The 72,089-nt window shown below is 49.5% G+C and overlaps 1 long non-coding RNA gene across 1 annotated transcript; it reads right to left on the reverse strand.

Moving 5' to 3' along the window:
- Positions 1 to 1,239: 1,239 nt before the first annotated feature.
- Positions 1,240 to 44,876, reverse strand: LOC131276318 (uncharacterized). Its single transcript, XR_009183813.1, has 3 exons — positions 44,741 to 44,876; positions 26,042 to 26,098; positions 1,240 to 1,702 (listed from the first exon to the last, which is right to left on the reverse strand). It is a non-coding gene; the product is annotated as an uncharacterized lncRNA (long non-coding RNA).
- Between the last annotated feature and the right edge of the window lie 27,213 nt (positions 44,877 to 72,089).

The following is a 72,089-nucleotide window of genomic DNA, read 5'->3' on the forward strand; positions in this document are numbered from 1 at the left end:
TGGAACACGGGGCATTTTAGGGCACTGGAATTGTCCTGCAAGATATTGCAATGATGGCTACAGGCCGTTATACATTTTGTCAAAAACCTATAAAATGTACAGGGCAAAGTGTAAACATAGTGTAAGTCATAGATAATGGTTAGTAGTAATACTTCGATATGTGTTCATTAATTGTAACAAATGTACCACACTAATGAAAGATGTTAATAGGGGAAAATGGGAGGGGAGGGAGTAGGGTATATGGAATCCCCTGTATTTTCCATATAACTATAGTAATCTAAAGCTTTAAAAATAAATAAATGCAGGGAGCCCACGGAACCAATATTTCTCTCTGATGGCTGCTGGGTGACAGGCCTCAGCTCAGAGGTGAGCAGTGTTTTAGACCCCCAGCAGGTGAGGCTGAGCTACAGCCTGGTTGCCCAGCGGTGGGGTCCACTGTCACTGTTTGCACATTGGGCAGTGTCCCTAAGCTTTCCCAGACCAGCAAGCACAGGGGCGAAAACAGAACCAGTGTCTGCATCTGTTAGCATCAGGTAAACCTCTTTCTGGGCACCGGTGTGCCCGTGTCGCTCTGGTGCCCCAGAGCTGCCAGCCCTAGCACGTGCTGGGAGGGGCTGCAGGCAGCAGGGGTCCTTCCTCCCCACAGCTGCTTGTCTTCTGACTGCCCCTGCAGGAGGCCCCAGACCCCCAGAACGGCCTGTGCCACTGTGAACGAGTCGTGTAGCCAGATTAGAAGGATGCTTTGTCTGCACAAGTCACTCAGTGCTCAGCAGCAACAGGCAGACACGCGCAAACAGTAAAGAATCTTACCTCACAAAGGGGAGAAACAGTAAGAGCCACCAGAGGCCAGGGGCTGCTCCATTAGGAGCCCTCCAGGGCAGCCCATGTGCCTCTAAACCTCAGCTGGACCCTTCCAGCCAAGGGCCCTGCAAGGGCTGCCACCGCCAGGACCACTGCGGCTGTTTGCAGATGCAGCCTTTAAGTAGGAGTAACTGATGCAAAAAGCACTCGTGTTTTTATTTCAATTGGAACTCTTATTTCACTAAAACAAACCATTTCTGCTCCTCTCCAGAGTCTCTCAATCTTGAAGTGATCCAGACAAAAAGCACAGTTTTACTGGACGTGATTAACATCACAGCATGGAGTACAGGAGGAAGCGGAGGTCTCCAGGGAGACGTGAGGTGGGGCCACCCCGGGAGAAAGGGGGGGCCACTGGGGCAAAACAAGCGCTGTCCAGTGTAAGGCTACGATCTCCTTTATTCCAAAAATAAATACTTCACTTTCCAGCCGACATATCTCAAATCACATCAAGCACAGACAAGACACAGCGCCCCTGGGAACCGCGGACGTGTTAGTCTGGGATGCGCGCGCCCCCCGCGGGCTGAGTCTGAAGGCACAAGAGGACCGTCCCGGGCGCAGCGCGCCCACCCCACTCGGGAGGCAGAGCCGCTCCAGCCGAGGCGGCAGGGGCCGGGCCTGCGCTCACTCGGCCGGGGGGCGCGTGGCCACGTACACGATCAGCACGATGAGCAGCACGAGCGCGGCCAGCGTGGGCAGCACCACCGTGGCCACCTGCCGCCGCGCCTCCTGCATGGCCTGCTTGCGCTCCTTCTTGTCCCGGGACGTCTCCTTCCTGGGCTTGCCCTTGAGCTGCCGCATCCTTCCGCCGGGAGCCGGCGAGCGCCTGGAGGCTCAGGGACCCCTGCGGGGAGAACAGATGGCGGAGGATGAAGGGTGGGCAGAGGAGGCGCTGCGGGGCGGGGACGCACCCGCCCTGGCTGGCGGGCTCGGGAGCTGCCCCGGTGCTCCGCAGGCCCCGCAGGAGCTCCCGCCGGTGCCACCCGCTCACCTAAGCGGCCCCTCTCGAGGGCGCGGCCTCCCTCCGGCCGCTCCCTGGCGCCTCCCGGTCCCCCAGCCGGCAGGGCCCTCCCCGCATCCTCCGGCCTCCGCGGGCCCCACGCACCGCGCGGGCCCCTGCGCTGCGCCAGGCGCTGGGGAGGCACACGGCGCGCTCTGCCCTCAGCTCGAAGCCAAGGGCCCTGCGGCAGTGACGACGGGGCTGGCCATGCCTGCTGGGGCCAGTGTCCCGCCAGCCAGGGCTGTGCCCCCGGGCACCCGGCCTTCCCGGGGCAAGAGCGGCTCGGGGGCCGCTGGGGCGCAGGACGCGGCCCCCAGCCAGGAAAGCCTCGTGTCCTGACGCACGCACCCAGATTCCGACCCCGACGGCCAGAGCCTCTCGGGGTCACTCGGGTGGGTTCATGGCTGTGGACACCGCAGGCCGGGGACCTGGGGACAGTCAGGGGCCAGGCCCGCTTAGACGTGCCCACAATGCGCCTTCAGGCCGACGGCCTCGGGCCCCCTCCCGCCCCGCTCTCCTTTTCCAGTCTCCCAAGTGCTCCTAAGGTTGCCTCGCTGGTGGGGGCTCCCCGGCCTCAACGCCACCCCTGGACCCCGAGAGCGAGCTCTGCCGGATTCCAGAAGGAAGCCCCAGGCCTGCATGGCCAGCCCTGCCTGTGGAGGAGCGCCCCCGCCCGCCAGCTGCGCTGCGCAGACCGGCCTCATGAGCCGCGTCAGAGCCGGGGAAGCCCAGGGGCAGCAGGACCTGCCGGTCACCAGCCCGCGCCCAGGCTGCGAACCACAGAGCGTCCCCGGCGGGCGTCGCCGAGGTTCAGAGACCGGGAGGGCGGCCCCGGCTGGGCCTGCCCTGCTCCGGCTGCCCCCGCCGCCTCCCCCACGCGCAGGTGCCACCCCCCAAAGCTCCAGGCTCCTTGAGGACCCGTCCGTGGCATCTGGGGTCAGCGGAGCTTCCTGGAGAAAAGCCCAGGGGGCCAGGGAGGGTCTGCCGTCAGGATTCGAGGGACGGTGTGAGCTCCTGGCCCTTCCTGCCCCACCCCCCGGGGGTGGGCTAGAGCACCGCCCCCTGCGCCCCCAGGGCCAGAGCTCCAGGGAGGGCCCGAGGAGAGCACGATGAGAGCACGATGACAGTGGAGGAACCGGCCTGGAGGGGCAGGGCCAGGGGGTGAGCGGGCAGCAGAGGCCTTGTCTTAAGATGCTCCGGGCCCAGGAGTTCAACTCGGGAGGAGCAGATCCTGGGGTCCTACATGAGCAGGGAGGGAGGCGGGCACGGGGGACAGAGAGGACTCCGGGTAAAAACCGATGGGACTATCGAAGCATGAGACATGAAGAGAGAGCAAGGGCCGTGGGCGCTGTCTTCAGAAGAGGACCTCGGCCCAGGCGGGCGAGAACACAAGGCCAGGTGGACGGAGAAGGGCGGTCAGCAAAGCAGGAGGGGGAGGGTGGAGAGCAGACCAGCCGATCGAGCCGCGCCTCCAAGGGGAGCAGTTCTGCTGGACACCCCTGGACAGACGCCGTCTGCTGCGGGAAGGCCAGCTCTGCGCACAGCCAGCTGTGGGGAGACCAGCGGGAGAAGAGGGGGGCCCTGGCACATGAAAATGGAGGGACCTTCCGCAGGGACAAAACGAGACCCAAATGGACGGGTTCAAGGCCTGGGGAGGCAGGAGGGCAGGCACAGAAGAGGGGCCGCCTCGGGAGGGCAGGAGACGGCCTGGCTCGGGCAGAAGCGCTGGGCAGGGGAGTGGGCTCCCGGGCTCGGCGCCCGCCCCCACACACCACACCCCAAGGCTGCACCTGCCCAGGGGAGGCGGCAGCGAGGTGCCTCAGCCTCCCGTCAAGGCAGGGCTGAGAAACACCAGCGCACCTGTGGGCGGGGGCCACGGAGCAGGGGAGCATGGAGGAAGCTGGGAGACGAGAGGTGTGCCCTGGGTGGGCTTGAGCTGCTCTTGCATCTGTGCCACTGCAGCCACCTGAACCTGAGCTGGACCTTACTCCAGGGCCACAGCATCGGGGAGGGCCGAGCCAAGGCCAAGCCCACCCCTGCCCGCAGTCCACGCGCCCCCCAGGCCCGGTCCTGTGTTCGCACCGGCCCCTCCGAGAGATGTCGGAGGTCACGCATATGCTCAGCCGGCTCCTTCCCAGCAAGCAGGTGGCAGCAGGTCCCACGGGATAGGGGGCCTGCCTCGAGCCCCCACCAAGGCAACAGAAGACGTCACAAACGTCAGGTTCCAGTTCTAAGGAAGCCCCGTTGTGCCCCACCCCACCAACTGGCCATGGCAACTGGTCAGTGCTGGAACAGTCCAGCTGGCCCCAGCATGTGAGGAGCGGGAAGCGAGGGCCTGGGTGCCAGCTGCTCCTGACAGTGGCAGGTGCTTAAATGTATTTATACTTATCCACATATATGTACTTTTTCCAATTTGGAGAGCATGATGTACAGTGTTTAGGGAAGCGCCATGGGCAGTGAAAACAACAGGTTGGCACGTCCGCCCCATCGGCCCGGCTGTGCAGGCTCGGGCGAGAACTTCACCACTCATTCCTTCCTCTACAAAGGGACACCAGCACCGGCTTTACAGAGACACTGGAGAAGTAGAGACGTGTGGTCTAGAGTGCCTGGTACCTACAGGCCCGAGCTCGGTGAACCAGGGTCACGCGCCATCCAGGGACACTAGGGAATCCACTCGTTCCTCGGCACCGTGGAACCCGTGGTCAGTGGACTCACGGGGCTCCCCTTCTCTGCCCTCTGCGGACAGCTCACTACCGAGGAGGACCGGTATGAAGCTGGGCCCGAGGACAAGCATCAGACCTTGAGAATAACTCCTGAGCCACAGCGGGGTGCGCTGATGGTAAGCCTGCTACCCTTACATTAATAAATGCTCGTTTCATTCTCACCAGGTCCTGCGTATTGCCCCATTTTACATTAAGAAGCAGACTGAGCAAAGTATGGCGACGGCCACGATCAGGCTTGCTGGGGGCTGGCCCAGCTCGAAGCCGCGTAAGCTCCATGAGCGAAAACAGCCGCCGGAGACATGAACTTAGCCTACTCCAAGGCGGGTCCCCTCCCCTGCAGGACCCCACAGTGCCCCCCACACAGGACCAGCAGGAGCCGACAGCCTTGTCCTGGCTCAAAGGTGTGCTCCTTCCAGGTGCTCGCTGCAAGGCACGTGGGTCAGCGGTCCCCCGGTCCCACCCACTGAGCTGAGGGCTCAGGGAGCGTGAGGGGGCAGGGGCGCTTGAGCTCATTTAGAGACGACCACCAAGGGCCAGGCTGCCCGAAGGCCCGAGCAGAAACGCCACTCAGCCCTCCACCCCTGCCCTGGCCAGGGCAGCAGCAGTGCGGGAGCCAGGGATGCCAGACACTGGAACGGTGCCCGACAACAGCCTGGCTGCAGAGGCTGCCACAGGTGCTGGAGCTGTGTGTGACGATGACCTGACGGGGAGCCACTACAGAGAGTGCCACAGGCGCCGGAGCTGTGTGGGACAACGACCTGACGGGGAGACACTGCAAAGGGAGCCACAGGTGCTGGAGCTGTGCCCGACAACGACCAGATGGGGAGATGCTGCAGAGGATCCCACAGGCGCCAGAGCTGTGCCCACGACACTGGACGGGGAGTGACTGCAGAGGGAGCCACAGGTGCCGGAGCTGTGCCCGACAACGACCTGACGGGGAGACGCTGCAGAGGGTGCCACTCATACCCACTGCACAGAGGAAACTAAGCCCAAAGGGAGTAGACAGAAGGAAATAACAAGGATCAGAGCAGAGATTAAAAAAAAAAAAAAAAAAAAAAAAAAAATCAACAAAACCAAGAGTTGGTTCTTTAAAAAGAGCAACAAAATCAGCAAACCTTTAGCCCACAGCCAACGTCCTACTTGATGGTGAAAAGACTGAAAGCTTTCCCTTTAAGATCAGGAACAAGACAAGGATGCCCAGTGTTATCAGTTATTCAGTGTTGTCCTGGAAATGCTCACCGGAGCAATTAGGCAAGAGAAAGAAATAAAAGGCATCCAAATTGGAAAGGAAGAAGGAAAACTTTCCCTGTTTGCAGATGACATGATCCTATATGTAGAAAATCCTGAAAAATCTACAACATAGTTGCCACAGCTAATACCTGAACTCAGCAAAGTGGCAGGTACAAGACCAATACCCCAAAATCAGTAGTGTTTCTATACACAAGCAATGAATAATCCAAAGAAGAAAAAATGCGTTCACAATAGCAGCTAAAAGAATCAAATATCTAGGAATAAATCTAACCAAGGATGTAAGGGACTTATACAAAACACTGTGACAGACATCAAAGAAGACCTAAATAAATGGAAGGATTCCGTGCACATGGATCGGAAGACTGAATATTGTAAAGAAGTCAGTACTAGCTATATTAGGGTGCTCTAGGGAACAGAATCCACAGGAGAGATCTGTCAGTGGTATGAGATTTTATGAGAGTCTCTCACGTGACCGTGGGGACGCACAAGTTCAGGTTCACAGGCAGGCTGCAACCAGGGGCTCTGGGCAACGTCCAGTGAAGATCCTTGATTAATTTCCAGGAGATGCTGGCTATCATAAGACAAGCTGGAAATTCTCTCTGCAAGCTGAAATCGCTTTCCCTTTTAGGGCATTCAACTGATTGGAAAAAACATCAGCCATTGCTGATGGCAATCTCCCTGATTGATGGAGATGTAATCAGTCATCCGTGCAGTAAACTCACTGATGACTAAAGCCCACAAATGCCCTTGTATTAGAGTTAGCCCAGGGCTTGCCTGACCAAACTACTAGGCACAATTACCTGGCCGAGGTGACACATTAGCCTAACCATCACAGTCCAACCCTTGTCAGCTCAGCCACCATACACATTACCTTATTAAACCATACTTAGTCTCCAAGTAAAAACCATAAAAGACACATACACACATTTCCACCTAAAAAGTTGAACTCTCCTGCATACAACTGGAAACGCATTAATTCCCTACAGTTAGGGTACAAGTTCTTGGGTAATATTTACTCTTAAACTTGACATTCTCAAATATTATGACACGAAACTGATATAACTTGTCATATGATAAGGAAAAACACTGGGGAAGAAAACAAAAATTTGTTTTGTTTACATATACAATCATACTCATAACGAAACAGGGAAGAAAGACTCATGACTATTACAATCCTCGTTTCTGTAACTGGTCACGTGGTGGAAATTCATATCTATCACTACCTTCTTCCACTACCCATTCCATGTTTCCATTACCTGCAGCAAGCACTTCAGCGGGCCATGGTTCTCTACCGGGTGGGGTGACCCAAACTTTCATTCCTGAAGATTCTGGGCCATTGTTGGTCCTGCTTGGATTGGGTTGTTGTAATTTTCCATTGACTTTAATTATAAGGCATGCCCTAGAGGATCTCCTGTGTTCCAGGCAAACTCTTCTTTCCCCCATTATGAAGATGCAGTCCTATTTCCCCTTGATAGGATCAATCACCCCAGCCAGCACAGTAATTCCCTTCTTTGCCTATTGATTCAGAGGTAAGAGGAGCCCAAAGTGGCCAGGTAGAAGTTTTAACATCCAGTTCAGTGGAATCGCTGTTGTGTTCCCTGGTGATAGCACTCCTCCTCTTGGGACTAAAACCTACAGACCAGCAGAGTTTGAGGCTGTAGGGACAGGAAACAAAAATTTTCCTAGTGGGTCACTAGTAGTAATAGTGAGTGGTACCACTCCCATTTCCATCCCTTGGTTCCTGGACCCATGGATCCTGGTTATGGGAGAAACAGCACCATAGAGTGGACGCTGATTTAGAGCATACACAGTCTCCTGGAGAACACTGCCCCAGCCTGAAAGGCATTGCCCCCTAGTTGATGCCGTAATTGAGTCTTCAAAAGGCCATTCCATTGTTCTGTCAATCCAGCTGCTTCAGGGTGATAGGGAACATGGTAAGACCAGTGAATTCCATGGGCATGAGCCCATTCCTGCACATCATTTGCTGTGAAATGGGTTCCTTGATTAGAAGCAATGCTGTGTGGAACACCACGGTGGTAGATAAGACATTCGGTAAGTCCACGGATGGTAGTTTTGGAAGAATCATTGTGTCTAGGAAATGCAAACACATATCCGGAGGATGTATCTATTCCGTTAAAACAAATCATTGCCCCTTTCATGATGGTCCAATGTAGTCAACCTGCCACCAGGTAGCAGGCTGATCACCTTGGGGAATGGCACCATATCAGGGGCTAAGTGTAGGTCTCTGCTGCTGGCAGACTGGACACACAGCAGTAGCTACAGCCAAGTCAGCCTTGCTGAGGGGAAATCCATGTTGCTGAGCCCATGAATAACCTCCATCCCTACCTCCATGGCCACTTTGTTTATAAGCCCATTGGGCAATGACAGGAGTGGCTGGGGAAAGAAGGCTGAGCATTAGCCACAGAGAGGGTCATGTTATCCACTTGATTTTTAGATTCTTCCTCTGAAGTCACCCTCTGGTGAGCATTCATGTGGGACGCAAATATTTTCATGGTTTTTGCCCACTCAGAAAGATCCATCCACATACCTCTTCCCCAAACGTCTTTGTCATCAATTTTCCAATCATGTTCCTTACAAGTCCCTGACCATCCAGCCAAACCACTGGCAACAGCCCACGAATCAGTGTACAAACACACCTCTGGCCATTTCTTCTTCCAAGCAAAATAACAACCAGCACTGCTCAAAGTTCTGCCCACTGGGAGGATTTGCCCTCACCCCTGTCCTTCAGGGATGTCCCAAAAAGGGGCTGCAGGGCTACAGCTATCCACTTTCGGGTGGTACCTGCATATCGTGCAAAACCATCTGTAAACCAGGCCCGAGTTTTCTCTCTTCAGTCAACTGGTTCTAAACCAGATGGCCTAGAGGCCAAAGCTGTGGGCTGGGAAAAAAAGGTATAACAACATGGCAGGGGTGGTAATCATAGGCATTTGGCCACATCCTCATGTAACTTGCTCATGCCTTCAGGACCTGCTCGAGCCCTATCTCGTATACACCACTTCCACCTTATTATGGAGTGCTGCTATGCCTGCCCAACTTTATGGTTTGATGGGTTAGACAATATGCAGCTCATGGTAGGCAACTCAGGACTCATGGTAACTTGGTAGCCCATGGTTAAGCATTCAGTCTCCACTAAGACCTAGTAGCAGGCCAAAAGCTGTTTCTCAAAAGGGGAGTAGTTATCTACAGAGGATAGCAGGGCTTTGCTCCAAAATCTTAAGGGTCTGCATTGTGATTGTCCTACAGGGGCCTGCCAAAGGCTCCAGGCAGCATCTCTGTCATGGAAACTTCCAGCACCATTGGATCTGCTGGATCATACGGCCCAAGTGGTAGTGCAGCTTGCACAGCAGCCTGGACCCGATGCAGAGCCTCTTCTTGTTCCAGTCCCCGATCAAAACCAGCAGCTTTTCTGATCACCCAGTAAATGGGCCAGAGTAGCACACCTAAATGTGTTGTCTCCAAAATCCAAAAAGACCAACTAAGCATTGTGCCTCTTTTTTGGTCGTAGGAGGGCCAGATCCAACAGCTTCTCCTTCACCTTAGAAGGGATATCTCGACATGCCCCACACCACTGGACATCTAGAAATTTCACCATGGTAGAAGGCCCCTGTATTTTGTTGGATTTATCTCCCATCCTCTCTCATGCAAATACCTTACCAATAAGTCTAGAGTCTTTGCTACTTCTTGATCACCTAGGTCCTACCAACATGATATCAATATAATGGACCAGTGTGATGTCTTGTGGAAGGGAGAGGCAATCAAGATCCCTGGGGAGCCAAGAGTGCCTACAACTGCAAACAGGAGAACTGCATCCATCATCCAAGTGGAATCTAAGCACCCTCTTGATGGAGGAATAGAGTATGGATTAGAGTGGACTTACTGATATTCTATTCTGGAACTATTGTGATTAGCAATGGACATAAATGTAGCATTGAGATGGAGAAAGTAGCCATGGTAGCTGTTGAGGGTAGGGAGTGGGAAGAAGAGATGTGATGTGGGAGCACTTTCAGGACTTGGAGTTGACCTGGGTGGTACTGCAGGGACAGTTACTGGACATTGTATGTCCTCCCATGGCCCACTGGGTGGACTGGGGGAGAGTGTAAACTATAATGTGAACCATTGACCATGTGATGCAGCAGTGCTCAGAGATGCATTCACCAAGTGCAAGGAATGGCCCATGATGATGGAGGAGGTTGTTGTTATGGGAGGAGAGGGGTGAGGGGGGTGGGGGGGTATATGGGGACCTCACATTTTTTTAATGTAACATTAAAAAAAATAAAGACAAAGAAATTTTAAATATATATATTATCACACACAAAAAAATGATCCCTGTAGACAATATTATGACATAAGACCAGAAATTTGAATGGGGATGTGGTGGGAATCACCACCCCCGCATCCTTCAAATCCTTGATGGTGGCACTAATTTCTGCACTCCCTCCAGGAATCTGGTATTGCTTTTAATTTACTATTTTGCTAGGTAGGGGCCGTTCTAGTGGCTTCCACTTGGCCTTTCCAACCATAATAGCCCTCACTGCACAAGTGAGGGATCCAATGTGGGTATTCTGCCAGTTACTGAGTATGTGTATTCCAATTATGCATTCTGGAACTGAGGAAATAACCACAGACTGGGTCCAGGGACCCACTAGTCCAACTGTGACGGACCTGAGCTAAAACTCCATCAATCACCTGACCTCCATAAGTCCCTACTCTGCCTGGTGGACCACAGTCAGACCACTTCTGAGCCAGTGACATTAATTCCAGAAGAAATTAATCTCCAGAAGAAATTTAGTAGACTGCCCAACTATTTCATTTCTAGGTACCCCATGATATATTAGCCAATACCATAACTCTATGTGACTATTTTGAGTGCTGCTTTGAATGTGCCTTTCATTGCGGTAGCCACGCCCACTTAGACTTTGGTGATTAACTGCTGATACATGACTTTTAATGGACCAAGATCCTATCATCCCCATAAGGTTTAAGGATTCTGATTCCATCACAGCCCTCCCTACAGTAATATCTGGACTACAGAGAAGAGCAATCACAGAGCACTTCAGGGATGATGGAATTAGTCTTACAAATTTATTCCTCACAGTCCAGGTTAAAGGTGTTTCCTCTGGACATTCCTGGGGTGAGTGGGCAGCTCTCAAATGGTAAATCCATTCTAGCATTCCAATCTCCCCAAGCCTTTGAATTCCCTCTTCTACTGTGTACCAGGGCAAATCGGGCATCTCAGCCTCAGACATGCTGGGCCATCTTTTGGCCCAGGTTTCAATCAGCCATCCAAACTCTTAGAGCCCTTTCTAACCCCTCAAGCTACAGCGCTGAATCCAGAATTTCTGCTTAGTGGGCCCATATCAATAAATTCTGCCCGATCCACCTTTATATTCCTTCCACATTATCCCATGCCCTTAGTATCCATTCCCACACATATTCCCCTTATTTCTGTCTAAACAAGTTGGAAAGCTCAAGCAGTTTGGAGGCCTGTTGTTTTTAGTCTAGTAATAGGTCTGGAAGAGAAGAGGGGTGGTGGGGGTGAGTAAGGAGAAGGATCAGAAATGTCATGCGAGCTACTGACCTCAGGCATTCTTTGCATTTTCTTCGGGTGAGATGGGATTAATCTCTTCAGGCAGGTTTAAGATTCCTCAGGGCAGCCTGGAGGCTCCGCAGTGCATGCTGGAGTTTGGCTGGTCCATGCCTCAGGGCTGGGAGGAGGTCCAGACTCCCTGGGGCAGGCAGGAGGCTGGGCAGGGCAGGCTTCATTTTGGCTGGTACCCATCTCAGGGCTGGAAATTGTTTCAGACTCCCTGGGGCAGGCTGGAGGCTGGATGATACACGGCTGACAAGGTGTGGCCTGGACAGGGCAGGCCACGACAGGCTTATCTGGTAAAGTCTCAGCAGAATTCAGGGTTCCAGTGTCTCCACCAATATCATCATCATCCCATACGTCTCCATCCCAAGTCTCTATATTCTACTCTTTTCCAATCAATGCCTTCACTTTAACTACAGAAACCCTGCAGAGCTGAGACTTTAATTTCCTCTGTAACTCCGCTACTCGTACAATGAGGGTCTGAGTTTGGTTCTCCAGTATCTCAAGCCTGTGGCTGCAGGAGACAAGATTTTCTTTCAGAGAACACATAGAAACTTTTACATCATTCATGTGGTGTTTAAGTTGCAAATCTGAAGTGTTTAGCGCATCTCTTTCCTAACAGTATTCAGAGTATCTAGGAGGAGACAGCCAACATCATACCATTTGACTCCACAAAACTCTGTTAAAGTGTTGAAAACACTCTCACCCAGATCCTTGCTTCTTATAAGCATGGAAGTAGGGGAATCCAGTGATGCTATTTTGCATATCTCAATTGCCAATTTGCACCAAGGACTGTTAGCGGCCTCTTCGTCATTGGAAAGGGAAGCATTAGTACTCTTGACTCCAATTAGAGTAGAGAGTCAATTGCAAAACTCCCAGAACCACCTCAGACATCCCATGTTTAAGATTCTGTTCTTCAAGAACCACTCCTGGTACCAAGCTGTATTAGTCAGGGTTCTCTAGGAAAACAGAATCAACAGGAGGTATCTGTCAATAATATGAGATTTATAAGAGTCTCTCATGGGACCACGGGGATGCACAAGTCCAGGATCCACAGGCAGTCTGAAAACCAGGGGCTCCAGTGAAAGTCCAATGAAGGTTCTTGGTGAGTTTCTTGGAGACGTTCACTGTCCAAAGACAGCTGGGAAATTCTCTCTGAATGCTGAAATCACTTCCCCTTTTAGGCACTCAACTGACTGGATAAAAGAAACGTCACTCACTGCTGACAGCAATCTCCCTGGTTGATGTAGATGTAATCAGCCATCTCTGCAGTAAACTCAATGATGACTAAAGCCCATAAATGTCCTTGTGTTACAATTAGCCCAGTGCTTGTTTGACCAAACAACCGGGCACAATTACCTGGCCTAGTTGACCTATTAGCCTAACCATCACACCACCCAAAGCAATTCATAGCTTCAATGCAATCCCAACCAAAATTCCAACAACCTTCTTTGCAGAAACGGAAAAGCCAATTATCAAGTTTTTATGGAAGGGTAAGGGCACCCCAAATAGCTAAAGCTAACTTGAAAAAGAAGAATGAAGTTGGGAGAACTCACATTTTCCAATCTTAAAATTTATTACAAAGTAGTCAAAACAGCATGGTACTGACACAAGAGCACACATATAGACCGATGGAACAGAACTGAGAACTCAGAAATCAATCCTCACATATATATAGCCAACTGATTTTTGACAAGGGTGGCAAAGATCACTCAATTTACAAAGAATAGTCTCTTCAAGAAATGGTCCTGGGAAAACTGAATATCCATTTGCAAAATAAAAAGAGCACCCCTACCTCATACCATATACAAAAACTCAAAATGGATCAAAGACTTAAATAAAAGAACCAGGACTATAAACCTCCTATGAGAAAACATATGGAAGCCTCTTCAGGACCTTGTGTTAGGCAATGGCTTCTTAGACTTTACACCTAACGCACAAGCAACAACAAAAAAACATAAATGCACCTCATAAAAATTAAAAACTTTGGTCCTCAAAAGACTTTATCATGAAAATTAAAGGACAGGGAAGCAGCTGTGGTTCAATCAGTTGGGCTCCCATCTACCATATGGGAGGCCCTGGGTTTATGTTGGGTTTATGTCCCAGGGCCTCCTTGTGAAGGCGGCTCGCCCACACACTGCGGAGAGTCACCAGCCCACAAACAAGCAAGCGGGGGGGGGGGGGGGGGGGGGGGCGGAGTAGTTAAAAAAAATTAAAGGACAACCTACACAATGGGGGAAAATATTAGGAAACCATATATCTAATAAATGGTTGATATCCAGTATATATAAAGAAATCCTTCAATTTAAAAAGAGAACCCAATTTAAAAATGGGTGAAAGACTTGAACAGACAACTCTTCAAGGAATATACACAAATGGCCAGGATACACAAAAAAAGATGCTCAACATCATTAGCCATCAGCAAAATGCAATCAAACCCACCATGAGATGACATTTCATATCCACTAGAATAGCTGCTATTTATAAAACAGAAAATAACTAGTATTTGGAAAGGATGCAGAAAAATAGGAACACTCATTCACTGCTGATGGGAATGTAAAATGATGCAGTCGCAGTGGAAGACAGTTTATAGTTCCTAAGAAAACTAGGTAGAGAATTGCCATATGACGCAGCATCCTATTTGTAGATATATCCAAATGAATTGAAAGCAGGGACTCAAACAGACATTTGCACACCCATGTTCATAGCAGCATTAGTCACAACTGCCAAAAGATGGAAGCAACCCAAGTGCCCACCAACTGATGAATGGATAAATAAAATGTGGTATCTACACACAATGGAATAAAATCCCAATACATGTGACAACATGCAAGAAACTTGTAGACATCCTATTGAGTAAAATAAGCCAGACACAAATAGGAAAATATTGTATGATCTCACTGATTTGAAACAATTAGAATAAGCAAACTCACAGAATCTAGAATACACGTTACCAGGGGATGGAGTAGGGATAGGGAATGAGAAGTTAAGGCTTAAAATGCGCAGAGTTTGTATCTGGAAAGATATAAACATTTTGGTAATGTTGGTGGTAATGGTAGCACAACATTATGAACATAATTAACAGCACTGAAATATACATGTGAATATGATCAAAAGAGGAAATGTTAGATTGCATACATGGTAACAGAATAAAAATATTTTTAAAATCCATGGGATTACACTACACAAACAGCAAACCCAAAGTTAAACCTAGCCCAATTCCAACAAATGTTCCCCATCAATGCCAGGTGATAGTGGGAATTCTGTACTTCATGCACGATTGTTTTATAAACCCACAACATCTCTAATAAAGGGAGAAAAGCCAGAGAACCTGGGATGATGTGGGAGGAAAGTGCCTGGAGTCCGAGCAGCCCCCAGCCCTCATGCTGGCTCAAGATGGGTGCAAACCCCAAGGCGCGGGTGAGGACATGGCGGCCGCAGAGGGACGCAGGGAGCCACAGCCTTAGCCGAAAAAGGGCACCTGCATCGCGCCACACTTGGAAGCCACGTTTGCAGCCCGATGTTTTCAATTACAAGCATTTTATTAAGTTCCCTGCTTTCCTGACACTGATATTTTCAAAGATTCCCAGTAAAAGGGTCTTGTGCCCCGACACTTAAACCGCGGGGAGTGCCACTGCATGAGGACTGCAGGTCAGAGTCTCCGAGAAGGACGCTGCTCTCAGGCACAGAGAAGGTCTCAAGAAAAAAGACGGAGACACGACCTATTGGGCATCTCATTTTCCAACCTCTCTATCAAAAAACAAACCAAAACATCATTCGCCAACCTGCTCCCTGGTTAAAAGCTGAGCCATTTTTAAAAATCACATTTCATTAAACAATACCACAGGGCAATACAGCACGAGGCTCTGCCCACCTGATTAGCAGAATCACCTGTAACTATTTCAAGAAGGGAGGAAAGAACGCCCTCAGACACAGCTAGGTCAAGCTGATCATGGAGAGAGTAGCACTGATGGAAGCACCTAAATGTCCTGTGTTAAATAAGACCGAGCAGAAGTGAAAACGGCGAGCCTGGCTATGGAGTGCCAGGAGAGCCGCCTGGCCAGGGGCCCTCCACGGAAGGCCAAGAACCTGCCTCCCGAAGGGGACACGGGCCGGCAGTGGAGGGACCAGAGCAGCTGCCCAGGAACCGAGAGGCCCCAGGAAGGGCCCTCCATTTAGGGGCACTGCACCAGCACCCGCTCCTCTGAGCCCCCACCCCCCACAACTCCCGGCTTGGAGGGGGCGAAGTCTGGTGTGTCTGTAAACGCCTCTGTAAAAGGGAAGGAACTGCTGTCGATTACTGTGGTTAGGAAGGGCTGAGATGCGCTTTCCAAGAGAATCGAGAGAACTGGTAAAACCCATACGGAACTTCTGAGGGTTATTTAGAAGAGAGGGTGCAGGAAACAGTCTCCAGAGCGGAGGCCTGCTGGCTTGGAGCAAGGAGGCGGCCACAGAGCAGCTGTCCCTGAACCGTAGCAGTGCAGATGGGGAGGGGTCTGCCACCGGCACGAGCCACAGGGGCCTCTCCTGCCCGTCCCTCCCCTTCCTCTTCTCAGCATCCCGCTCAAGGGCTGCATCACAGGCCAAACCGCCTGGAAAATGACGAACCAGATGCTTACACACAAAAGTGTTGCTCTCAGCTTCCTTCCAACAAAAGCCAAAAGCAAAGGACATAAGAGACGCTCACAGATGAGAATCTGTTTGAAGGAGGGCAAGCCGCAGGCGCCCACCTTCTAGCGGGGCAGATGGAGGTACGGCCGCCCAGTGGGCACCAACTGCTGGGCACGACCTAGTCTGCCCCAGAGGTTCACGGGAGAAACGCAAGCGGGTGCCTGATAAAGCGAGGGGCGCCGTGACAGGCCAGCCACAGCATAGGGAGTGGGGTGGACAGGCGCCCCCATGGGGCTCCACAGAGGCGCCCATGGCGAGCAGCACCCGGACAAAGGTGTGAGGGGGACAGGCGGGAGGGAGCGCCTCCGTGCGTGCTGGCGCGTGTGCGGCACCGCGGGCTTCAGGGGCAAAACGCTCGTCCATGTGCGTTTCCTCAGCAACTGCTCCTGCAGTGGTTTAAGCAACCTGGACTTCCAGGCCAGGTGGCTTGAGTTACTTCTGCTTAGAAAGGAGAGGCGGAGGGGCAGTGGGTGCCGGGCCCACCCACCAGCGCCCTTTCGGGGACCCCCACCCCGCACCACGCGCTGCTGGGGGTGGGCACCGTCAGCCAGCCCGCCTCCCTCCCTCATCTGAGAACACAGACGTGCAATTCAGGCAGCAGCGGGCAGGTCAAGACTGACGTCAGCAGGACCCCGCGGCCACAGCTGGGCCAGTGCGGCCTCCCCGCTCTGGGTCCCTGCATGCCAGACTCGGACGGCAAGCGCTCTGCCAGCCAAAGAGAAGGGCAGGGCAGGGCAGGGCTGGGGCTACAGAAAGAAACGGAAGCGGAAGGTGGACAAGTGAGGTTCTGAAATAACACCTAGGGAGAAACAGAAGATGACGAGAGTGACCCGGCTCCGAATCACTGTCCCAACTGCTGAGTGGAGACGGGCCTCAGCCAGTGATTCACAGCACCAGGCAGATCCTGGAGAAGAGGGCTCCAAATACACACACTATGCCTACAAAGCAAAATAAATAAGAATCTCACTGAAAGTGCTAGGATGGGAGTGCGAAGTTTCCACAGCAAGCAGGAACCACGGGTACTGGGCAAAGCCTCGCGTTTCCACAAAAGCAGCAGCGCAGGGGTCTTGTATGTTCTACTTCAGAGGACGTGAACATTCTTCCTGAGTGTCAACGCCTTATGCCCAACCTCCATCCCTTGCCGTAATTCTCCACTGGTTCTCAGGAGTAAGCCTTGGCTCGGGCTTCAAGAGCCACAGCTGTGTCCGACCACTGCTCACGACTGGTCAGCAGCCCCTTCAGGTCACTGCTGGCCAGCATGCGGCAGGCGCTGCGCGACCCCTCCCTCAGGGGCGACATCCATCCAACCCCCAAAGCGGCCGGGGATTCCTAAAAAGGCAGTACCTGTTTTCCTTGTTTTTCCTCCTCTTGACACTTTCCTTTCCCCATGTGGGAGCAAAACTGGTTTGGAAAAGTCACAGAGTAACAGCTCCAGCCCCAAGAGAACCCAGCTGCTCCAGAGGAGCGGGAGAACTAGGTTTCCAGAGTTGTCAGCACCACGGAAGCTTGGTTAACAAAAAACTGTGAAACACAAAGAAACAGGAAAGTATAGCCCATCCACAGGTAAAAAAAGATTTTCCAGAAACCATCCCCAAGGAAGCTCATACACTTGAAATATTAGCCAAAGACTAATTTAAATTTAAAACCTTAAAAATCAACAGTCAAGTATGTTCAATGAGCTGAAGGAATCCATATAAAAAAACTGAAGGAAATTAGGAAAATGCTATCCGAACAAAACACAGAGACAGAAATTATAAGAAGGAACAAAAATTTTGGAGCAGCAAAGTACATTAATTAAAATGAAAAACCATGAGGTGGATTCAACAGATTTGAACAAGCCAAAAAAAAAAGGTTCAAGGAACTTGAAGACAAGACGATGGAAATTACACAGAGGAGAAGAAAAACAGTAAAGAAACTGAGCAGAGCTAGAGGCCCGGCCAGCATCAAGCACCAGCACAGCATCGGAGCCCAGGAGGAGGACAAGAAATGGGCAAGAAAAGTATTTGAAGAAACACGGGCCCAAGCCTCCCCATTCTGCTGAAAGACATGGATGTACACGCAGGAGGGCCGGCGAACGCTCACAGGATGGACTCTAAAAGATCTAAACCAGGAAACGGACTTGACCCAGTGGTTAGGGCGTCCATCTACCACATGGGAGGTCCACAGTTCAAACCCCGGGCCTCCTTGACCCGTGTGGAGCTGGCCCATGCGCAGTGCTGATGCGCACAAGGAGTGCCCTGCCACGCAGGGGTATGCCCTGCGTAAGGGAGCCCCACGCGCAAGGAGTGCGCCCTGTAAGGAGAGCTGCCCAGCACCAAGAAAGTGCAGCCTGCCCAGGAATGGCGCCACCCACACTTCCCGTGCAGCTGACGACAGAAGCAACCAAAGAAACAAGACGCAGCAAATAGACACAGAGAACAGACAACGGGGGGGAGGGGGGATTTTAATAAATAAATAAGTCTTTAAAAAAATAATAAAATAAAATAAAAGATCTACACCAAAGACGAGGAGGTGAGGCGCTGCAGGGAGTCACTTGCCACACACGGTGTGACGGGCAGGCTCCGTGTCGCCTCAGCCAGCTCGTGGTGCCCAGCTGTTGGCCACAAGTACCGGCTGACTGTGAAACGAGGGCACTTGACGGCTTTGAGCAGTGCGTTGCCTGCACAAGCAGCTGGTCGTCTACAATCACCCAACAAAAGCAGAATATACATTCTTCACAAGTGCACGTGGAACATTTTCCAGGATAGTCCGTGTGTTAGAGGTCACAAATCTTAATGAATTTAAAAATACTGAAATCATACATGGTATCTTCTGAGACCACAAAGTAATTTTTTAAAAAGCAACAGTATTTTTAAAGGCAGTAATAAAAAACAGAAGGAAACTGGAAAATGTACACACTTATGGAAATTAAACAACAACCAATGGGTCAAAGAAGAAATAAGGTAAATTAGGAAAGAGCTTGGGATGAATGAAAACAGAAACACAACATACTAAAACTTATGGAATACAGCAAAGGCAGTGATCAGAGAGAAATTTATAGTTCAAAATATCTACATTAAAAAAGAAGATCACAAATAGCCTAACTTCACACCTAAAGAAACTAGAACAAGAAGAGCAAACTAAACCCAAAGTTAGTAGAAAGAAGGAAATAGTAAAGATTAGAGCATAGATCAGTGAAACAGGTTAGAGAAAAACAAGAGAGAAAATTAACAAAACAGAAAGTTAGTTTTTTAAAAAGATCAATAAAATTGACAAACCTTTGGCCAAACTGACAAAGAAAAAGAGAGGACACAAATAACTAAAATCAGGAATGAAAGTGTGGACATGACTACCAACCTTACAGAAATAAAAGGATTTTATAGGGTTCTCTGAACAATTATATGCCAACAAATTTTAAAAACCTAGGTGAAATGGACGAAATCCTTGAAATATACAAATTACCTAATTGGATGCAAAAAATGAATAGAAACCCTCAACAGACCTATAACAAGAGAATGGATCAGTACAACAACAACAACAACAACAACAAAAACAACAGGACCAGATGGTTTCACTGCTAAATTCTACTAAATATTTAAAGATTTAACACCAATCATTCTCAAAATCTTCCAAAATAAAAACAGAAGAGATTACTTTCCTAACTCATTCCATTAGACCAGCATTACCTTGATATCAAAGTCAGATAAAGACAGAACAAGAAAAGAAAATTACAGACCAATATCCCTTATGAATACAGACACTAAAATTCTCAACAAGATACTAGCAAACTGAATCCAGCAGTATATTAAAAGGATTATACACCACAACCAGAAGGGATTTATTCCAGGAATGCAAGGATGGTTCAACATAAGAAAATCAATGTAATAGAAACACATTAACAGAACAAAGGGGAAAAAACACACACAATTATCTCAAATGACACAGAAAAGCCTTCTGACAAAATCCAACATCCTTTCATGATTAAAAAAACACTCAGAAAACAAGGAATCATAATAAAGGCCATATATGAAAAACCCACAGCAAATATTATACTCAATGGAGAAAGAATGAAAGCTTCCCCCTAAGATCAGGAACAAGACAAGGATGCCCACTGTCACTACTGTTATTCAACATAGTACTGGAAGCTCTAGCCAGAGCAATCAGACAAGAGAAAGAAATAAAAGGCATCTGAATTGGAAAGGAATAAGTCATATTATCCCTATTTGCAGATAGCATGATTCTATATATAGAAAACCCCAAAGAACCCACACAAAAGTTACTAGAATAAGCAAAATCAACAAAGTTGCAGGATACAAAATAAACATGCACAAGTCAGATGGATTTCTATAAACCAGTAATGAACAATTTGAAGAGGAAAACAATACCATCTAAAAGAATAAAATAACTGGGAATAAATGTAACCAAGGAAGTAAAAGACTTGTTCACTGAAAACTGTAAAACATTGCTTAAAGAAATTAAAGAAGACCTAAATTAATGGAAAGAAATCTTGTGTTCAAGGATTAGGAAACAATATTGTTAAGATGTAAACACTGCTTAAAGCAATCTACAAACTCAGTGGAATCCCTACAAACATTGCAGCAGCCTTTTTGGCAGAAATGGAAAAGATGGACGTTAAATTCACATGGAATCTCAAGGGTCTCCAAATAGACAAAATAATTTTGAAAATGAAGAACAAAGTTGGAGGACTCACATGTTCTGATGTCAAAACTTATCACAAAGCTACAGGCATGAGGCTAGCCATATGTCAGACCAAAGGAGTAGAAATGAGAGTTCAAAGTTAATGCACACATCTGTGGCAGGCTGGTTTTCAACGTGGTGCCACATTCTTTCAAAGGGGAAAGAACGGTGTCTTCAACAAACAGTGCCGGGTCAACTGGAGATCCACATGCAAAAGCGTGAATGTGGGCCCTACCTCTCACCATTCACAAAAGTTAATTAAAAACAGATCAGCAACCTAAGAGCTAACACTATTACAACCCTTACAAGAAAACATAGGGAAATATCCCTTAGACCTTGTAGTGGGCAATGGATTTTTAGATTTTACATCAAAAGCACAAACAAAAGAAAAAATAGCTAAATGGAACTTCATCAAAATTAAAAACTTTTTGTGCAAAATATATTATTAAGAGTGAAAAGAAAACCTACCAAAAGGGAGAGAATACTTGGAAACCCTATATCTGATAAGGGTTTAATATCCAGAATATATAAAGGACTCTTACAACTCAACAACAAAAACATAACAACCCAATTTTTCAAAATGGGCCAAGGGTTGAATAGACATTTCCTTAAAGAAGATATTAAAAGGGCCAGTGAGCCTATGACAAGATGTTCAACATCTTTAGTCATTAGGAAAAGACAAATTAAAACTGTAAGATACCATTTCACATCCACTAGGATGCCTAGTATTTTAAATACTGAATTAAGTGTTGGCCCTGATACAGAGAAATAGGAACCCACATATACTGCTGGTGGAAATGTAAAATGGTACAGCCACTGTGCAAACAGTTTGTGGTACTTCAGAAGTTAAACACAGAATTACCATATGAAAAAAAAATCCCTCTACCAGGTAAAACCCGAAAGAACTGAGAGCAGGGCCTGGAAGATATCTCACACCAAGGTCCTAGGGGCATCACAACTGCACCCCAGTATCCGTCCACCCATGAATGGGTAAATAAAACGCGCTCCTGCACAGTGGAATACTGCTCAGCCATAAAAAGGAATGAAGTCCTGACACTGCAACAGCACGGCTGAACCCTGAAGACGTCCTGCTGAGGGAAGCAAGCCAGACTCAGGACAAACTGCATGATCTCGCTGGCTGAGATCATTAAAATAAGCAAACGCACAGTCAGACTCTAGATTATAGTTTACCAGGGGTCCAGGAATGGGTTGTTAAGGCTTAAATTGCATAGGGTTCCTATTTGAAATGACGGAAATGTTTTGGTAATAGATGGTTGTGATGGTAGCACAACATGGTTAATGTGATTACCAGCAATGAAATATATATGTGAATGTGATTAAAGGGGTTAGATTGTATATATGGTAACAGAATAAAGGTTTTAAAAAAACATAGGACTACACTACACAGTGAACCCTAAGTTAAACCACAGACTATTGTTAATAAGTACCCTTATAAAGATGTGCTATTATCAATTGTAACACATATTTCACACCAATGTATGGTGTTAGTAAAGGGTGGTATACGGGAACCCTATCTTTTTTGCATGACTGTTCTTTAAACCCACTTCTCTATAAAGAAAAGCCATTTTTAAAAAAGAAGTGACGCGCTTGCTGGTATGTTACTCCACACCTGAACCCTGAAGACATGGTGTTGAGTGAAATAAGACACAAATGTCAAATATTGTATGAAATACTTACAATTAGCAATTACCAGTGATGGAGGTATGGAAAACGAAGAGCTACTGCTAAATGCATATAAGTTCTGGTTTGGGATGATGAAAATAGTCTGGAGATAGATAGTGGTGAAAGTTACACAGTATTGTCAGTGTACTTAATGTCAAAGAATTGTCCACTTAAAATGGCTTAAATGACTTCTGTTATGTATATTTTACACTCTTCTTACTCAAGTTCTGACCCCAAGGCTATTCGTATAATATAGCTATGCTTATAAAATGTATTAACATTTTTCCAGCTGTGTGGACAGAACAGGATCAAAAGAGAAGAGGAAGCAGGTGTGCTTCAGTGCTGTTCTGCGTGGAGGGAAGGGAAGAGATGCTGGCTCCTCCCAGAAGGAGCCGGGTCAGAGCAGAGGGGCGTGAAACACACTTGGCAGCCTTCTTCAGTCCAAACTGGCTGTGAGTCCACCTTGCAAGGCCGGTCTCACAGCCCATTTCCTAAGCAAATTTACTCATCCTTCACTCACAAGCACCTACTACGTGCTGCGCACCGAGGAGGTTCCCTCACACTTTAGAAGGTCAGCATTTCTCACAAGCTACGCTCCTGACGATGCAGCCGGGCAGTTGTCCAACGTCTGTCCTGACCTCCATCGCTCCTTGGTGACCCTAGAGAGGCCCGGCAGAGCTGTGGAAACGGGAGACCAAGGCCTACTGGCTGAGCGTCCACCCAGCGCTTGAGCCTCAGGGGGCTGAAGGGCTCGCCTGTATCTTGCGTAGCCATCTGAGCCACATAAACAACGTTTAACATTTTCCAAGCCTGAATTTTGCTTGCCATTGTATCCCCATTCAAGAGGTACTCAATAGACATGTGAGGTGTAGCAGCACATGAATGAACACAGGCAATCAATTTCCTCATCTGTAAAAATGGAAAAGGCAGGCTACATGATTAATTCCCAAGGGAAAATCTAAGGAACACTAATCTTACGAGCTGTGCCAAGAAAAGAGGGTTCCCAAGCTATCGACTTGGGAAATTCTACATTCTATATAGCCTACCATTCCCCTTAAAGATTGACAATGCACATGAAACAATAAAGGCTCTGGGAAATGAACCTTCAATTAAAAACCCACTGACTGCGAATCCTCAAACCTAGAGAAGCACAGATGCTCTTTCATGCTTGACACTCATTGACCATATAGAGGCCTGCGGTCCAAGGACACCCGGGAAAACACTAACCCAGACTCTTGATTCATTCAAAAACATTTGGTAGGCCTTGCAGTGGTGATGGTGATGGTGAAGGTGACAGGGAGGAGGGGAGGGGAAAGGGAGAGAAGGGAGGGGGAGGACGGGGGAGGATGGAGAGGGGAGGGGGAGGATGAGGAGGGGACAGGAGGAGGGGGAGGGGAGGAGAGGGAGAGGTGAATGAGGAGAAGGGGAGGGGGAGGGGAGGGGAGGGGAGGAGTCGACGCTGATGTCAGCTGACATTATATCAAGCTATTCCCTTGTGACAGGAATGGTACTGGGGCCACTGCCAGCACCTTGACTCAGGCTACGACATACTGGAAGAGATCAACACACACATAATGACCAACCAGTATCAACTGAAGTTAGAGACAGATGGATGGACACACACATATGTACAAATATACACACACAAACACATGTATATAGTGTGTGTACATATACTCATGCACAACTTTAGTTTTATGTAGTGTATGCAAGTGTACATACACATGTATACATGTATGTGCATACATAAATGTATAACTTTAGTTATGTGTATTGTGTGCACATAAACACATAATGCACCTACATATATGCATGTGTACATATCCTTGTGTATCTTTAGTATGTGTATCATATATACAAACACAAATAGAAACACACATGCATATATCCATGTATAACTTTAGCTATGTGCATTGTATGTACACACAAAGCGTGCATGCATGTATACACCTGTATGCATGTGTGCATATATACATGCATAACTATTATATGCACACACATACACGCATGTGTGTGTGTACATGTATAGCCTTGGTTGTGTGTACCGTACGCACACACACAAGGACAGGCAGATGGTGGTGAAGATGCGTACCCAAGCAGAAGGGGCTAGAGCCAAGAAGTGGGAAGAAGAGACTCCCGTGTGTGCAGTGCTGTCTTATCCTGTGGTTTTCAAACTCCGGTCCAAGACCCAAAACCATGCTCAGCTTTGCTGACGGCTGCCCCGGCAGTGCAAAGCACGCAGACAAAAACATGAGCATCGTGGCACGCCCCAGAACTGTGGTGCCCGACAACCTCAGCGGGCACTGTGCTCTTACACCAGGTGCGCAGTTTTGAATGTCCTTGTTGAAGCAGGGAAACTACTCATTGTGTCACATACAGGCCCCTGACCGCCCATCTTTCTAATACCCTGTCTTACAAAGCGGGGAGCCCACAGAAAGCATTTCAGCAACAGACCAAGTATGGTAGCTGTCTGGTAGAAAAAGCACCTGAGTCACAAGCTGAGCTTTCCAGCACTGTTTTTCAGGAAACACCATCTCTACTGAGACAGTGACTCACAAAAAAACGATAGTTATTCAGATTTGAGTATTTGTAGGCATTGTTCTCAAGAAAGAAAAAAATGAACCTGTCCTTTTAAGGAAAATGGACAGCATTGTTGCTTAAGATAACATTTGAGCTTGCAAGCCAAAATTAAAATATGGAACACTTGTATCCACCACTTCACAGTGTCCAGAACTTTAAGATTGGTTCAGATGAGATCAGTGACCACTTCTGATAACAGACATGGTATTGTTATTTTTCTAAGCGGTGATATCAACAAATACGACATTTAGTATTTTCCAAATGACCAGTGCATGGTGCTACAAGGTGATACACTAGTAAAAAGATCCTTCCAAAAGGCAAGACAGACCAGTGGACTTCACTGAAATAGACAAAAGTTCACTGCTGAGGCTGCAGTTCCACATTGCAATGAGCCTTTAAGAAACTAACATGTGTCCAGTTTTAATAAAGTTTCAAAGACCATCTACAAATAACTGAACAGGCTACTAAAATACTCCGCCCTTTTCTAACCACAGATCAGTGTGAGGCAAGATTTTCCTCACAGACTTCACCAGCACAGCATATTGCAACAGAGAATGCAGACATTTCAGAACCCAGCTGTTGTCTCTTAAGCCAGGCTTTAGAGAGCAGCAAAAAAGTAAAATAGTGCCATTCTGTCCAATGAATGCTGTTTTAGAAAAGTTACTTTTCATTAAAAATGTTATGTTGTGTAATATGTTTGTTGTTATATTTAAATGAATTTAATATACAGTTTTAAATGTTCTCAGTTTCAGTTTCTAATACGGTAAATACTGAGAAATATAACCTACATAAATGAAAGCACTTTGGGGATCTCACTGATTTTTAAGAAAGGGTTCCTGAGTCCAAAAGTTTGAGAACCTCTGGCGTGGTCTAATGGGGACAGGAGTGGCGGCCGGCAAGGGACGGCCACCCACGGCCCAGAGGTGGGGGGTCAGAATGAGGAAGGCAGAGAGGTGTCTTTCAGAAAGAGCTGGGCACCATAAATACCTCCTTGCTCCTTGAACACGGGTCAGACTGCAGGGCACTGAAGGTCTATTTTATAACCTGAAAAACAAAATACAAGTTTCTATAAAAGAGAGGAAGAGAAAAACACTAAGTGCTAAGGACAGACGGGAGGAGGAAAGAGGACTTGCAAACAGACTTGTGGCCAAGGGGAAATCACCAGCACAGAGCCCAGGGCTTTAAACTTCTCAGGATGCGCAGCCAAGAAGCTGCGGCAGTAAAGAGGAAGAGGAGAGCAGCAGCAGGAGAAGACAGGCCTGCAGAAAGGAAAAGAAACAGGGGAAGCCACCCCGGCGGCGCGCGCACCCATCCACCAGCTCCTCCCAGCGGCGCTCAGGGGTGAGGAAGCAGATGCACTGCATGGAGACCACCGCAGAGCCCTCCTGGGAGCAGACGGAGCGGCCTGACGACCAGGGAACACGTGGTCTGACTGACTGGCCCTCCTGAGCAGGTACCTCACCAGGAAGAGTTTGCCTACACCAATCAGGAACACAGACCACAGAGAAGAGACCAAAGACAACCGTTAAAACCTGCTCTCATGGGAGAGAAGGTTGGCAGAGCTGTGACTGAAACGAGAAAGGGATCCTCTAGATCCACGGAGGACCAGGACCCGCACCCCACCTCCCGCTCCCCACCTCCCGCTGGTGAAGGCTCCCCCACCTCCCGCTCCCCCAGAGCACAGCCTGAGCTGTCACAGCATAACCGAGTGAGGAGCAGGGTCTAAACCCCCTGGACGTGAGCGCAGACCCTGAGGAGCAGCACTGAGCCCTCCCAGCGCCCTGCCACCAGCCGCGCCCCGGCCCCTTCCACCTCCACGTCAGCTCAGACAGGGCAGGTACGGCGCTGCCACCCCGTTTTAAGGAAGAGGAGCAGCCCCCTGGCTAGCAGCCAGGACCCTGACGCCTGAGCAGGGGCCAGGGCTCCCACCAGACTGCACTGCCCAGCCCCACAGGGCTCCGGGGCCGCATGCGGGCCAGCGCCTCTTCCTGCAGGTAGAGCAGGACACTGAGAATCCACGGGATTGAAAGACGAAAACGGAGCAGAACTCAAAATACTCGCGCACACCCACAGACATCAACATGGCCAATTAAAGAAATACTTTCTACAAAGACCCAACAAAGGAAAAGGAGAACCCGAGGAATATTTCTACGGCGACAGCCAAGGAGCTGCCTCCCTGTCCTTACCCCTCGCCAAGCCCACTGGATGCGCACCCGTTACCACGTGAGGCACTGCCCTGGCAGCCCGAGCGCTGTGGCCGCAGGAAGGGCTGTGACTTGCAGGGGCCAGGACCACGGGCAGGCCACGGGGGAGTGTGTGCAAGGGGAGGGGGGGCCTCATGACCACGTGGATATGGGACTCTCCTAAGAGCAGGGGTTACAGTGGCGGGGGAGAGGCCATTCTGGTCTGGAGGCAGCAAGGGCGCAGGCGCCCACAAGGCACCCTCTGCAGAGGGAGGACTGCAGCCAGCCAGACACCTACCTGTGTGCATGGACACCGGCACAGCATACACCACACTCACACCTGCGAACTCACACACCTTCACAGAACACACCTGGACATTCACACCGGCACAACACATGCCTGCACACTCACACCTGCAGAGCCACACCTTCACACTCACACCTGTAAACTCACACATGCACAACATGCACACGCACATGCCTCACGCCTGCACACTCAGTCCTGCACAGCACATACGTGCACTCACATCTGCATACTCACACCTGCACAGCACTTGCACAGCAAACACTCACACAGCACATGCCTGTACACACACCTACACACACACCTGCACAGCACATATCTGCACAGGACACTTGCACACTCATCCCTGCACACACCTGTACACATGCACAGCACATACCTGAACACACACCTGCACACTTGCACACTCACACAACCTGCAGAGCGCACACCTACACATTCACACCTGCAGAGCACACATTTGCACAGACATACCTGCACACTCACACACTGCTCGGTGGGTAGGTGGGGCAGCTCAACTTCCCTGAGCCTTGGTTTCCTCACCTGTAAAAGAGGGACAATGTGGTACCTACTGCATAGGTTGTTCTGAGGGGAAAATTAATATCTGTGAAGGCCTTAAAGTTGCTATATAAATGTAAAAATCTCACAGGAGCCTTATCGTATGCAACCCATTGTTTTCTATTTGACTTCTTTTACTTAAAAAAAAAAATGCTGGTACTCACTGCAAAACTAACTGCAGAACCCGCTGGTGGGTCACGGCCTGCAGCTGCAGAAGCTCCACTGACCAGGTGTGGCAAAGGCGGGAGCAGCAGGACTTGGCAAGAAGCAGGTGCAGGGGGGCGGGGGGGGGGTGCTGGGTGGGTGCAGGGCAGGGATGTAGGGCAGGGGCACGGGCGGGTGAGGGGCAGGGTGCAGGGCGGGTGGGGGGCAGGGGTGCAGGGCAGGGGCGCGTGGCGGGTGCAGGGCAGGGGCGGGGGGCAGGGATGTAGGGCAGGGGCACGGGGCGGGTGCAGGGCAGGGGCGGGGGGCAGGGATGTAGGGCAGGGGCGCGTGGCGGGTGCAGGGCAGGGGTGGGGGGCAGGGATGTAGGGCAGGGGCGTGGGGCAGGGGTGCAGGGCAGGGGCGCGTGGCGGGTGCAGGGCAGGGGCGGGGGGCAGGGATGTAGGGCAGGGGCACGGGGCGGGTGCAGGGCAGGGGCGGGGGGCAGGGATGTAGGGCAGGGGCGTGGGGTGGGTGCAGGGCAGGGGCGCGGGGCGGGTGCAGGGCAGGGGTGGGGGGCAGGGATGTAGGGCAGGGGCGTGGGGCAGGGGTGCAGGGCAGGGGCGCGGGGCGGGTGCAAGGCAGGGGCGGGGGGCAGGGATGTAGGGCAGGGGCACGGGGCGGGTGCAGGGCAGGGATGCAGGGCAGGGGCGTGGGGCAGGGGTGCAGGGCAGGGGCACGGGGCGGGTGCAGGGCAGGGGCGGGGGGCAGGGATGCAGGGCAGGGGCGCGGGGCGGGTGCAGGGCAGGGGCGGGGGGCAGGGATGTAGGGCAGGAGCGTGGGGCAGGGATGTAGGGCAGGGGCACGGGGCGGGTGCAGGGCAGGGACGGGGGGCAGGGATGTAGGGCAGGGGCATGGGGTGGGTGCAGGGCAGGGGCGCGGGGCGGGTGCAGGGCAGGGGCAGGGGGCAGGGATGTAGGGCAGGGGCGTGGGGTGGGTGCAGGGCAGGGGTGCGGGGTGGCTGCTGGGTGGGTGCAGGCACCACAGGCCTCTCGAGCCTCTGGGCTGAGGACGGGGCCACGTTCGAGGGAGGAACCCGGGCGCGCAGGCTCAGTCTGGGGGAAGGAGGAGCGTCGGCTGCGGCCTGGGGAGCACATGCGGCGGAGCAGGAACTAGAGAGGCTTCAGATCCCACTGCAGTCCTCGAGGACGCGCTTTTCCATCCAGCTCGCTGCGCAGCAGCGTGGCAGAGAGGACTCCGGGCAACTTCCTCGCCCAGCCAACAGGAAGCGCTGGCCACAGGTCATCGTCCGCCTGCCCGTGTCTCCCCACTGCCCAGGCCCAGCCGTCCTCGCTCAGTAGGTGCTCAGCAGGCGCCGGTGAACGAACGGCCGCAGTTCAGCACGCCGGAAGCCCTGACAGGCACGGAGGGTGCAGAAAACCATAAAACGACGCAGTGCGCACGGGGAGGGCAGAGCCTCTTAGGAGAATTCTGATCATTCGAGGGTTTGGCCAACAAAAGGCAGAGAGTTCAGGGTGAAAAAAATGAGGCAGCAAAACAAACGCTCAAGTCTGGAACACACATTAAGATCAGAAAGACCCAAATCAGGTCTGGGGTGGAAGCAGGAAAACGAAGCGGGATGCGGCTCTCGTCCGGCCTCTCCCTGCACAGCGGCCCAGCGGCGACGTGTCCCTCGCTACGCCCGGCTGCCTTGATGGCGGCTGTTTTTCCTGTCCGTGGTGACTTATTTCTCCAACAGACGGTAAAGGTGCCCCATTTATCACTCTGTTTACACCCCTGGCACAGTGAAGGAAGGCATCAAAAGCTGGCTGGTTGATTGATTTGGGTATTGATGGATTGTGGCATCAAGCACCAAATTCAGATCTGTATTTTCCAGCCATCCACCTTTGGCTGGAATTGTTACTAAAGCTGCATTTTTAATAGCAGCAGCGGCATGTATTCAGCACCCACCACGTGCCAGGCACAGAGCTAAGGACTTTAAACAGCTCTTATAACCTCAACCTGCGGGGCAGGGAGTTCAGCCCCATTTTAAAGTCCGAGGCCACAGCCAGCACACCTTAGTCACTGTAACACCAGCATTCAAGCCCCAAGTTACTCAGCTCCAAAGGCAGATAAGCATGTGCTCACTCTCAAAGCTTAGCACTACTCCCCGCCCAGAAACGCAGAGGAGGGCAGCCCCTCTGACTTGGCGACAGGATTCTCTCCCACCAGGGTCACTTCCCACAAGCACACAGATCGGGTCAAGCTTTTTCTAACTCTACAGTTAGAAAACTTAGAATGTGCTAATTTTTGTTTCTGGAGGAATGCTGAACCTGCAGTGGGTGTTTCAGAGCAGTGGAGTCGTAAAAACAAACGGCGTCGGCCTCCACGTCGCCCTCACAGTCGCCCCAAAGCCGCCGCGCACAGCAATTCGTGTGATCTCAGGAATTCCAGGAGGCAGCTGTTGCCCCACTGTCCATGAGGAGAGAAGGCGCCTGTGCGTGCCGGGGCCCTCACGGCGGGACACCAGGCCGCGGAGCTCGACTGCACCCTCCCTGAACCTGTCACCCCACAGCAAAGGGCCCTCGGCTTCCAGGTCAGAAGCCCGGGGGCACTCGCGGAACCGGCCAGGCCGGCGGGCAGACGCCAGGGTGGGCGGGAGAGGGCGGTGCCCGTCCGCAGGAAGGAAGGAGCCAACCTGTGAAAGGCGCGAGCAGGAGCCCCCACCCGCCACCCCGCAGGCCGGGCACGGTGTGAGCTCCCAGAACCAAGTCCAACGGGCTTCTGCCCCCACACCCCCTGCCCACAGGGCCCAGAGGGGCTTCTGCCCCCACACCCCCTGCCCACGGGGCCCAGAGGGGCTTCTGCCCCCACACCCCCTGCCCACGGGGCCCAGAGGGGCTTCTGCCCCCACACCCCCTGCCCACGGGGCCCAGAGGGGCTTCTGCCCCCACACCCCCTGCCGCGGGGCCCGGTGGGGCTTCTGCTCCCACACCCACACCCCACAGGGCCCAGAGGGGCTTCTGCCCCCCATGACCCCTGCCCACGGGGCCCGGTGGGGCAAAGCCACGAGCCAGCAGGCCTAACACAGGAAGTGCAGACAGTGAGCTCACCAGGAGACACATGCTGAGTGTGCAGAACAGAAGAGAGGGGCAAGGAATACCACAAAATTGAGCTCCGTCTACTCCACAGCCCTGTACGGCTCGTGAGAAACATGGCTGTGCCTCCTCACAGGCCGGGGTCAGGCGGCTGCCCTGCCCTGCAGCAGGACCTGCCACGCCGTGGTCAAGCTTCTCCAAACCACTTCTCAGGGGCTCGACTGGGCCAGGTGGCAACGGCCCCTCATCCCGGAAGAGAACAGACACCACAGGCAGACCAGCCGCCAGGTGCGCCTGCCGCTCACGCCCGCGGGGCGACACAGACACAGGGCAGCTCCCACCGCAGGCTCCTGGGGCAGCGTGGGGGGAGGCGGCGGCGTGGGGGGAGGCGGTGCCCCGCTGCCGTTAGGACGGCCACGCTTCCCCGTCCTCCTCTTCTTTGACCACGTACCTCCAAAGCCCTCATGACCTGCCAGGCCCTGTTCCAGTACCTGACACACCTTTTCCGATGGCAAGTTCTAGGAGGAATGTAGGAGAAGCATTTCATCCTTTTTTAAAGTTCTCATCTAAATCTCGAAAGCTAAAAGCAGTTCCATTCCTCTGGCTCCAGCACTTTGCTCCTCTCTGAGTCCACTTCATTCTCTGCTTTTACAGACAAGTGAGGAAGGTTAGCGCTTTCTAAGCACTCACTGCCTAGCATAGTACGTCCATTACCTCACCTGGAAGGTAAGGCCCGTCCTGAAAGCAGGTGGGGGAAGGTGAACAGGCCAGGCTGATGCCCCCAGGGCTGCGAGGGGCGAGGAGGACCCGCCGTCCACCTGTATCCCAGGGCCCCGCTAGAGCCCACGCGGCTCCAGGAGAGAACAGGCGCCAGGTGCGCCGACCGGGGATTTTTAATCGAGGTGACATCACATCACATTTAACTAACTGCTTCAGAGTGTGCGATTCTGCGGCATTTAGCATGCCCATTGCTGCGCAACCACCACGTCTACCTAGCTCCAAAACATTTCATCACCCCAAGGAAACCCCGCTCCCCCACAGCAGCCGGGCCGCACCCCTCCGTCCCCCACATCTGTCTTTGAGGATTCACCCGTGGGGAAATGTCGACAACCGCAGCCACGCAGCTTCCCCCACTCAACTCCACTCCAGGGCTGCGCACGGCCCCACTGCGTGGGACCCGTCCGGTCACCTGCGGGGGGCATCCGGGTGGCTCCGCCTTCTGTGGGTAGTGGACCACAAACATTTACCCAGGAGGATCTAACACCTGTTTCCACTTCCTCTGGGTTTTCACCTATGAGTGAAATCATAAGGTACAACGGCAAGGCTATATTTAACAAACTGTGCCCTTTAAAATACTTTAAAATTTTGAAATTCTACAAAGAAAAGCCAAAACAAAGGTGAATGCACAATGCAAAATCACAATGAGATCAAAGAAACTAAAAAATGTACATATTTTTCTACTCTTATCCCATTTTTAACATGAGAAGGACACGTGGGGCCCTTTAAACTACGTGACGGGGCAGCAGCCCCAGAGCACAGCGCCCCCTCCACAACACCCACAGATGACCTGATGCGGGGAACGGCTGGCGTGATGCTGGGCCAGCAGCTCACTGCACCTGTCCTCGGCAAAGCGGCAAAGCGAAACGCCAGCGGCAGCCAAGATCCACGCAGCAGCACTGCTGTTCTGCCCGTGGGGGCTGGCAAAGACACCTGCAAGAACACAGTCACACGGAGGTTGGCTCTGCTAAACCTCTTTAGTTCAACATGAAACCAAAGGCCAGGAAGGGAGGGCGAGGCCAGTTTAGCACAGATCGGAGGAGCCGCTCCTCCCAGGAGTGCTCAGGCCCCCCCGCGGGAGAGCGGCAGCCGAGCACCAGGCTGGGCCGCAAGGCCAGCGCCCACGCTCTCAACACCAGGGCGCAGGGTGGGCTGCTCATCTGCGTGAAGCCATGACAAATCCCACCGGCCTCCCACACCTGAACAGGTCAGGGCAGGGGCAGAGGCCAGAGGCATGCTAAGAACACAAACGGACACCTGGCCAGCGGGCAGCAGGTGCCTAGCCGTCCTGGCAGCGGGCACAGGGGCCCCGGCTGGAGGCGCCGCCGCGGCCTGAGACGCCCTGAGGTCCAGGGCCGGCAGGGCCACAGGCACTCGCCCCTACCACGTGAGGCCTTTCATTCTGCCCCACTTCACTTTTAGAACACGTAAGGGACACCCCAGTAAGCGACTCCCTGCCTGTGGACCGTGTGGCCCAGCTGGAGAAGCACAGCCATAGAACGCCCGATCCAGCTCCCGTTAAAAATCAGACCAACAAACGAAAAACATCCACGTTCTCAGATGTAATTCAAACTCTGGGGCTGTCAGGCTAAACAAGCTTTTGCTGGACCGGCTTACTGATGCTGAAGGCCTAGATCTGGGTCGGGCAGCAGCTTCCAAACGCTGGCTCCGTGCTGGCCTGCAAACCAGAGGCTGACGGCACAGACCCCTTGGCCCCATAAAGCGCTGACCTGGGGCCTGGGTCTGGTTCTCAGCAGGGGCGCCGTGGGCACAGGGTGTGAGGGACCCCAGGCTGGGTGTGTGCACAGCGCACATCTCCACCTCACCCTGGCAGAGAACCAACCTCACAGGACAAACGGCTGCAACAGCACCTGCCCTCAGCCTTCTCTCCTCCAGCTCAGCTACACAGGCCTCAGCTGTGTTTGACCAGAAGCCAGGGCCAGAGATGCCCGAGAGGTAACTGTTCACTGCCAGGACCCACCTTTGTAGCAACCTCAAGTTGGGCAGAGGGCAGGTACTGCAGCACTCCGGCAGGTGTGTGACAGACGTCTGGGAGCCCAAAGAGAGAGCAGTTGGCGATGGGAAGCCCAAGTCCTGAATCCTACTTGCCACTGAGTTAGCATGAAAGCCCGGGGCACTGAGGCCAACGCACTGAGGCTTAGAAGCACCACGCCAAGACGCACAGCCCTGGCACACCTGGCCCAGGTCCATCACCCCGCGGCACACTTGGAGCCACGTCTATCACCTCACAGCACACCTGGAGTCAGGTCCATCATCCCACAGCACACCTGGCCCAGGTCTATCACCCCACAGCACACCTGGTCCAGGTCTATCACCCCACGGCACACCTGGCCCAGGTCCATCACCCCACAGCACACCTGGTCCAGGTCTATCACCCCACAGCACACCTGGCCCAGGTCTATCACCCCACGGCACACCTGGCCCAGGTCTATCACTCCCCGGCACACCTGGCCCAGGTCCATCACCCCACAGCACACCTGGAGCCAGGTCTATCACCCCACACCACACCTGGAGCCAGGTCTATCACCCTACGGCACACCTGGCCCAGGTCCATCACCCCACAGCACACCTGGAGCCAGGTCTATCACCCTACGGCACACCTGGCCCAGGTCTATCATCCCACAGCACACCTGGAGCCAGGTCCATCACCCCGCGGCACACCTGGCGCCAGGTCTATCACCCCACAGCACACCTGGTCCAGGTCTATCACCCCACATGGCACACCTGGCCCAGGTCTATCACCCCACGGCACACCTGGCCCAGGTCCATCACCCCACGGCACACCTGGTCCAGGTCCATCACCCCACGGCACACCTGGTCCAGGTCTATCACTCCCCGGCACACCTGGCCCAGGTCCATCACTCCACAGCACACCTGGAGCCAGGTCCATCACCCCACAGCACACCTGGCGCCAGGTCCATCACCCCATAGCACACCTGGCGCCAGGTCCATCACCCCACAGCACACCTGGAGCCAGGTCTATCACCCCACAGCACACCTGGCCCAGGTCTATCACCCCACAGCACACCTGGAGCCAGAACTATCACCCCACAGCACACCTGGAGCCAGGTCTATCACTCCCCGGCACACCTGGCCCAGGTCTATCACCCCATAGCACACGTGGAGCCAGGTCTATCACCCCGTGGCACACCTGGAGCCAGGTCTATCACTACCCAGCACACGTGGAGCTAGGTCTATCACCCCAGCAGCACACACCCCACCACGCATCATCTGGATTCTTGGACAGGAAGTTCTGAATCCAGCGCAGCCCAGTGGGGACTCTGAGAGCTGGACCCCAGGACCCAAGGGCCTTGCGCATGGCTCGGCCAGCAGCCAGCGCTGTGTCCACAGGAAGAGGGCGGCCAGTGGCCAGGGAAGGAAGGCGCACGCCCGCCCCCGCCCACCATGCAGTCTGCAGCACTCAGCACATGATGTCCTGCTGAGAGCAAGTCCAAGCAGCTGGGCAGGAACCAATTCCAGAGTATTCCAACCACAGCAGCCAGGACAACAGACCACAATGCTCCCCCAGCCATGGGGGCGGACGGCAGGCGGGCAGCAGGGACCCCAAACCAACCCCGGGAAACAAACAAATGGCCGCCTTCCAACCAAATCCACCCTCTGGAAGCCTCTGGGGCCGGCCCAGACACGCCACAGAAACCTGCGCGTCCGCCCATCGTGCATCCAGTCCAGGTCAGCACCACCTTAGGGGCGCGGGGGGGCCAAGCACAGGCCATGCGGACCCAGGACACACCGCACGGGCTCCCGGCCACCCACAGACAAGGCCACCGCATGCTGGAACATGGCAGCCGTGCCCGTCAGCCTTCGCAGAGACGCCCGGGAGCACACAGGGGCCACCCGCTGGTGAGCAGCCCCCAAGGGCACGACACCGAGCCGGTGGCTCTCGCAACCGAGCGGCGAGCCCGGGCACGGCACAGAACCACCAAGTCCAGACTGCCTGGACACCAAGTCCAGACTGCCCGGACGCCTGAGGCACAGAAAGGGACACTAGCGCCAGTGCCCACACCCAAGGACCAGCGTGCAGCCCGGGAGCTGGCCCGCAAGTGTCCGTTTGGTGAGCACTCGGACAGACGTCGCCCCGCACGAGGCAAGGAGCAGCTCCCCGGGAAGCTGGAGCCAGGCCCCCATGACCACCGCGTGGGGACACGGCCCGCAGAGCCCACAAAGGGGCTGCGCCTGCGAAGAGCTGGCAAGGCCGCCCGAGCCGTCTAGGGCGCACTCCGGCTCAGCACCCCCGGGCTCGCTCCAGGCAGGAGCAGTCCCTCAACGTCCGTTCCCAGGGCGCTTCCTGTTTGGGGCGCAGGCGGCGCCCTGGCGCCCAGGCCCGCAGCAGCTCCAGGTCCGCCCGGCCGCTTCTCTGCAGCTCTGACCAACCAAACAGGCCCTTCCCGGCAGCCCAGGAGGCTCAAACATCAGCGGGTCAGGTTTCTCTCTGCCCAGGCCAGGCATGGGCTGGGGCTTCCGCAAGTGACTCCAGTGACACGGCTTTAGCAACAACAGCAGAAAGGGCTGGCCACCGGAAGGAAGGCATGTCTTTCCCCTCCCGCCCTCAAGGCCAGGGCGGCTCTCCCCCACCATCACCTCCCGCCCTGACCCGGCGTTTCCTCCACACACCAGGTGACCACGCCTGAACTGGAGGTGAGTGCCCAGGCAGGCCAGGGCGGGGGCTCAGCCGGGCAGCCTCAGCCCAGCGACCCTGTCCTAGTCTGTGGCCACGGGTGGTGGTGAAAGGCCTCAGGTCAGGAGACAGGGCGCTTCTACGGGCGCCCAGTTACCGAAGAGCGTTTCTACACACAAACACACATGTGCAAACACAGCATGATGGCGTCTCTCGGAACACACATATGTGTGCACACAAACAATGGCACCTCTCAGCACATGCACACACATGCGCACACGTGAAGGCATCTTGGCACACACATGCACACGCAGAACGCCATGGCGTCTCAGCACATGCACACGCGTGCACACAGACAGCACCATGGTGTCTCAGCACACGTACACACGCACACACAGCACAATGGCGTCTCTCGGCATACACGTGTGCACATACACAACGATGGCATCTCAGCACACGCACACACACAGCTCCATGGCGTCTCAGAACATGCACACACGTGCACACACACAGCACCATGGTGTCTCAGCACATGCACACGCATGCACACAAAGCACAATGGCGTCTCGGCACACGCATACGTGTGTGCACACAGCACCCTGGCATCTCTTGGCACACGTGCACACACACAGCACGATGGTGTCACTTGGCACACACACACACATGCACACAGCACGATGGCATCTGAACCTGAAGGTCCTGGGGACGGTGCACACCTACCCCAGCATCCGCACGGCTCCATGTGGCCGCTGCCATCACCCAGGGCAGACGCCCGGCCCACAGGTGAGTGCCAAGGCCCTGCTGACCGCGACCTGCTCACAGGCCTCCTCCTGGGCCTCAGCTCCCACCCCCCTTCCGGCCACGCTCCCCCACCAGGTCTCCACGCCGGCCACTCCCTGCCACGAAGACCGACCCCCGCACACTCCACCGCCTCCAGACTGGAGCGTGACGGCCTCGGCCGGGGCAGCACCCTCCCCCCCACCGCTGCTTCCACCAGCTCTGCTGCCCGCACAGCCTCTGCTCTTCCCACACCTGTCGCCTGCCACCTCGCCTACAGCAGAGCCAGGGACGCGCAGGCGCTCGGTGAATGGCTGCAGGAGCACTGAGCAGGTGAGGGTGAGCCAAGGAGGTGGGGGTGAGCCGAGCAGGTGAAGAACCCGTGCGGCCCCCTACCCACACTGCTGAGCGCCTGGCCCCATGCAGGCCCCTCCCCGCACTGCTGAGCGCCTGGCCCCTGCAGTCCCCTCCCCACACTGCTGAGCACCTGGCTCCCTGCAGCCCCCTCCCCACACCGCTGAGCGCCTGGTGCCCTGCAGCTCACCCCCGCAAATGCACGGGCAGCTCGTGGCGTGGGGAGAGGACCAGCCCTGTGACCCCCGACACTCGGGGAAAGCACTTCGTCTGACTCAGCCTCCTCAAAAACAGAAGGACAAGGTCGTACCACCTGATGCCCCACTCGCCTCTAAAACACAAAGGCCTGGAGAGAAAAGGTTAAACTGCGGCTCCAGAAAAGTGAAAGGGCCTCGGCCAGCAGGGAGAGGGCCCGAGGGGGGCGCCCACACCACCCACAGCCTCACTGACCGCCCTCCTCCCGGCGGAGTCAGCTGCCCTCCGCCGTACCAGGAAACGCCGAGGGCGGGCCTGACAGACCTGCCTCCTAATCTGGACCACAGTGAGGCGGAGGCGACCGTGTTCCAGTTGACAGATGGGGAAACTGAGGCCGGGGGAGGGCAAGTGCTTTCGAGCCCCCGGCCTTGGGGCTGAGTGGGAGCCAGAGCCGCTGGCCCCACCCCGCGTCTCCCAGGCCCCCGGGCGGCAGGTACGGAGTCCAGGTCCCCCGGGCACCTGGGCCCCCTGGCCAGCCCCTGCCCTGCGCAGCCCCAAGCCCGCACAGCGGGAGGAAGCCGCACGCACAGCCAGGCAGTCCCGGGTCCCTGCTGCGCTGCTGGGTCAGGCCGGCTCCTTGGCTCCACGCCGGGTGAGCCCTCGGAGGCCACGTGGACTCCGCCCTGACGCACAGGAAAGGCTCGCCCGGTCCCAGGAGGAAGTCCACGCCCAAAGGGCAGACTGGGTGGGGACTGGGCAGCACGGACTGGAGGCGTGCGAGGAAGAGGGCCTCCCTGACCCTGCGTCTCCGATGCCCACTGGTTCTGGGGTCTTCCTCTCCCCACAGGATGAGGAAGACGCGAAAGGCAGGGAGAAGAGAGAATTCCCTCACAGCACAGGGCAGCTCCCACGGTCAGGAAGGGCCCGAGAGTCCGGCCCGCTCCGACCCGGCACGGCTCCCGGCCGCAGGGGCAGCCGCCGGCAGCAGCGCCCCCTCCTCGCGCCCCTCCGCCTCGGCAATCAGCCCAGCAACCTTTCCAGGTGCTGCTGACACCAAGCTGAGCCAGTGCCCAAGTCAGAGGCCTGCCGAACAGCAGCAGCCAGTGGAGAGAGACCAGCGGTGTCCTGCGAAGCGGCGCTCCTCCTGCTTGCCGCAAGCGCGCCACCGCCTAGGCTTAGACGTTCATAAATACCTCTTTTGCTTCCCAATGATAATTAAAACAAAGACACTCACACACAACTAAACACAAAGCAGGAAGGAAAAACAAGGGGCAGTTAGGACAGGATGCTCAAGCGGGAAGCACGACAGAGGCCACGCGCCCGCCGGCCAGGCTCTCACCGTCACTCCGTACCCTGCGCTAGGGGCTGCGTGAGGCCCCTCCTCAAGAGAGGAACGTCACACAGAGCCTGCTCGCGGTCCACCCGATGGTGCCAGGACAGGCAGGCTGGGAAGCTGCCACCTGAGCACAGCCCGCTCAAGGGCCGGCACCAGCAGGAGCAGGGCTGCTCGAGGCCTGGGGCTGGGTCACCGCCCCCACTGAGCGCAGCTTCTCCAGCTGCGCAGGGCGCTCCCAGGAGCAGCCCCAGGCAGGACAAGCCCCTGGCCCACCTCGGGGAGGCAGCTTTCCCCTTGAAACCTCTCCCCGGGCAGAGGCCGCAGGGAGGCCTGGGCTGTCCTGAGGTGCTCTCCAGCTGGGAGCAGCCCACGACGCCTGCACCTCCGGGCAGGAGAGGAGAGCCAGGGCTTGAGCCCTCCTTCTCAGCCCCACACCCCAAGGGTTGCAAAGCTCGCCCACCCGAGCCACTGCCGTTTGTTTGTTTTTAGGAGGAACCGGGGATCGAAACAGGCCCTTGACCGGAAAGCAGGCGCTCAGCCCTAACCACAGCCCCCTGGCGCCCGCCTTAATGTCCAGCCACGCTCCAGCCACGCCCGCGCGGCTCGGTACTGACCACACGCCCCCTGGAGCCGGCCCTAACGTCCAGCCACTCTGGCGCCGCTCTCGCCCATCACCTCGAGCCTCCTTTCCCCTGCTGATTTCTACTTGCTCCGCCTCGTGCACCACGCAGCCCCCACCCTCTCCCCGACAACCCTTATCCTTCCAGAAGAATCAACGTCTGAAGAGCGGCCCTCCCGCCTCCAGCACAGACACGCAGGCTCCTGGTCAACCCCTGCGCTGTTTCTCCACCTGTGCACCGGGGAGACAGGCCCTGCCTCCCAGAGCACGTGAGGACTGAAAGCTGCTGTGAGCTGGCGCTCCACCCGGCCACCTCCCGAGGCCACCCTTCAGCCTTCAGCCACAGGCCCAGGGCACTCCTCTGCCCGCCCCAGACCAGCCCGGCTCCTCCTCTCCTAGCGCAGTCTCCTGTAATAGAAACATTTGTGTCTGTCTCCCCCAGAACGAGCAACTCAATGAAGAACAAGTATCAATCACTTCATGAATTATTTTATATTCAGAGAAGAGGAGGAGAAACACTTACTGAGCATCCACTCTGCTAAGCGCTGGCAGAGCTGTGCATACATCAGCACTAAGCCTTACTCCCAAAATAAGAGAAACAAGGCCAGTGGAGCAATTCTCAGGGTCACATGAAAAAGAGCTGCACCAGGATTCAAACTCAAGTTGACATAAATCCTTCCACCGATGCCTGCCAAGATCCAGCAGGCTGGCCACACACAGCGTCAAGAGACGGAGGTACGACGTACCACATACACTGCCCTACTGAGTACCAAGCCCTGTTCAAAAACCTTATATATATATTATTATACGTATACTCATTTAATTTGCTCCTTTACCCAAAAGATATGCACTGTAACACCCATCTCAACACAATCCAGGAGAACTTTGTTAGAGAGGAAAAGTCCCATACTGTGCTGTCCAGTACTGGGGCCACTAGCCATCAGTGGCTACTGAGCACTTAAAATGTGGTTAGTGTGACTGAAAAACAAATGCTTTATTTCATTTTAATCAATTTAAATGTAAATTTAAGTAGCTGAATATAGCTAGTGGCTCCATATTGAATGCTGCAAATAGAGATGAAGAAACTGAAGCACAGAGATGTTAAGTAATTTGCCAAAAGTCAACGGGTAATACGCTGGATTTCAGTCCAGGTGAGCTGCTCCTGGAGCCTGTGCTGCTCCTGGAGCCTGAGCTCCTCCCAGAGTCTGTGCTGCTCCCAGAGTCTGTGCTGCTCCCGGAGCCTGAGCTCCTCCCGGAGTCTGTGCTGCCCCCGGAGCCTGAGCTGCTCCAGGAGCCTGAGCTGCTCCTGGGGCATGTGAGCACCAACCCCCGCCCCCCACCCCCACCTCACTACCTCTTCATAACGAAGGAAACAGAAGTTGCTCAAGATAAAAGGTGGCAATCCCAGGTCTAAAAATTAAGGGTCATAAATATAAAAATTGGGCTACTTTCTGCATGATTTTCCCATAAACCCACTTCAATAATAATAATAATAATGCGAGAAGAGGGAAGGAATGAGAAGAGAAGGAAAACATGTTTTGGGGGAGATGGCTTTTAAAATATAAATCTATGATTTTTGGATTTCATATGTTCTGAAGATTTAGGAAGATTACATTTCAAAAGCTGACAAAGGAGACACTTCTATTTTTTTTAACTATTTCTTAATATCTTCAGAGAACTAAAAAGCACTTTCAAAGACTGACTGAATCTTAATAAAATTCTCAGAGAAATTCTGGCATCAGTCACAACAAACACCCTCTTGGAATTTAATTTCCTTCCTTGCACACAAGCTCACTGTGGAAACTCATTTAAGATGCCACCACAGCTCGTCAAAATCTGCCTGAAGCACAAAAACTTCAAAGCCTCACAAGAGAGCCCTACAGGCTGCATGGAAACTGACCCCGTATTTAGCCACACCCCGGCCTAACAGCTCTCGCCAGCCAGCCTTGCCGGCCTTCACGGCAGCCCCGGGCAGCCCACCCTCCCCGCGTGTGCCATGCCCGCCCACCTCGGGCTCCAGCTCTTCGGGAGCGCTCCCCAGCTGGGAGCCCGAGGTTCACTGTCTTCTGCCTGTCCAACAAGGCAGGTAAAAACCAAAGGGAGGCCACAGAGTGGGCAGAGGCTCTAGCTACGCCGTCCTCCGCTTCCAGCAAGCCCGGTCCTTTCTGCCTTCGGCTTCGGCGGGTCCCTCCTTCAGAACCATCTCAGGCCCCAGGACGTTCACCCGGGAGTCGGGGGTTGGGGCAGGGAGGCAAAAACTTGGAGAATTATTCCTAAACACAAAAAGGCACTTCAGAAGCCTTTTCCTTTCAGGACAATCCCCACCGAAGGCTTCCTCAATCCCACTGTCCCAAGTGACTGTGGGCAAGTGGGAAGGGTGGGTGCCAGCCTTTTCGGAGCACACGCTGCAAGCCACCCGACTACCTCGGTGCAAGGCGGGTGGCACCCTGGCTCTGCACATCTTGAGCACAGGCTGCGAGAGGTCAGGCCAGGACCTGACATCCCACCTGCCCGACTCGGCTCAGGGCTTCCAGGGTCCTGTGCCACCACAACGCACGCCTGAAAGCACTTCAGTCTGTATGCTGCTTTCCACATGCACTATCATGTTACCACACCCTTTAGAATGGCTAAGAACTCCTTTTCCACTTTTACAAAAGGCTACTTCGACTAAAAGTAACTTGTTCCAGCTAAAATGCTTAAGAGTTGCACTCTCTCTGAGTTTTGTTTTCTCACCTGTAAAATGAAGCTTATTCCTAATATGTGGTGTCTGGTAAGTGGTAGGTGCTTAAATGGTATTTATTATTAACATCATGGATTAATTTAATACCACTCAGTTAAAGTAAAATTTATACATACACATTCCAAAGTTACTTTAAAAGCTCAGGCAAGCTTTCACTTGTTGAAGACGATATAATTTTACCACTACCTCCAACTCAGAGATAACCACCAACTGCAGTTTCCAAGAAACTGACAACAGAAGAGTAGTGAAAACGATGTGGTCAAACCCAGTATGGATTTTGAAAGCCACTAATGGAAGAAAACAAAAAAACAGGGGTATTTAGTTATGCTAAAATAGAAAAAAATAAAAAAGCTTTCCTTTCAGCCTCACAGTCTTAACTTCAAAGAGCTGTTGACCTTGCCAGCCAACAGGTGACCAGGCAGGGCAGAGAGGACAATAGTTATGGCCTTGAGCTATTTTCAGTGTGCAGCATCTATTATGGCGCATGCCTATTTGTTACCCTCACTTGAGAAGAAAGCTGGAAGTTCAGAAATGCAGGTGCAGCAAGCCTCATCTCACCTCAGCTCACCACCGCTCAAGCCAGAGTGGGAAAGGTGGCTGAGCAAGAGGGCAAGGGTCACAGCTTCCAACAGGAGCGAACCAAGTCCAGGTGGACGGAGGCCCCATGGACGGTCCCTCGGGTGAGCCCACACCAACCAAGTCGACCTACCATCCACTCAGGCCCGGAAGTTAGTAAAGGAAACACTCCAGGCCCACAGGGGAAGTCATGGCATTTTAAAGGCCAGTTAGCAGCTTTGTGGTAAAGGCAGCTGGACAACTCTACACTTTATTTAATGATCGCCCACATGAGAAGGGCATTCACACTATAAATCCAGTACCCGTCACTGTCAGTTCTCCTCTTTGTACTCTTTCTTGACTGGCATCTGTTTTCTTACAAGCCCATCGAATTTCTTTACAAGAACAGGCTAGTGTTTATTTTGCATGGGTGATTTAATCTCTCAAAGAAAAAGGTTTCATAGTCTCCCTCGGAACCTACTGTTTCCATCGGATTCCCTCACCCTCTCTCTGTACCCCACTTCACAGAGGAGGAGACTGAGGTCCGAGAGGGGCAGAGACTCACCCAGGGTCACAGTCCTCCTGTGTGTCTAGACTACAGCCAGGGCTCAGGGCCTCCCTGCATCAGCCTTGCAAATGGCCCTACACCCTCATGTCCCGAATACCAAGTTTATTTGAAAAAAGGCAGCATGAGTCATCGCCATGGGCAGGGGCAGGCGTCCCCTGAGCCACTCGGTCCAGGGACAGTCTCGGCCTGGAGCAAGAGGCCAGCCCTGGAGGAGCCTGAGCGGCGCTGCCGGCGGGACGGGCGAGCCGGGAGGGAACTCGCCAAAAACCAGCGTCGGAGCCGGCGCGGGGCGTGCGCCAGGGCAGCTCCGGGCCACAGGTGCGACGCCGGAGCCCACTCCCCACTCCTGCGCACCTGGGACCCACCCGAGCCCCTGCCCCGAGCAGGGCGGGCGCACGCGGCCCGGCCCCGACCACAGCCCGGCAGGGGCCCCGCCGTCCCGGGAGCCACAGGTGTCCCCGGGGCCTGCGCCGGGCCCGCTCCACCACGGCCCGCGCCCCTCGCCCTGCCCCGGGCTCCGCAGGACGCCGGGCGGCCCGGACGCTCGCCCGCGCAGCCCACGGCCCCCCGCCCGCGGCGCCCGGCGCCCGACCCCCGACGCCGACCCCGGCCCTGACCCCGCCCCCGCCGGCCCAGGCTCGCGGCCGCCGCAACTTTTCCGGTCCCGGCCCTGCGGCGGCGGCGGGGGTTCCGCGTCGGGGGCCCGCAGGAGCCCGGGCCTGCCGCTGCCCGCGCGGAGACGGAGGCGTGGCGGGAGCCGCGCGCCCGGGCTCGGGGTCCTGCGCGGCTTCCGCGCCCCCCGCCCACCTGCCCGCGCCGCTCACCTCCCCCGCCGCCGGAATACGTGGCAGGGGCCGCCGCCGCCCGCGCGCCTCAGCTCGCCTCCTCCTGGCGCCGCGCGGGCGGCTCCGGACCGAGCGCCAGGCGCCCTCTGCCGCCGGGAAGCCGCACGCCCCTAACCCTGAGCGCGCGCCGGCCGCCCGCAGGCCCCGCCCCGCGAGCCCCGCCTCCCGCAAGCCCCGCCCCGGCCCGCTCCGCCCCGCAGGCCCCGCCTCCCGCAAGCCCCGCCTCCCGCAGGCGCCACCCCGCCCCCGGCCCGCTCCGCCCCGCAGGCCCCGCCCCCGCAAGCCCCGCCCCCGGCCCGCTCCGCTTCCGCCGGCTCCGCCCCCCGCGAGCCCCGCCTCCCGCAAGCCCCGCCCCCGACCCGCTCCGCCCCGCAGGCCCCGCCTCCCGCAAGCCCCGCCCCCGGCCGGCTCCGCCCCCGCAAGCCCCGCCCCCGGCCGGCTCCGCCCCGCAGGCCCCGCCTCCCGCAGGCACCACCCCGCCCTCGGCCCGCTCCCCTTCCGCCGGCTCCGCCCCCGCAGGCCCCGCCTCCTGCAGGCCCCGCCTCCCGCAGGCGCCACCCCGCCCCCGACCGGCTCCGCCCCGCAGGCCCCGCCTCCCGCAGGCACCACCCCGCCCCCGGCCCGCTCCGCTTCCGCCGGCTCCGCCCCCGCAAGCCCCGCCTCCCGCAGGCACCACCCCGCCCCCGGCCCGCCCCGCTTCCACCGGCTCCGCCCCCGCAAAACTCCGCCCGCCCCACAAGCCCCGCCCCCGGCCAGCTCCGCTTCCCCGGCTCCGCCCCCGCTGCCTCGCCCCGCCCCCGCCGGAGGCCGCCCCCGCGTGTCCGGACCCTGGTCGCCGCCTGCGCGCCGCTGCCTCCGGGGAGTCCACCCTGACCACCGCAGGCTCCCGCGCGGCCGTGCAGAAGTCATCCCCGCTGTTGATATATTTCCTACTTTGACTCCCTCGCCCACGAACTAGAAAGACCGGGCGGAGCATGGAGGTGGGGGGAGCAAAGACTAGGTGCGGCCGGTTCACCACTCACCTGCGCCAGGTTAGCGCCCGTCCTGCCTGAAATAAAGAAGAGCGCAAAAGTGCTTCTTGAAGCATCAGCAAGTGAATGAAGGAGTGGAGATGTCACTGCTCTCCACCCAAGGAGTTGCTTGTTTGTTTGTTTTTGAGAGAAGTTGTGGATTTATAGAAAAATAATGCATAAAATGCAGGGCTCCCATATCCCACCCTGCTCTCAACACCAGCAGTGCGGGGTGCACTTTCATACTTGTACTATTACGTAGCCCGCGGCTTCACTGCGGCTCTGCTGAGCAAGTCCTTGGTGGTTTTGCTGTTTTCGTTAACGCGCAGGCTAACGTGGCCCCTTGTAAACACACCCAAATGCGCAACTCCGCGCCGTTCGCTGGTTCACAAGGCTGCGCTGCCACCACCACCATCCATTACCAAAACGCGTCCACAGAGCACCCCACCTGTAAGCCCGAACTGCCCACTCCCTGCGCGCTACCCATGCTCCTAACCCAGATCCTACGCTCTGATTCCTGTGTTTGCCGATTCTAACTACTTCTTATCAGTGAGATGGCACAGTGTGTGTCCCTTTGCATCTGGCTTCCTTCACTCAGAGTCTTCCAGATTCTTCCCTGTTGTCTGTGCAGCAGGACTTCACTGCTTATGGCTAATATTCCATCGCATGGGTCTATCACGTTTGTCCATTCATCAGCTGACAGACACTTGGGCCGCTTCCATCTTTGGGCAATGGTGAATGATGCCGATTTGAATACCGGTGTGCAGGTGTCTGTTCAAATTACTGCTTTTAATTTTTTCCTGCATATACCTAGTGGGGGATAGCCAGGTCACATGGTAGTTCTATACTTAGCTTTCTGAGGAATTGCCAAACTCTTCCACAGTGGCTGTACCATTTCACCTTCCCATCAGCAATGACGGAGTGTTCCTATTTCTCCACATCCTCTCCAACATTTGTGAATTTCCGTTTTGTTTTGTTTTTTAAGAGTAGCCATTCCAGTGGTGTGAAATGGTATCTTACTGTGGTTTTAATTTGCATTTCCCTAATAGCAAGTGATGTTGAGAATCTTTTCATGTGCTTTCCGGTCATGTGTGTATCTTCTTTGGAGAAATGTCTATTCAAGTCTTTTGCCCATTTTTAAATCGGGTTGTTTGGTTTTTTTGTTGTTGAGTTGAAGGATTTCTTTGTATATTCTGGATATTAGACCTTTATTGGAAGTGTGGCTTCCAAATATTTTTTCCCATTGTGTAGTGTGTCATTTTACTTTCATGATAAAGTCCTTTGATGCACAGAAGTTTTTAATTTTGATCATGTATCATTTATCTGTTTTTTCTTTTGTTGCCTGTGCTTTGATATAAAGTCTAAAAACCCATTGCCAAACATAAGGAAATGAAGATGCATTGCATACATCAGAGTTTTATACTTCCGGCTCTTCTATTTAGATCTTTGATCCACTTTTAGTTGATTTTTGCATATGTTGTGTGGTAGGAGTTCACCTGCATTCTTCTGGAAAAGGAGATCCAGTTTTCCTGGCACCTGTTGTTGGACAGACTATTCTTCTCCAATGGAGTGGTCTTTGCCCCTTATCAGAAATCAGTTGGTTAGAAATGTGAAAGTTGATTTTGGAACTCTCAAAACTCCATCGGTCTGTCCTTGTGCCCGTACCATGCTGTTGTGATTACTGTGGCTTTGTCATGAGTTATAAGAGTGGGAGGTGTGAGACCCCCAGGCCCATTCTGCTTTTTCAAGGCGGCTTTGGCTGTTCAGGGCCTCTTACTCTTCTATATAAATTTGATAATTGACTTTCCCATTTCTGCAAAGAAGGTTGTAGGAATTTTGTTTGGAAACGTGCTGAATTTGTAAATCATTTTGGGCAGATTGGCATCTTAATGATATTTGGCCTTCCAGTCCATGAATATGGAATATCCTTCCATTTATTTAAGTCTTCTTTGATTTCTGTAGCAATGGTTTTTGAGTTTTCTGTGTAAAGTCTTTTACATCCTAGGTTAGATTTATTCCTAGATATTTGCTTTTTTTTTTTTTTTATCACAATTGGGAATGTAATTTTTTCCTTGATTTCTTCCTGATTGTTCATTACTAGTGTATAGAAACACTACAGATTTGGGGGTGCTGCTCTTGCAGCCACCACTTTGCTGAATTCATTTTTTAGCTCTGAGAACCTTGAGGATTTTTCAGGATTTTCTGTATATAGGATCATCCATCAGCAAATAGGGAAAGTTTTCCTTCTTCCTTTGCTTACCCTGTGTTCCTTCTTCTTACCTAAATGCTCTAGCAAGAACTTCCAACAAATGTTGAATAACAGTGGTGACAGTGGGCATCCTTGCCTTGTTCCTGATCTTAGAGGGAAAGCTTTCAGTCTTCACAATCATGTAAGATGGTAGCTGTAGGTTTTTCTATATGCCCTTTATCATGTTGAGGAAGTTTCCTTCTCTTTCTGGTTCTCTAATTTTATATGTATTTATAAAGAAGCAGTGCTTGACTTTGTCAAATGCCTTTTCTGCTTCAGCTAAGATGATCGTGTGGTTTTCTCCCTTCATCCTGTTAGTGTAGTGTATTACATTACTTGATTTTCTATGTTAAGCCACCCTTGCATTCCTGGGATAAATACCACTTGATCATGGTGTGTAATTCTTTTAATGTGCTGTTAGACTCAGTTGCTGGTATTTTGTTGAGGATTATTACACATATTTTCATAGGGGGTGTTGGCCTGTATTTTCTTTTCTTATAGCATCTTTATCTGGCTTTGGTACCCCACATAGACTGAGAGTAGAGAATGGGGACCTGAAACTTATTTGTGCAGAATTTCTCATAAGTCTGACTGTGCTTGGAAGTGGGTAGAGGTGATGGCAGCACATTATGGTGAGTGCTGGATCATGTGGTTGAAAGGGGAAGCTCAGGTCATTGATGTCACTAGAAGGACACCAGAGGCTGAAACCTGCTGTGGGCAGTGAGTGTGGTTCAAAGCACAAACCCAAGAATGTTCTTCCATGAACTGGAAAAGTGTATGTCACTATCACAAGGTGTTAATAATAGGGGGGTATACGGAAAAACACACCTAACGCTAACTACGGCCCACAGTAAACAGTAATATCTTAATATTCTTCCATTAATTGTAACAAAGAGACCACTCCTATGCTAAATGTCAACAACAAGAGTATGGGGGTTTTCTTTGTGGAACAATGAAAATATTCTAAAATGTATCACGGTGATGAAAACACAACTCTGCTAAAATTTATCATGGTGATGAAAACACAACTCTGTGACTATACTGGGAGCCATTGACTGTACACTCTGGGTGGTGTTTTAGTTTGCCAAAGGGCTGCCGATGCAAAGTTCCAGAAATGGGATGACTTTTATAATGGGGATTTATTTGGGGTAAAAGCTTACAGTTCCAAGGCCATGAAATGTCCAAACTGAGGCATCATAAGGAAGTGCTTTCTCACCAAAATCAGCTACCATAGATCCCGGCGTATTGCCACGTGGTGAAGCAAGATGGCGGCTGATCTCTGCAAGGTCTCCACCTTCCCCCAGCTCAGTTTCCTCCTGAGCTGCTCAGTGGTCCCAGCCTCTTGGAGCTCCATGCTGAAGCAATCCTGTAGTCCTCTCTCACGTGGCAGGATCAAACATGGGAGCTTTCTTTTCCTTTCTGTCGGAGTGAGTCTCTCTCTGTGTTTCCGCAGGAGGGCAGCGGGGACACAACCTGAATCACACCTCACTGACTTAGTACAATCAAAAGCTCTAAAACATCTTATCAAGTCATTTAATCAAAGGACCCTCAACTGAATTTAATGCAATCAAAGGGTATCATACCCAAAGGAATAGATGAGTCTACAAACATAATATTTCTCATTTGGAGATTCATAAAATAATTCCAAACTGCCACAGATGGATTATAAGGTGTGTGAACAAAACTGATTTTAGAAAAAGAATGGGAAGGAAGGAAGGAAGAAGGGAAAGGAAAGAAAGAGAGAGAGAGAAAGAGAGAGAAAGAGAAAGAGAGAAAGAAAAGAAAGAAAGAAAGAGAGAGAGAAAGAAAGAGAAAGAGAGAGAAAGAGAGAGAAAGAAAGAAAGAAAGAAAGAAAGAAAGAAAGAAAGAAAGAAAGAAAGAAAGAAAGAAAGAAAGAAAGAAAGAAAGAAAGAAAGAAAGAAAGAAAGAGAGAGAGAGAGAGAGAGAGAAAGAAAGAAAGAGAGAGAGAGAAAGAGAGAGAGAGAGATGTGGCTCAACCACTTCGGTGCCCACCTACCACATGGGAGGTGTCCCGGTGCCTCCTAAAAGATGAGCAGATGCTGCCTCCCACCACAACAGAGTTAGACTCTGCCCCCACTGCAACAAGCAGATGCCACAAGCCAGCAGACACTGCAGCCCACATGCTGCAGCCCACAGAGAGTAGATGTGGCTCAGGCCATTGGGCAATTGCCTCCCACATGGGAGGTCCCAGGTTCGGTTCTCGGTGCCTTCTGGAGAAGATGAGCAAACAATGAGCAGACAGACAAGAGAACTATGGAGGGGTGCGGTCACCCCTCGGGCTGAAGTGTGGTTTGCTGGCCTGGCAGGGGAGCGGCCGCAGTAGGCCTAATTCCAAGCCGCTGCCCCCATAATAGGGTGACTGGTCGGACTCACCGCCACCCCTGAAGGGAACTCGGCAGGGGCGCAGAGTGCCCTCGGGTCTCCCCTTCTCAGCGGCCATGCTTCTGCGGCCACCCCTCCTCCCGGATAGCGCCACACGATGCCTCATGAGGCATCGCCCTTCTTCTCCTTTCTCCCTGCGCAGGTGCAGGGCGGAAAATTCCAGTCTGCCCTTTTCTCCCCCTCCCCCCCCCCCCAGCAGCAACAGCCAGGCGTGGGCGGGAAACTCAAGTCTGCCCTCCACCCCAGCAACAGCAGCCACCAATCCCTAAACCCTGCCCCTTCCCCCAGCAACAGTGACAGCCAATCCCTAACCACCACCCCTCCCCCGTCCAGTACCACCCACTGACCTTTCTCCGGCAACCAATCAGAACAGGGCGTGGCTTCGACCAATCAGCCTTCCCCAGCCCCTATAAAACTGTTGCCTCTCCCTCAATAAAGTGGACTTGCGTGTTTACCTTGTCTCCGCGGTAGTTCTTCTGCCGTGCACCCTCCAGTCCTGAGAGCCCCCGACAAGGGCCTGGCCTCCCTTGTCCCCAGTTCGTCACCTGCTTCTCCAGGCGACCCCCTCATCGCCGGCTTCGCCGGGCGACCCCGTCAGCCGAACCGCGCAACCCCTGTGAGACCGACCCCTCGTCTACTGCCGGACCGACCCCTCGTCCCAAGCGGGACCGACCCCTCGTCCAAGGCTGGACCAACCCCTCGTCCGCAGCCAGACCCCACCTCGACCGACCGAGCCGGCCGCCACAGGGGGGGGGATGGGGGATAAAGAAAGAAAGATAAAAGTAAATAAAGTGGAGGGGTGGAGCCAAGATGGCGGCAGAGTAAGGAGCTCCTGGAGTCAGCTTCTGAAACAGGGCAGTTGGTGGTCTCCCAGAGCTGCCTAAAGCACCTTTTGGAGGACCCAGTAGATCAGAGGAGTATCCTGCAACATCCTTGACAGTGTGGAAGAAGGAGACTGCCCATCTGCACAGAGGAATTGTGAGTAGAACACTCCACGCCACGGAGGTCAGTGCCCATAGCATGCAAGCCGCCTTGGGAGCTATTCCATGGTTGGAGTTGAAGTCCCATCTCCCCCAACAGAAATGAGGGAAAACATGGTGTGGCACCGACTTCAGCTACTGATTAGTGGATTCGGTAGGCTGAAGTAGAATCCTGGGAACAACTAAACTCTGAGCCTGTCCAGGTCAGAGGGAAGCTGGTGGCCACCATTCTGACTCTGCCCCGGGCACAAGGGAAAGTGCTGTCTGAAAATCACAGTGCTTGTAAGGACCAGCATCTTTCCACACAGGTTGGATTGCAGGTCTAGCCTAAACCCCAGGACTAGCCCACCTCCAGCAGGGAGGAAGCTGGGGGACCTGTACCACCTCTCTGAGAAGCTGCAAGCCACACCACAGAGGCTGGTGCCCATCCTTCCCTAGGGGTACAAGCCGCCTCAGGAGCTATTCCATGGCTGGAGTTAAAGCTCCATTTCCCATAAACGGTGGAGGAAGAGACAGATGTCCACTGACCTCAGCCACTGATTAGTGGACTCAGCTGGCTAAAGTATACTCCTAGAGCCAGCTAGGGTCTGAGCCTGTCCAAGTGGGAAATAGCCCAGTAGCTGCCATCTTGACTCCGCCCCCATCACGAGATGGAGCCTGGCTAACTGGAATCCAGTGAAGTTAGGGACCAGCTTCTTTCCACCAAGATTGGACTTCAGCCCTAGCCTAGGCTCCAGCCCACCTCCATCAGAGAGGAAGCTGGCGGAACCTGCACCAGGCTCTCCAGAGAAGTGCAAGTCCTCTCTGCTGGCAGAGGCTGATAGTAGGTCACCTGGGGGTGCATCCCTGCACCCCAAAAGAAGAGGAGAGGGGCTGGGTATCCTCGGCCTCTCCAGGCAATGGCAGGAGTTTTCAGCCTACACAGATTTATTGAGTGCCTTTGAGTCCATTTCCACGTCTGTACCCCCACAGTATAGGAGGGGGCTGGTGTTGCCTCAACCTGTCAGGGCAATAGTATTGGGCTGCATAAGTCTGACTGGTGGGCACCTGTGGCTCTACCTCCATTCCCAAAAGGACAAGAGATGGACTGTGTTTGCCCATTCTCTTTGGGTAACTGCAGGTGCTTTGGACCCACATAGCCTGGTCTGGTGGGTACTTGTGGGTGCACCCTCACCCCCCAATAGGAAAGAAGGGGGCCAGTCTTTCCACAGCCTTTTTTGGGCAACAGCAGATCTTCAGCCTGCATGGACTGGACTATTGGATACCCATGAACCCACCGCCACCCCCAATAGGATAGGAGAGTTTTGGAGTCTCCACAACCTCTATGGGCAACGGTAGGTACTTTCAGGCAACAGGGACTGAACTGTCGGGTGCCTGTGGATCCAACCCCATGCCTTAAGAGGTTAGAAGGAAGCTGGTGTTCCCACAACCTCTCCAGGCAATGGCAGGTATTCTTGGCCTAAAGGGACTGAACTGTTGAGCACCCATAGAACCATCCCCACCACCCAATAGGATAGGAGGGAGCTGGTGAGTCCTCAAACTCTCTGGACAACGGTGGGTACTTTCAGTCTACAGAACTGAACTGTTAAGCATTTGTGGTTCTGTTCCCACCCCCTAAAGGGCAGAAGGGACAGTACTCCCTAAACCTCTCATGGCAACTGCAGGCATATTTGGCCCACAGAGATTAGCTTGTTGGGCACTCCAGAGGGTCCATCCTGGGAGGCGGGGCAAGGTGGCATCTGAGTAAATGCACCTTACAATCTCTCCTGAAAAGAAGTGGCTGAGTAGGGTTGGAATCTTGCTGGACTGGGCTGTTTCAGGTGTTTCCGGGTCAGGAGGTGTCTGGACATCGATTTAGTGGGACGGTGACAGAGAAGATTCTTGTAAAAGGTAGAATTTCGATCTCTTTCACAGAGATCGGGGCTGCGCGCGGGACGCTTCCCCCTGGGACTGGTGGCCCAGTGGCAGCGATTCCTGGAGGCTTTGCTGTGCTGGGGAGTTCCCAAGCCCTGAGTGGGCTATTCAGGGGCTTTCAGGGTGGGAGGTGTTTGGAAGTCAATTTGGTGAGACAATGACGGAGGAGATTCTTGTGAGACGTGGAATTTTGGGTTTCTGACACAGAGGTCAGAGTTTGCTGGTGTGACCCCTCCCCCTAGGACTGGCACCCAGCTGTGGGGATCCCTGAAGGCTGTATTGCGCTGCGGTGCTCCCAGGCTCCCTGTTAACCAAATGCGTGGTTCCCAGGCCTGTGTCCCCTAAACCCTGGTGGCCCACACCCCAGAGACTCACACCTCTTGAGTCTGCAATATCATAGACTTCCCATCCCTGAACCCACCATAAACTGAGGTCCATCTGAGGTCCTTGAATGTCCTAACCCTCAGCGTTTCTGGGTGTTTTTTTTTTCCTTTTTCTCTTTTTTCTTTTCTTTTCTTTTCTTTTTTTTTTTTTTTTTTTAATTGTCTTGGTTGCTAATATTGCATTATCTCCTGGTCTTTTCCCCCATTGTATCCCCCAAGGTCCTTTTTCCTTTATTTAGGTTTTCTTTTTCTTTCTTCTTTTCTTTTTCTTGCTTGTTTTCCTCCCTTTTCTGTGCCCACCCCCCCCCCTTTATTTCTTCTCTTTTTTTCTTTTCTCTCTTTTTCTTCTTATTTTATTTTATTTTATTTATACAATAGGTGCTGCAGGGAACACCTCACATTTGCTGTGTTTCCTCATCCTCCATTTCCTCTTTTCTCTGTGAATTGATTTTGGCCACCTACCCTACCCCCTTTCCCCCACATCTTGCTATCCTCCATCATCTACTGTCTCTCTTACATTCCACCTCCCTTTCTTTGGTCCCCAAATTGTCTAACTTTAACTTCTAATACCTTTGTTCTGTTTTCTGTCTTTTATCCACTCTTGATATTATTGTCTTTCTTTTCTCTTTCCCTCTCTCATGAAAACACTGTCTTTTTAATTCATACTGTATTCCTCCCTATATTCAGTTGATTGTCTCATTATAGGTACTCTACTTACTGCTATAACTCTATACAACTTACTTGAGTCTAATATCCATTCTCCCAGATCTCACATTGTTGCTCTGTTAACATTTATTACCAATACTACTTTACACAATTTCTTTTCTTACACAATTTCCTTTCCCTGGCCCTAATATTTCCCTTTAAAGTGAACTTAGCCAGCAATAAGAAATTAGAATAAGAAGAACAAGTGATAAAGAGAAGACATAACACTTATGCAAGAATAACAACTAATTAATCCCCAAGACTAGACAAAGAAGCTAAGGAACTGATTAAACCCATCAAGATAAAATGATGACCAGACAGCAACAAAAAACTGCAAACCAAACCAATAATCAGGAAAACATGGCTGAATCCAATGAAGAAACTAAAAACCAGGAAGGGGAACAGAATATCGGACAAGTAATTAAAGATCTCAGAACACATATTAGAGACCAACTTAATGAAGTAAAGGAAGAGTTTAACAATATGAAGAAAACACTTGGAGAAGAAATTGCATACATATGCAAAAAGATAACAGATATGATGGGAATGAACACCACAGTTCAAAAAATCAAAAATACACTTGCAGCACATAGCAGCAGATTAGAAGAGGCAGAGGAGAGAATTAGCGACGTGGAAGACAGTACATCGGAAATCAAACAGATAGTAGAATTGATCGATAAAAAGATAGAAAAAATCCAGCTAGGACTTAGGGAACTGAATGACAATGCAAAATGCACAAACATATGTATTATAGGCATCCCAGAAGGAGAAGAGAAGGGAAAGGGGTCAGAAGGGGTGTTGCAGGAAATAATGGCTGAAAACTTCCCAAATCTACTGAGAGAGACAGATGTACATGTCCAGGAAGCACAATGCACCCCAAACATCATAAATCCCAAAAGGCTCACCCCAAGACATATACTTGTCAAATTACCCAATGCTCAAGACAAAGAGAAAATTCTAAAAGCAGCAAGATAAAAGAAAACCATCACATACAAGGGAGGCTCCATAAGATTAAGTGCTGATTTCTCATCTGAAACCATGGAGGCAAGAAGGCAGTGGAATGATATAGTCAAGGTAGTGAAAGAAAAAATTTCCAACCAAGAATACTCTACCCAGCTAAACTAGCATTCAGAAATGATGGAGAGTTCAAAATATTCACAGATAAACAGAAATTGAAAGAGTATGCCAACAAGAAAACTCCTCTTCAAGAAATACTGAAGGGAGTTCTGCAGGATAAAAGAAAAAAAACAGGAGAGGCAGAGTTGGAGGAGAGTGTAAGAGCAACAAAAAAGACAAAAAGAGAAGGAAAAAAATAAACAAAATATAACAAACACAAGTCCAATCAAAATATGACTAACATAAATAATTCCTTGCAAGTAATAACACTGAATGTCAATGGATTAAACTCACCTATCAAAAAGTTCAGACTGGAACATTGGATAAGGAAATATGACCCATCTATATGCTGTCTACAAGAAACACATCTTAGACCCAGGGATTCATGGAGGCTGAGAGTGAATGGTTGGAAAACAATCTTACAAGCAAACAATAACCAAAAAAAGGCAGGAGTAGCTATATTAATATCAGACAAAACGGACTTTAAATGCAAAATAATTGTGAGAGACAAAGAAGGATACTACATATTAGTGAAAGGGACAATCTCTCAAGAAGAACGAACAATCATAAATATTTACGCTCCTAACAACGGAGCCTCCAAATACATGAGGCAAACACTAGAGAAATTAAGTGAAAGAGTAGATGCCTCTACAATTATAGTGGGAGATTTTAATACACCACTGTCAATTTTGGACAAAACATCTCAAAAGAGAAGCACTAAAGAAACAAAATATTTGAACAGTATATTAGAGGAGCTGGATCTAATAGACATATACAGATCATTACACCTGAATACAGCAGGATATACATTTTTCTCAAGTGCACATGGATCATTCTCCAAGATAGACCATATGCTAGGCCACAAAGAAAGGCTCAATGAATTCAGAAAGATTGAAATCATACAAAATAATATCTCTGACAACAGTGGAGTGAAACTGGAAATCTGCCAGGGTCAGAGGTCTAGATTTCACACCAAGATATGGTAATTAAATAGCACACTCTTAGAAAAACAGTGGGTCAAAGAGGAAATCTCAAAAGAAATTAATAACTACCTTGAAACTAATGAAAATGATAACACAATATACCAAAACTTATGGGATGCAGCAAAAGCAGTACTGAGAGGGAAATTTATAGCCATAAATTAATACATCAAAAAAGAAGAGCAAATATTGAAGAATAAACTGCAAATTTGGAGGAATTAGTAAAAAAAACAAAAAACAAAGTAACCCCACAGGAAGAAGAAAGAAAGAAATAACAAAGATAAGAACAGAACTGAATGAAATAGAAAATAAGAAAGCACTTGAAAAGATAAACAAGACCAAGAGCTGGTTCTTTGAAAAGATCAATAAAATTGACAAACCCTTAGCAAGACTAACAAAGAAAAAAAAGAGAAGATGCAAATACACAAAATAAGAAATGAGAAAGGAGATATCACCACTGACCCAACAGGAATAGAGACTATCATAAAAGGATACTTTGAAAAACTATGTTCCAAAAAAATGACAATTCAGAGGAAATGGACAAATTCCTAGAAACACATAAGCAGCCTATATTGATGAAAGAAGAAATTGATGATCTCAACAAACCAATCACAAGTAAAGAGATAGAATCAGTCATTAAAAACCTCCCAACTAAGAAGAGCCCAGGGCCAGATGGCTTCACAGGTGAATTCTACAAAACATTCCAGAAAGAATGAACACCAATCCTGCTAAAACTCTTCCAAAAAATCAAAACAGAAGGAACATTACCAAACTCATTCTATGATGCCAACATTACCCTAGTACCAAAGCCAAACAAAGATACCATAAGAAAGGAAAATTACAGACCAATTTCTCTAATGAACCTAGATGCAAAAATACTCAACAATATACTGGCTAACCGTATTCAACAACACATTAAACGAATTATACACCATGACCAAGTGGGATTCATTCTGGGTATGCAAGGATGGTTCAACATAAGAAAATCAATCAATGTAATACACCCTATATACAGATTGAAGGAAAAAAACCACATGATTATATCTATAGATGCAGAAAAAGCATTTGACAAAATACAGCATGCTTTCTTGATAAAAACACTGCAAAAGATCAGAATACAAGGAAATTTTCTGAACATGATAAAAGAGTATATATGAAAAACCCACACCCAACATCGTTTACAATGGTGAAATCCTAAAATCCTTCCCTCTAAGATTAGGAACAAGGATGCCTACTCTCTCCCCTTCTATTTAACATTGTCTTAGAAGTACTTGCTCGAGCACTGAGGCAAGAACCAGATATAAAAGGCATGCAAATTGGAAAGGAAGAAGTCAAAATTTCATTATTTGCAGATGACAGGACCCTATACATAGAAAACCCTGAAAGGTCTACAAAAAAGCTTCTAGAACTCATAAATGAGTTTAGTAAAGTCGCAGGTTATAAGATCAATGTGCAAAAATCAGTAGCATTTCTGTACACCAATAATGAGCAAGGTCAGGAGGAAATCAAGAAACAAATACCATTTACAATAGTAAATAAAAAAATCAAATACCTAGGAATAATTTTAACTAAAGATGTAAAAACTTACACAGAGAACTACACAAGACTGTTCAAGGAAATCAAAGAAGACCTAAATAAATGGAAGAATATTCCCTGTTCATGGATAGGAAGACTAAATATTGTTAAGATGTCTATCCTACCAAAACTGATCTACACATTCAATGCAATCCCAATAAAAATCAACACAGCATTCTTGAAGGAACTAGAAAAACTAACTATGAAATTTATTTGGAAAGGAAAGAGGCCCCGAATAGCCAAAGACATATTGAAAAAGAAAAATGAAATTGGAGGAATCACACTACCTGACTTCAAAACATACTACAAAGCTACAGTAGTGAAAACAGCATGGTATTGGCATAAGGAGAGACACACAGACCAATCGAACCAAATTGAGAGTTCTGATATAGATCCTTATATATATAGCCATATAATATTCAGTAAAGCCACCAAACCCTCTCAACTGGGAGAGAATGGCCTCTTCAACAAATGGTGCCTGGATAACTTGATATCCACATGTAAAAGAATGAAAGAGGATTACCAACTCACACCTTATACAAAAATCAACTCAAGATGGATCAGAGACCTAAATATAAGAGCCAAGACCATAAAGACTTTGGAAAGCAGTGTAGGGAAGCATACACCAGACCTTGTAATTGGAAATGGCTTCATGAACATCACACCAAAAGCACGAGCAGCAAAAGAACAAATAGATAAATGGGACTTCCTCAAAATTAAAGCCTTCCACACCTCAAAGGAGTTTGTCAAGAAAGTGAAAAGAGAGCCTACACAATGGGAGAAAATATTTGGTAACCATATATCGGATAGGAGACTTATAACTTGCATATATAAAGAACTCCTATATCTTGAAACTAAAAAGATAAACAACCCATTTAAAAAATGGGGAAAAGATTTAAACAGACACTTCTCCAAAGAAGAAATACAAATGGCTAAAAGCACATGAAAAAATGCTCCAAATCTCTAGCTATCAGGGAAATGCAAATCAAAACTACAATGAGATACCATCTTATTCTCATAAGATTGGCAGCTATGAAAAAAACAGAAGAATACAAATGCTGTAAAAGATGTGGAGGAATGGGAACACTCATCCACTGCTGGTGGGAATGCAGAAAGGATCCAGCCATTCTGGAGGACAGTTTGGTGGTTTCTCAAAAAACTAACAATAGATTTGCCATATGACCCAGCAATTCCACTGCTGGATATATACCCAGCAGAACTGAAAACAAGGACACAAACTGATATATGCACACCAATGTTCATAGCAGCATTGTTCACTATCGCCAAAAGTTGGAATCAACCCAAATGCCCATCAACAGATGAATGGATAAATAAAATGTGGTATATGCATACAATGGAATACTACTTGGCATTAAGAACAAATACACTACAAACACATGTGATAACATGGATGAATCTTGAGAACCTTATGTTGAGTGAGGCAACCCAGGCATTGAAGGACAAATAACTACATAACCTCAATGATATGAAATAAGTAAACAAAGCTGCCTCAGAGAGCTAGAGACTGGATGATAGGCTTACAGGAAATCGGGAGGTAGAAGAAGGACGTAAAGTGACGTCTACATGGGTGAAATCTATGATAAGCTGGAGGTAAGTATGTGTACATGGAAGGGATAAAATGGGGGCATAGGGTTACCTTTGTGTGACGCTTTGTGGGCTTGAGGGGGGCTAGAGATGGGAGGATGGGTAATATTGCCCAAGAAATTGGGGGGAGGGTGGGGCAACATAAGAACATAGGAGATTGTCAGGTGTTCATTGAGAGTACAATGCTGAGAAAAACTTTTCAAAAATATAATAAGGAAAGTTACCTGTTTAAGATACTTAAAGGGGATAATCGGACACAGGACAGACTCCTAGGGAATATGTGAATGCTCATTTTGCCAGAGTGGGTTATATCATTGGGTAGAGACCCATATAATGAGAGTGAAGGTGTACCCACATCCTGGGGAGGACTGAGGCCATCAAATAGAAGGAACTGTATCTCTCAAGAGAAATGGTGTCTCCCAGGGCATTAGGACAGTTGAGCATGTCAAGCCCTCAACACTGTTGCAAGTATCTCTGAACATGGCTCTTCAAGAAATGAAGATTGACTGTCACTGTGGGCCCTAGGGGGAGGGGGAAAGAGGTATTGAATAGATGGAACCATTGTAACTGTGTGGGCAATAGAAGTGTTTCACAAGAGTACACAAGGATGGATATAAGACATGTAAAATTACACCAAAAATATATAGGGGCTGATAGGCTAAAACATAAATCATAATGTAAAACATAAGATAACTAAAAATTTAGAAAATTGTACAGTCTAAAATATAAACCACAATATAAACACAAATGTTACTTGTTTAAAAGCTATTGTATCAATATCTGTACATCAGTTTCAGTAAATATGGCATGAATATGTTAAAAGATTATTGCTGTGGAAGGGAAAAGGTTTTATGTTGGATATGTGGAAGTACTGTATATTGTATATATGAATTACTGTGATCTAAGACTCTTATGAAGATAAGCTTAATAATTAGAAAAAAGAAAAGAAAAAGATAGGATGTAGAATTTTTCCAAATTAATATGCATTCTACATCTAACCTTTAAGCTCATTGCTATATTCCATTTTACTATTAAGGGAACCTGGCAATATATTGGGTTTCACTTTTCAGGAAGTTTTGGATCACAGAGAGGTTCAACAATGGCAGCGGAGGAATACTAGTGTGGGATGTTATTGACAGAGGACACATGGTTGGCAGGGAGTTCTACAGGGCATAAATTCAGGGTACATAAAAATGTTTGGATATTTTCATAGTGGAAACAATTAAAAACAACAACTGAAGAGTGCTGAAATCCTAGCCAGTGGAGCTCTATCACAGTCCCTAAAGGAACAGCAACAATTCCCCAAGTGCAATGGCAAAGATTAAAAAAGAATGAAGGTCCAACAATGAGCCCCTGATACTAATGACTATGCTTGTGAGCCTGTGCACCTGAAATAAGAACAAGGCCTAGAGCAGCAGTGTGCCTAAGAGTTACCTCCTGAGAGCCTCTGTTTTGCTCAAATGTGGCCAGTCTTGAAGCCAAACTCAGCATGTAAATTCGTTCCCTTCCCACCAGCGTGGGACATGACTCCCAGGGATGAGCCTCCCTGGCACCGAGGGATCACTACAAAGTACCAGCTGATGATGTAACTAGAAAATGACCTTGAATAAAAGGTTCAGCTTGGACCAGCAGAATATCTCTGTCTACATATAATAAAAGGAGTTAAAAATGCTTTTTGACCTGAATCAAGGGGGAAATGGAAAGGACAAATGAGTTTATATGGCTATGAGTCTCTAAAAAAGAGCCGGGAGGTTATCAGAGGGGTTGCCATTATGCACACCTGAGCAGAGTCCCAGAGACAGAAAAAGTAGATACAACCCCAGGTATTGGTTCTTCTGAGGGCTACAGAGACCCACAGATTTTAAGGTCATGGCAGATGGAGTTCACTGCCATGTCAGTTGGCCCTTCTTTGGAGTTGGTGTTCCTGTGTGATGGAGTTGGACTCAGATGTGATCTCTTTTCATAAGCCTTTCCTGTTACTTTACCAGAATTGTAGTCGGTGCTGGGGTTTAAGATATACCCAGGGGATCTGAATCTCTGGACTGACCATATGATAGCCAGGTTCTGAACCTCAAAAGACTTCAGCTCCTACACTCTGGTTTGTTGGACTTACCCCACTAAGCTAACATGGAGTTGAAGAAGGTCAACCACCACACCATGGAGCCAAGAGTGCCTACAACTGAAAATAGGAGGATTGCATCCAGCATCCATGTGGAATCTAAGCCCCCTCTTGATATAGATGTGGAGTGGACACAACCATTCCAAGATCCACAGCATGGAGGAATAGAATATGGGTGAGAGTGGACTTACTGATATTCTATCCATGAACTATTGTAGTTAGTAATCGAAGAAAATGTGGCATTGGTGTGGAGAAAGTGGCCATGGTGGCTGCTGGGTGTGGGGAATGGGAGGAAGAGATGAGATGTGGAGGCGTTTTCGGGACTTGGAGTTGTCCTGGGTGGTGCTGCAGGGACAATTACTGGACATTGTATGTCCTCCCACGGCCCACTGGATGGAACATGGGAGAGTGTGGGCTATGATGTGGGCCATTGACCATGAGGTACAGCGATGCTCAGAGATGTATTCACCAAATGCAATGAATGTGTCATGATGATGGAGGAGAATGTTGCTATGGGGGGAGTAGTGGGGTAAGAGGGGTGGGGAGTATATGGGGACCTCATATTTTTTTAATGTAATATTTTAAAAATGAATTTAAAAATAAATAAATAATTAATTAAAATAAATTTTGTAAAAAAGAGGGTCCATCCCCATTCCCAGCAGGGAGAGTGTCTGGAGATACATCAGTTTACCTGAACAACTCTGGTCATTTTGGACCCACACAGCATAGATTGCTGACCAAAACTATAGCTCCATCCCTGCCTAAGGTAGGGGAGGAAGGGGTGTGAAGCTTCATCAGTGTCTCCGGGTGACTACAGGCAGTCTTGTGCCCAATTGGGATTATTATACATGGTTACTGCTCTGTCCCTACCCCTGATAGAGGAGAAAGGTGGGAGAAGCTTCATCAATTCCTGGGGCAATGTGGGTAGCTTCAGCCTCTATAGCTTACAGCACCAACTACATCCTTGGCTCGTACTACATAACCAGCAAGGGAGAAAAGATAAGAAATCTCTAAACTTAAGGAAGAAACTGCACCCAGAATAAATACATCTAGCAAGCCAGATGCAGAAACACCAACAAAAAATTACAATCCATACCAAGGAACAGAAAGAGATAGCTCAATTAAAGGAACAAGATAAGCCTGCTGATGACATAAAGGAGTTGAGACAACTAATCTTAGAAGTTCAAACAAATCTCCTTAATAAATTCAATGAGATGGCTAAAGAGATTAAGGATATTAAGAAGACATTGGATGAGCACAAAGAAGAATTTGAAAGCATACATAGAAAAATAGCAGACCTTATGGAAATGAAAGGTACAATAAATGAAATTTTAAAATACACTGGAGGCTTATAAGAGCAGATTTGAGGAAGCAGAAGAAATGATTGGCAAGCTCAAAGACATGGCCTCCAAAAGTGAACAAACAAAAGAACAGATGAAGGAAAGAATGGAAAAAATTGCACAGGGTCTCAGGGAACTAAATGACAGCAAGAGACATGCAAACATACACATCATGGGTGTCCCAGAAGGAGAAGAGAAGAGAAAAGGGGCAGAAGGAATATTTGAAGAAATAATGGTAGAAAATGTCCCAGCCAATTGAAGGACATAGATATCCATGTCCAAGAAGCACAACATACTCCTATCCGAATAAGTCCAAAAAGACCAACTCCAAGACACACACTAATCAGAATGTCAAACGCCATAGATAAAGAGAGAATTCTGAGAGCAGCAAGAGAAAAGCAATGCATGACATATAAGGGATACCCAATAAGATTAAGTGCCAATTATTAATCAGCAACCATGGAGGCAAGAAGGCAGTGGTATGATATATTTAAGATACTGTAGGAGAGAAACTGCCAGCCAAAGATTTTATACCCAGCAAGATTATCTTTTAAAAATGAGGGTGAGATTAGAATATTTACAGATAAGCAGAAACTGAGAGAGTTTATAACAAAAAAGACCAACTTTGCAAGAAATACTAAAGGGAGTGTTACAATCTGAAAAGAAAAGACAGGAGAGAGAGGACTGGAAGAAAGTCTAGAAAAAACAACTGTAACAACAGTAACTAAAAGTGTCAAATATAAAATGACAGACAAAATGCAAAGATCAAAATGGAGGAAATAAGAACTCCCTTTACAGTAATGACATTGAATGTTAGTGGATTAAACTCCCCAATCAAAAGACACAGACTGGCAGAATGGATAAGAAAATATAAGCCATCTATATGTTGTCTGCAAGAGACTCACCTTAGACCCAAGGATACCAATAAAATGAAAGCGAAAGGCTGGAAAAAGATATTCCATGCATGCAGCAACCAAAAAAAAAAAAGCTGGGGTAGCTATACTTATATCAGATGATACAGACTTTAAAAGCAAAACTGTTATTAGAGACAAGGAAGGACATTACATATTATTAAAAGGGATAATTCACCAGGAAGAAATAATAATCATAAATATATATGCACCTAACCAGGATGCCCCAAGATAAATGAGGCAAACACTGGCAAAACTGAAGAGAGAAATAGACATCTCTACAATAATAGTTGGAGACTTCAATACACCACTCTCAGCATTGGATAGAACATCTGGGCAGAAGATCAATAAAGAAACAGAGAGCTTTAATAATGTGATAAATGGACTAAACCTAATAGACATATACAGAACACTGCACCCTAATACAGCAGGATATACATTATTTTCAAGTGCTCATGGATCTTTCTCCAGGATAGACCATATGTTGGGACACAAAGCAGATCTCAGTAAATTCAACAAATTGAAATTATACAAAGTACTTTCTCTGATCATAATGGAGTAAAGCTGGAAATAAACAAGCAGCAAATGAAAGGAAAATTCACATATATATGGAGATTAAACAACACACTCTTAAATAGTGGGTCAAAGAGGAAATTTCAAGAGAAATCAATATCTCGAGATGAATGACAATGAGAATACAACATATCAGAACCTATGGGATGCTGCAAAGGCAGTGTTGAGAGGAAAATTTATAGCCCCCAATGCTTACATTAAAAAAGAAGAGGGAAGCAGACTTGGCTAAATGGATAGGGAGTCTGCCTACCACATGGGAGGTTCGCAGTTCAAACCCCGGGCCTCCCTGACCCGTGTGCAGCTGGCCCATGCGCAGTGCTGATGCGCGTAAGGAGTGCCGTGCCATGCAGGGGTGTCCCCCACGTAGGGGAGCCCCACATGCAAGGAGTGCACCCTGTAAGGAGAGCTGCCCAGTGTGAAAGAAAGTGCAGCCTGCCCAAGAATGGTGCCGCACACACGGAGAGCTGACACAACAAGATGACACAACAAAAAGAAACACAGATTCCCAGTGCCACTGATAAGGATAGAAGTGGTCACAAAAGAACACACAGCAAATGGACACAGAGAGCAGACAACTGGGGGAGGGGGGAGAGAAATAAATAAATAAATAAATCTTTAAAAATAAATATACAAATAAAAATAGAAAAGAAGAAAGAGCTAAAATCAAAGACCTAACTATACAGCTGAAGGAACTAGGAAAAGAACAGCAAAATAATCCTAAAGAAAGTAGAAGGAAATAACAAAGATCAGAGCAGAAATAAATGAAATTGAGAACAAAAAAACAATAGAGAAAATAAACAAAACCAAGAGTTGGTTCTTCAAGAAGATTAACAAATCAAAAACCCCTTAGCTAGACTGACTAAGAAAAAAAGAGAGAAGATGCAAATAAATGAAATAAAAAATGAAAAAGGGAAATTTACTGCTGACCCCACAGAAATAATGGAGACCATAAAAGGATACTATGAACAACTTTATGCTAAAAAACTAGACAAAGTAGATGAAATAGAAAAATTCCTAGGAATGTACAAACAACCTACACTGACACTCGAAGAAATAGAAGACCTCAACAAGCCAATCACAAGTAAAGAGATTGAAATAGTCATCAAACAGCTCCACAAAATGAAAAGCCCAGGATCAGATGGTTTCACAGGTGAGTTCTACCAAGCATTCAATGAAAATTTAATATCAATCTTACCCAAGCTCTTCCAAAAAATTCAACAAGAATGCTACCAAACACATTCTATAAAGCCAATATCACCCTAATACCAAAGCCAGATAAAGATATTACAAAAAAAGAAAATTAAAGACCCATTTCTCTAATGAATACAGATGCAAAAATCCTCAATAAAATACTTGCCAATCGAATCCAAGAACACATTAAAAGAATTATCCATCATGATCAAGTGCATTTTATACCAGGCATACAAGGCTGGTTCAACACAAGAAAATCAATCAGCATAATACACCACATTAATAAATTCAAAGAAGAAAAATCACATGATCTTATCAATTGACACAGAAAAGGCATTTAACAAAATACAGCATCCTTCCTTGATAAAAAATACTACAAAAAATAGAAATGGAAGGAAATTGTCTCAACATGGTAAAAGCCACATATGAAAAACCCACAGCTAACATTGTACACAATGGCGAAAAACTAAAAGTTTTCCCATTGAGATCAGGGACAAGACAAGGATACCCACTATCACCACTGTTGTTCAATATAGTGCTAGAGCAATCAGGCAAGAAAAAGAAATAAAAGGTATCCAAATTGGAAAGGAAGAATTAAAACTTTCACTATTCACAGATGATATGATTGTATATCTAGAAAATCCCAAAAAATCTAGAATAAAGCTAATAAATTATTTTAGTAGAGTGTCAGGATACAAGATCAATATACAAAAATCAGTGATGTTTCTATACACTAATAATGCACAATCTGAGGAGGAAGTCAGGGGGAAAATTCCATTTACAATAGCAAATAAAAGAATCAAAAATTTAGGAATAAACTTAACCAAGAATGCAAAGCACTTGAATTCAGAAAACTATAATGCATTCCTAAAACAAATTAAAAAAAGACCTAAATAATTGGAAGAACATTCCATGCTCATGGACTGGAAGACTAAATATCATTAAGATGTCAATTCTACCCAAATTGATAAACAGATTCAATGCAATCCCAATAAAAATTCCACCAGTATTTTTTTAAACAAATGGAAAACACAATCATCAAATTTATCTGGAAGGGTAAGAGGCCCCAATTGCAAGAAACATCTTAAAAAGGAAAACTGAAGTTGGAGGACTCTCACTTCCAGACTTTAAATCATATTACCTAGCTACAGTGGTAAAAAACTGCATGGTATTGGCATAAATATAGACACATAGACCAATGGAACCAAACTAATGGTTCAGAAACAAACTCTCACATCTATGGCCAAGTGATTTTTGACAAGCCTGTCAAGCCCTCCCAGTTGGGGCAGAACAGTTTATTCAATAAATGATGTTGGGAGAACTAGATATCCATAGCCAAAAGAAAGAAAGAAGACCCCTACCTCACACCTCATACAAAAATCAACTCAAGGGAAACGGACTTTGGCCCAGTGGTTAGGGCATCCGTCTACCATATGGGAGGTCCGCGGTTCAAACCCCGGGCCTCCTTGACCCGTGTGGAGCTGGCCATGCGCAGCGCTGATGCGCGCAAGGAGTGCCGTGCCACGCAAGGGTGTCTCCCGCGTGGGGGAGCCCCACGCGCAAGGAGTGCGCCTGTGAGGAAAGCCGCCCAGCGTGAAAAGAAAGAGCAGCCTGCCCAGGAATGGCGCCGCCCACACTTCCCGTGCCGCCGACGACAACAGAAGCGGACAAAGAAACAAGACGCAACAAATAGACACCAAGAACAGACAACCAGGGGAGGGGGGGGAAATTAAATAAATAAATAAATCTTTAAAAAAAAAAAATCAACTCAAAATGAATCAAAGACCTAAATATAAAAGGAAGTACAATAAAGCTCCTAGAAGAAAATGTAGGGAAACATCTTCAAGACCTGGTAGTAGGTGGTGGATTCTTAAGCCTTACACCAAAAGCACAAGCAATAAAAGAAAACACAGATAAATGAGGTCTCCTCAAACTTAAACACTTCTGTGATTCAACGGACTTCATCAAGAAGGTGAAAAGGCAGCCCAGTCGATGGGAGAAAATATTTGGAAACCACTTATCCGATAAGAGTTTGATTTTCATTCTATATAAAAAGATCATACAACTCAACAATAAAAGAGCAAGCAATCCAATTTAAAAATGGGCAAAAGATTTAAATAGACATTTCTCCAAAGAAGAAATATAAATGGCAAAAAGGAAATCAAAAAATGTTCCATATCACTAGGTATTAGGGAAATGCAAATTAAAACAATGAGATATCATCTAACACCACATAGAATAGCCATTATTAAAAAAAAAAACCAGACAACAATAATACTGGAGAGGCTGTGGAGAAATAGGAACACTCCTTCACTGTTGGTGGGAGTGTAAAATGGTGCAGCCTCTGTGGAAGACAGTTTGGCAGTTCCTCAGGAAGCTAAATATAGAACTGCCATATGATCCAGCAATTCCTCTACTAGGAATATATCCAGAAGAACTAAAAACTATGACACAAACAGACATCTGCACACCAATGTTCATAGCGACCTTGTTCACAATTGCCAAAAGCAGGAAACAACCCAAGTGTCCATCCACCAATGAATGGATAAACAAAATGTGGTATATACGTACGATGGAATACTATGCTGCAATAAGAAGAAAGAAATTGGGACATATGTGATAACATGGATGAGTCTTGAAGACATTATACTAAGCAAAGTAAGCCAGACACAAAAGGGCAAATATTGCATGGTCTCATTAAGATGAACTAAATACAATTAATAAACACATGGAATTAAAACCTGGGGTATAGGTTATAAGGAGATAAGAGGAGGGCTGAGAAGAACTATGGATACTTAATGTGCTTAGAAGTTTTAATTAACTTGACTGTAAAAGTGTGGCGATGGATAGAGTTGATAGTAACACATTATAGTGAGTAGCAACTGGTTTATAAATGGGATTGTGACTGAAAAAGGTAGTCTAGGGAAGTAAATGTCAATAGAAAGAAAGCTGAAGAATAATCTAGGGACTGAATAACACAGTGAACTCAGATGCGGTTGAAAATTGTGGTTAAGGTTACAAATGCAAGAGAGTCCTTCTGTTACAGCAGACGTACATCACTATTGCAGGATGATTGGAATATGGAGAAATATGGGAAAACTACAATTGATATGACCTATAAGACTGTGGTTAACAGCAATACTATAATATTTTTGCATTAATGCCAAGCTGTACTGTGTTGATAATGGATGTATATGGAAAAAGTGTGCCAAATGTATGCTATGGACCATGATTGGTGGTAATAGTCTGATGATATTATTTTATAATCTGTAACAAATGTTCCCCCAGGGTATGGAGTTGTATGGGAAATCTACACATCTGTATGATTGTTTTACAAGTTCACAATATCTGTAACAAAAATACCTTTTAAAAAATAGTATGGGTTGGGGGGAAAATACATCAAATGTAAGATAAGGAATATAGTTGGTAGTAATATTTTGATGATGCTCTAGCGTAGTTTGTAACAAACGTTTCACACCAATGCAAAGAGTTGGTGAGGGGTGAGGTATGAGATCCCTGTGTGATGTTATGTATGATTATTTTGTAAGTTCGCAGTCTTTACTATACACTTATTGTTTTTTTCTTTGCACAATTACTGGTTTCTTTGAGAAACATAGGTTGTGATATACATTAACAACAAATGTGGAAGATACACAGTTGGAGAAGTTCAGTATCTGCAACAGTTAACCAAAAAAGAAACTTCAACAGGAAAGTTTCACATCATAATCATCACTATACAAGGAACGTAATAGAAAGAGGGATTCAAACACTGATTATAACACCACTGAATCATACATTTAAATGTGGGTAAAAGGGAAACTATTAGGTTGTATAAATGCTGTATGAATATCTTTAAAAACCATAAATATACAACACAAAGAGTGAACACTAATGTAAATTAAAATATAGTTAACAGTGGGAAGTGGCTGTGGCTCAATCACTTGGGCTCCCATCTACCATAAGGGAGGCCCTGGATTCACGTCGCAGGACCTCCTTGTAAAGACAAGCCAGCCCATGCACCACAGAGAGCTGACAGCCCGTGCACCGTGGAGAGCTGGCGCAGAAAAGATGCAACAAAGGGAGACAAGCAGATACAGAGAGAAAAAAAACCCCACAGTGAATAAGCTGCAAGGGGGGAATAATAAAATCTTTAAAAAAAAATATATATATATATATATATATATAGTCAACAGTATAATCATAAATTTTAACCAATTCTAATGAAAGTATCACATTAACACAAAGTGTTAATAACAGGGAAAGCTGCATGTGTAAGGGGAGTATATGGGAACTCTTATTTTCTGCATGTTATTTTGAAAACCTGCAACTTTAACTTTTTTAAATGCTTGTATACTAAAAAAAGAACTTTTCATCTAAAGTTAAACCAGATTGTATATGGGTGGTGGTGGTGGACACTTCACCCCTGGGTACAAAACATTACAATGGAAACATGACAAATTTTATATACCTGTACAATTACTTGAAGTCTCACTCTACAAAATATATGTAGTATACATGAAAAAGCATATAGAAGGATGATTACTTTCAATGTTTATATTAACTAGAAATTAATATATTAGGTATCTAAATTAAGGATGAGGCACTTATAAGGGCAACACCACGTTTATAACTATTTGGAATTTTCAATTACATAATAAGGAAAGTGTTACACCTGAAGATTTTTCCACATTGTGTACGTTCAAAATGTTTCTCACCTGTGTGTTTTCTTGCATGTGCAAGGTTTTAACGGTGAATGAAAGCTATCCACCTTCCTTGCATTCATAGGGCTTCTCTTCAGTGACTTCTCACATGCACTCGAAGGGATGCAGCATACCTGAACGGCTTCCCGCACTGCTTACACTCACAGGGCTTCCCTTTGCTGTGCATACTTAAATGTGCTTGAAGGGAGGAGTGACAACTGAAGGCCTTCCCGCACTGCTTACACTCATAGGGCTTCTCTCCAGTGTGTGTTCGCACATGTCCCCGAAGGGTAGAGGAACAACTGTAAGCTTTCCCACATTCCTTGCATTCATAGGGTTTTACTCCTCTCTGCCTTCTCATGTGTTTTTGAAGATACTGGAGACAACTAAAGGCTTTCTCACACTGCTTTCACTCAGGGCTTCTCTCCACTGTGCATTCTTAATGTTCTTGAAGGGTGGGCTCACGACTGAAGGCTTTCCCTCAATGCTTACACTCATAAGGTTTCTCTCCACTGTGTGTTCTCACATGCATTTGAAGGGAAGAGGGAAAACTGCAGGCTTTCCCACATTCCTTACATTCATACGGTTTCAGTCCACTGTGTGTTTTCACATGTCTTTGAAAGTACTTGGGACAATCAAATGCTTTGCCGTGCTGTTTACATTCATAAGGTTTCTCTCCTGTAGGCATTCTGTGCTTCTGAGGGGATGAGGGATATCTGAAGGCTTTCCCACACTGCCTACATTCTTGGGGCTTATTGTCACTATGTGTTCTCATATGCTTTCGAAGGGAGGAGTAGGAACTTAAGGCTTTCCCACAATGTTGACACACACAGGGCTTCTCTCCAGTATGACTTCTTACTGTCGTGTAAGGTGTGAGTAATAAATGAGGGCTTCCCCACATACGCCACATGTACGGATTTTCTGCCCCTTGTGACCTCTCACATGCACCTTAAAGGATAAGGGGCAAACGAAAGCTTTTCCACATTTCTGGCACTCAAAAGGATTTTTACTACTGAGAGTTTTCACATGTTTCTTAGATGTAACTCCCACAATCCTGGCATTGATACTCTTTTTCTGCAAAGTGGCTTTTTACATGAGTGCTCAGACAGGAGGGGCCACCACAAGCTCGTCGACATTCCTCACATTGCTATGGTCTGTGCCCAATGTGAGAGCTTTGCTTATTCTTAAGGAAAGAATGTCCTTCGAAGGCTTTTCCACATTTTGTGCATTCACAGGGTTCAGCTCCTGTAGGATGCACAGTATGATTTGCAATCTGGCTCAAGGATTCTCCACATTAATTACCTTCATTACTTTTGTAAAGGCTTTCCACCAAATAACTTCTCAAAGGCATCTCCAGGATCTGGTGAGATTCAAGTTTATAAAATTTTCCCCAAAAACGGAGGACCAGGAGTCATTTCTTAAGAATCTTACTATTTTCTCTTCATTGGATACTTTATTCCCCAAAGTATCCTGCTGAAGACCTGGTCCACTGGTTTTAACTTGAGTGCAAAACTCATCTCCGACCTCCTGGGCTCCCCATGGCGCCCTCCCACTTATTGTTCATGTGTGTTCATG

The sequence above is a fragment of the Dasypus novemcinctus genome, chromosome 27 (assembly GCF_030445035.2).
Source record: "Dasypus novemcinctus isolate mDasNov1 chromosome 27, mDasNov1.1.hap2, whole genome shotgun sequence".
Classification (NCBI taxonomy): domain Eukaryota; kingdom Metazoa; phylum Chordata; class Mammalia; order Cingulata; family Dasypodidae; genus Dasypus; species Dasypus novemcinctus.